This window comes from Juglans microcarpa x Juglans regia, chromosome 2S, assembly GCF_004785595.1.
Source record: "Juglans microcarpa x Juglans regia isolate MS1-56 chromosome 2S, Jm3101_v1.0, whole genome shotgun sequence".
NCBI lineage: Eukaryota > Viridiplantae > Streptophyta > Magnoliopsida > Fagales > Juglandaceae > Juglans > Juglans microcarpa x Juglans regia.
The window spans coordinates 34,571,504-34,643,592 of record NC_054597.1 but is presented as its reverse complement, the minus strand read 5'-3'; the positions used below and the strand labels follow the sequence as shown (position 1 = coordinate 34,643,592).

Sequence of the window (72,089 nt, the reverse complement as noted above, 5' to 3'; positions counted from 1 at the left end):
ATAAAAATAAAGTACAAAATATGATAAAATTTTGTAAATAACACTCAGATCAACATGTTGTTAACAAATCATGTTGTGCAGAACTCCTCAATCAATGTCGTGACCTTCACATTTAGAATATCGACACAATGGTAAATCTTGGCAACAATCTCCTCTACAGCCGCGATCTGTCTGTTGATCTGTCAGTCGATTTGCACAGTAAGATCTGAGATCACCGCATCAACCTAAGGAGGCTGCACATCCCTTGTAGATGTACTCTTCGGCGGTTGACTAGTACTCCCAATATGGGGAGCAACACCGGGCTCAGACTGGGTCGGAGGAACAAGATCTGGTATAGGGCTAGGCTGACGTCGAGCATGCCCCTTTCCCTGTCTAATGCTCCGATGGTGTGTGGTAATGTCGATAGGGCTCATCTGGTCTGTATTCCACTCCTCCACCTTGGGTTGCACACTCTGGACCAGTAATAGCTTGGTAATGAGGACTCCATATGGAAGGTTGTCCATAGAGACAACGCTCGCCTCTTAATGGATCCTCTAAAAAATACAAAGTGGCAAGTCGATAGGGTTTCCATGTGCCACTCATATAAGGAACTGTGCACATTTCCTGCTAAATGTGGCCTTATGTCCCAAGGATCCACATTTGTTGCAACAATAAGATGAAACATGTGGAAAAATGGAGGAATTGTACCTAGCTGAAGGAGTTCTTCCTATCGATCCAATCTCAATCACTCCCAATTAGGATGTAGAAATCCTCATCTCGATTGTCATCCTCTTCATCAGTATCCCCAGCCTCCGACCGGTCAACTGGGCCAATAGATGATGCAGAAGTGCCTACATCTGCATCTACTCAAGATCCATCAATAGGCTAAGCATCTCTTACAGTCGATATCTCAGCTATGCGATGGATCCCCAGAAGCTATGCGATGACATCATCCGAGACCTCGAAGCATACTGTCATGGTGTGAGAGGATGCATCTTTAGACATGGAGCACATCTGCATATAAAACTCTCAAACCATTGAGGGGTATATGTTACCCCTCAATGTGTAGATACTCATCCTGCCTCTTGTCTCAAACACGTCTTGAATGCTCTTTTGCTCCCATATGAGTTTGTGGAACTAGTTGATCATGACTTCTCGTTTATGCATCACTATTCATGAACTTCGGTCACTGCAATAAGTCCAAAAATTTTGAAACAAAAAATTAATATCACCCAGACAAGTCTAGGGCGTTTAATCGCCTTCAACCCGTGCCTTCCTAGTTCTTGGCTAATTCATTGAAAGAGAGTTAGAGTGAGAGAGAGCGTTAGAGAGAAAGAGAGTGAGAGAGAGAGTTAGAGTGAGAGAGTTAGAGAGAAAAAAGTTTAATATTGTGAGGTTCTTATTATATTTTTTTGTTTATTTTGAATTATGTTGTGATTTTTCTATGTATTATTTAATTTGTACTAACTAGTATTGTGTTTTGTTTTAATGATTATTTGTTAGGGATTTTTCAAACTTGGCATTTGTAAAGGGAAATTGCTAGGTATATTTCTACTGTGAATATTGTTGTGAAAATGTGAGTATGTGAAAATGTGAATATTTTTGAATATTGTGAATATGTTGGATATTGTGAATATGTTTTGATATTGTGAATATGTTAGATTTTGTGAATATGTTTTTTGGATATTGTGAATATGTTATATAATTGATTTTGAATATGTTTGGATATTGTGAATATGTTGTTAGATAATTTATTGTGAATATGCATGTTGTGAATTTAATAAGAATATGTTGTGAATACATTGTGAATGTATTGATATTTAATTGTGAATATGTTGTGAATGTAGGAGATACAATTAGGTAAAATAGCTTTAACAAATTAATATTGCACTAAGATGCTAGATTATACTGTATAATAACTAATAAAAAATAAATGATTAATAAATAAATAATAGTTTTAACTTGAATTTAATTTATATATACTAATATAAATTAATTAATAAAATATTGTATAAAAAGTTAATTCATGATAACATACTTATTAAATAAAACAAATAAGATAAAATTGTACTAAATAAGAAATAGCATACTTAGTAAATAACTAATAAAAAATGAATGATATTTTTAAACAAATAATAGTTTTAACTTTAATTTAATTTATATGGTGTCATACGTGACATTATCGGATTATTATACCTGGATGAGAATGTGACATATGTTTTTAAATGTGATTGGTGTGATATAGGCGGTGGTCGAGTTTCAATACATAGGGATAGTCACTTTATGAGTGTTAATACTACATGTAAATGGTACGAAGATGATCCATTCGTATTGGCTTGTTAAGTTACACAAGTCTATTACTTGGTTGATCCAATGAAAGAGGCCGATGAAGATAGTAAAGAGATAACTTGGCGAGTCGTACAAAAGTTTGTGCCTCGGAATATATATGATGTAAGAATGGTAGTGGGTTGTGTGGAAACGAAGATGACACTTCGATTATAGAAGCCTACCAAGAAGATGGAGAGAGTATAAATTTTTTGTTGACCTTGGTGCACTTAAACTAATCCCCTTATATAGAGATGACGTCCCACCCATACATCTCGACCCATCCGTATTAAATTTATTTGTTGACTTCGGTGCACTTGAACTAATCCCCTTAGCTGATGCATTGTCATGTCATGGACGTAGCTACACACGTGGCCTTGCTCTTGAAAGAAATAGAAAGTACAGAAAAATCAAGGTCAACATTCTTGATAACTTCACTGGAGGAGTGGACGATAGTGCAACATTGCTTGCCTCCTATGTCGGCACACTAGTCTGAGCTTATGCCCCATTTTATGTGTGATCATGTAGAGATGTTTTGAATGAGGTGAAGAATTACATTCGGAGTCATGTACTGCTGAGTTTATATACGAACGCAAATTTTTTTAAAGATGTTTTGATTTCATATTTTTGACGTAATTCATTTCTTAGGATGAATTCGACCTCAATGTTTGTTGTAGCAAGGATGTGCGAATTGTGAGCGAGTTGATGGCTACATTATTTTAGCATCACAAGGGACGATGCCATGACCACTTCAAGAAGTTTGAGATGTTGGAAGAGGTTGTTTAGTCTCCTTTTCAAAAAATGAAGTTAGATGATTGGAGGAAGTGTTGTGTTCTTTTTGCAAGTCCAGATTATCAGGTATTTTAGATTTATTCCCTATAAGTTATTTACATCTTTATTGGTTTTATATATTATATTTAACATTGTTAATTTCTTCTGCAGCACTTAAGTTCTATCAATGTATAGATTAGAACGGCTTTGACAATCCACCATCGCGTCGGGTCAAGGTCATTCCAACATCTTGCTGATAAAATGGTAATTGATAACTTATTAATTCTTACTCATTTTTATCATATTATTTTATTTAAGTACTAACATTATTTTTTAAATTTACTAATGTGGTTTTGTTAGAAACGTGATGATCCAGAAAATTTATCCCTCATTCATATCTATGCTGCTACTCAAACTGATGAGCACAATGAGTGGGTTGATCCTGTCGCTAAAAATAATCATGTAAGTGATGTTATTTTCTGTGACTAAATTATGCAATATATGAATTCATATTATGTTTGATTCCTTGTTTCTTTTAATATGTGAGCTTTATTATCATATTTTTGTTGTAATTGTATGAAAAAATGATTGAGATCCAATCAGCCTCTGAGGAATCCTCTCTTAGTGACATATACATATTCACACAAGTGTTCGAGATCAAATTTGGTTTGGTAAGAGGTTTGTGACGTTCTTTCAAGCATGTCGATTCATCCTCCAAGACCTCGACTTCGAAATTTAACAATCTTATTAAAGATTCAGATGCAACACGCCAAGAAATTGAGCAAATGAAGTCGAAACAACAGGAGTTGGAGTCTCTCTTATTGCGACAGTATGATTTAGAGACACGTTTGCAGAAGCAACAAAGAGATCGTGATAAGAGAATACGCATTGAAGTCTAAGCGCAAGTGCAGAGGGAGATGATGGTCTCGATGGAACATGCTATGTCAATTCAGCAAGATCGCAGTGGGCGAGGAAAGAAAAAAAATGATCAATATATCATTATCAGTATTAGAAACTTTTATTTTCTATTTTTGCAACTGTATAAGACATTATTAGTTGTTACATTCACGGTGTAATAAGAAATAATTTGTATCCTTTTTAATTTTATGAAATTATTATTTCTAATCATAACGTTCGCACGTAAAGAACAAACATTCGAATATTGATTCACGTTCAAATCAATGTTCAAACAAAATGCCAGCGAATTTGTACAAAATGTTCAAATGTAAGACACTACGTTTGCACGTTTTAACGCACAAACAATCTAAACATTCAAATGATAAGAATTGATATGTGCGAGCGACAAACTAACATCTGAACGTTAAAAATTATATGTTCGAACTCTTCTCCTTTAACATCCGAATATTACCTTCAAACGCCATCAAGTTAATATTACGTTCGAATGTCAATTTTTTTACGTGCAAACGTTAATTAGTCAGGTTAACGTTCGAACGTCGGTTTATATGTGCGAACGTTACTTTTTGTGATGGTTTTTAGATGTCACAAAAAATTAACACGTTTGAACGTTACATCTTACGGAATACTTCCAACCATCATAAAAAAAAAAACTTTTTGTGATGATTGAATAGTAAACCATCACAAAAAATATTATGTGATGCATTTTAAGTGACGGTCGTGATGACAATTTGCTTATTTTTTATGACAGTTTCATCCATCGCAAAAACTAAATTTTGTTGTAGTGTTATAATGTATTGGGTTTCTAGAGTTTTAAAATTGAAGGACATGTAGGTCATTTTAAATCTATGTCCAGATGTCATAAGCCACGTGGCTTAAACAGACCTACATGTACAGTACCAGCTCTGATGTCCGTTAGTCATTAGACAAAAAATGCGAAGGAGAAATATCTAATCCAAAAAAAATTTAATAATACCAAGAATTAATCCTAAAATGGTGCATAGGGGGCAAATCTTAAATGGCCAAAATCACAGTGGGTTATGACCCCTTATTGTAATTTTTATGTATTAGTTAAATGATTTTATATGTAATGAATACATAAAAATTACAATTTTGATTCATTTTATTTATTATTTCATTCATTCATTTATTTATATATTTTTGTTTGTTATTTTCTAAATAGAGAAAATAAAACTTTTATTGATTAATAATAAGGTTTTATAATATGAAATGTCCATGCGGAAGGAGTGATTCAGATCACACCCCTTTTTCTAGCTTTTGTTTTTTATTTTTGTTGTTTATTCTTTTTTTCTTTTTAATGAATCAAAACTGATCTCATTAATCAAGGAACCAACAACTGAATACATATATGGAGGGAAATCCTCCAATTGAATTACCTCTTCAGTGAGGAGTAAAGCATCACGGGCTAAAACATGAGCCACATTGTTTCAATTCCTAGGAAATACATTATAGACCATTGAGGCACTTTCCTTAGAATAATTTTAATGTCCCTAATCAGCAATCCTGCAGATGACCAATTCTCTTGGGTGCTCTTGACAGCATTGACCACCACTTGAGCATCCCCTCAAGGAGCACTTTAGTCATCCCCAATTCAATACATAGTTTGGCAACCTTGAGTAGAGCAAGTGATTCACCAAGCTGAGGGTCAGGGAAAAGGTCACGGACAGATCTAAGAGAAGCTACCACTTTGTTTATTCTCATATTGAGTTTGGTTTTATTTTCTCTTTTCTTGAACACATGATAGTATTTTTTTAATAAAAGAAACAAGCATAACAATAAATTACTATTCTTCTTCATCAATCTTCAACAAAAGACGTTACAAACTAAAGCATATCATATGAAACAAAAAATACTAATTAGGACATCAATATTGTAAAATTTATATTGTAACAATCCGGCCTAATAATTGTAAGGTCGAGATATTAATAATTTTTATTGAGCCTAAATTATATTTAATGGACCATATTGGATAAGCCCACAATGGATAAATTATTGAGATTGATTAGGAGTTTTAATTAGGCTTAATAACTAAGTTAAATCTCATTTTGTATTTATTGAACAAGTTAAACTCATTTTAGAATTTAAATATTGGCCATTAGAAGTTTATTTCAATTTAAAATCATCACTGATTGAAATCCCCAATGCAGTCTCAGTCATTGCCAATCCTACATTGAATGAACTACTAGATCATGTTTTTAAATTTAAACTCTCTTTTTAGATGATCACGACTAAGTGTTCAGCAGATTAGTGTCACTATATGTATTAACTGAGTCCAACTCAAATTGGTTGTCACCCTATCCCAAATCTCTCTATAAATATCTCTATTCCACGTCTTATCTGGAAAAAATCATAAACCTCCCAGTTCAGCACCATGATTGATTTTATGTCAAAAATTTTAGGAAGCAACACTATAAGGTAAGTAATTTGATCATAAATTGGGATTAACATACGTTAGCTAATTATATATATAATTAAAGCCAGTTCTTTCGAAACCAGTATTTATGTACCACGCGTGTCATGATATTTGTAAGCACGTCATTCATCATATTTCATTCTGCATATTGTAGTTATGTATATATTATACATCTCATGCATCTCACGTTGTATAAAACACGTAAGCTTTCATAAGATCAAGTGTAAGAAAAACTCATAACAGTTAATCAAATGGTCATTCAAATGCATGGTACCAATTTAGCTTCTGGGTAGGCATGCAAGTCACAGAATCAAACGTGGTCCACCGTAGTACGCTAGAGTACTGTACAATCGGCATCCTTTGTTGCAGCAAGGGAAGTTAGTGTGTTGACCAGCCAGATCAACCAGATAGATTAGATCAGTCAGTTAATTCAAATAAATCAGTTATGCATAGCATAAGCATCAATGCAATCAATCATGATTTTAAGTTCTCATTATGAAATATTTTATGAAAAAACCTTATGTTAAATATGTTTACATTATGATGGGTTTCTTATTGAATCATCGATTTATTTTAGTTTGTTTTATCTTTTTAAATCACCCCAGGTCAGAATATTTATGGAAGTAGAGTTGCAGGACGAGACTTAGTTCAGGGAGACTTGACAATGGCTTAGATCATGTACAAAGATTTTAAGTTATGATTTTTATGGCATAGATTTTGAGAAATTTTAATGAATGCTTCCACGCACTCTCATTTATAATCTCAGTATTTTAATAAAGAATTATTTTATTTATAAAATCTTTGTACAATGAGCTTCCTTTAGAATAAAAGAAAATATTTTTAAATTGGAGTGTATGATGGTTGACACGTAGCGTACTAAAGTGTACGCCTAGAAGATTAGTGAGGCATCAGACCAAAATATGGTCGCGATTGGTATTTTATTATTTGAATATTAGGTTCAACTAAATGATTGATTAAAGAGACATGAAAAGCATGTGACGAATAAGTATGTAAGTTATTTGAGGTCTAGCAAATTTCGAGGATGGAACTTTTATAAGGAGGGGAGTTTGTAATGACCCAGCCCAATAATTCTAAGGTCGAGATTTTAATAATTTTTATTAGGCCTAAATTATATTTAATGGGCCATATTAGATAAGCCCACAAACGATAAATTATTGAAATTGATTATGAGTTTTAATTAGGCTCAATAACTAACTTAAATCACATTTAGTATTTATTGAATGAATTAGACTCCATTTAGAATTTAAATATCGGCCATTAGAAGCTTATTTCAATTTAAAATCATCACTGATTGAAGTCCCCTAAGCAGTCTCAGTCTTGTCAATCCTACATTGAATGAACTACTAGATCATTTTTTAAATTCAAACTCTCTTCTTAGATGATCATGACTGAGTATTCAACAGATTAGTATCAGTGTGTCACTACATGTATTAACTGAGTCCAACTCAAACTAGTTGTCACCCTTTCCTAAATCTCTCTATAAATATCTCCCTTTCATGTGTTATTTGGAAAAAACCATAAACCTTCCAATTCAGCATCATGATCAATTTTGTATCGAAAATTTTAGGAAGAAACACTACAAGGTAAGTAGTTTGATCATAAATTAGGATTAATATACGTTAGCTAGTTACACTTTGTGAGGCCCACATGACCCTGCATGAGTTCCCAAGTAGGTGGCAGTAACACATGGCCCAAGTACGGAGTGACACGCCCACCATCTCTTTCCCAAGGAACGCCCTGACCAGGTATATATACCCCCTCCCTCAACAAGGGGAGGGGTCGAAGACTTATATACTTCATTTTTCATCATCCCAATAAGAAAATTGCATACAGACTTTGTCATCTGAGGTGTCCCCCACCACCTCGAAGCTTTCATTTTATCATAGTTACAAGTGAGCGAATTAGGTCCTTGTGGAGTTCCTCAAGTAGCGAAACACAACATCAACAGTAGCACCGTCTGTGGGATCCTTTTTCCTATAGTAGTGTATCCTTCGTATGCCGGCAACCACACGTTCCCAAGCATCACGTTAAGAAGAAGAACAGTTTGAAGCAACTGAAACAAGGGCCAACGAGATGGGTGAAACAATACGAAAACATGAGCCCAGCCAACATGGCGATTCACAGTGAATCCTGAAGGCCATCACAAATGAAGAAGAAAGGCGCAGAATGCTCCTCGAGCTCTGGGAGCTTAGGGATAAATATGCTGAAATGGCCAAATGGATAAGCATGGCGTCCTCTGTGGAACAATTGCTCACTAGCATGGATCTACTGTATAACACTGAAGTCATGGCGGTTCCTCTCCCCCCGAGGTTCAAAGTTCCTCAAGTAGATGCGTACAAAGGGTCCAAGGACCCCCTGGAGCACTTGGAAACGTTCAAGGCCCACATGAACCTGCACGAGTTCCCAGGAGAAATTACGTGCAGAGCATTCCCGCTCACATTGAAGGGGGTGGCGAGGGCTTGGTTCGGATCCTTGTTGCCTAGTACTATCGATAGCTTTGTCGAGCTGGCCCGTCTCTTTCTAGCGCAGTTCATGGTGAGCCAGAAGGGGAGGCGCCCGGCTGCCTACCTACTGACGGTGAAGTAGCAAGACGACAAAAGGCTGAAGTCATACCTCTCTCGATTCAATCAATAGTGTATGACCACGGACGACCAGGATGAGAATATCACCCTGGCAACCCTGCTTGGGAGGGGGGGTCTGGCCTCATAACTCGTTCATGACCGAGATAGCCCGGAGAACCCCCACAACACCAAGGGGTTAATGGATCGAGCCGAGGACTTCATTAATGCTGAAGACACCCTTAGGGCCTTGATAGCTTCCCGGAGGACCGAGCTAGAGCAAGTGGACAAGAAAGCCGCTGGACAGAAAGGCGGATGGAACCGCGAGGGGGCCAAGAAGGGAGTATAAGTGGCTAATCAAAGAGGGGAAGCACCAGCTCGGGCGTGTGGCAGGCCCTATGTGCACATGAGCCTGGCTGTAGAAGGTGAACGCACCCCTAGCCCGTAGAAAGAGCCACGGAGGGACCAGGAAAGCCGCAAGTACTGCGCTTACCATCTGACGGACCCTCACAGTACTTCAGACTGCTACACCCTGAAGTGAAGGAGGGAGGTGTTGGAGGGCTGTTAGACCAGCGGCGGCATATGGCTGATATAGGGGAACGCCGCGAGGAGGTCATTTGAGGGCCAAGCGAAGTGAGAGCCCAAGGAGATGAAGACTAGGGAGAAAGGCCTGAGGGAGCCCGCGACACCGAAGCCCAGTGAGGGCAAATAACTTGGTGGGTGAGATCTACACAATTGTGGGAGAATAAGCGGGAGGAGGCTCCACCTCGTCGACTCCAAGGACCCATGCCCAAAGGGCTCGATACAAGGAAGTTTTTACAACAGGAAAGATCGCGACCAGCACCAGGAAGCACGTCGAGGAAACAGCCATAACCTTCAGTGAGAAGGATGAGGAGGGCATCCTCCACCCCCACGACGACGAGTTGGTAGTTACCGTGTAGATTGCCAACTTCACTACTGGGAGAGTCCTCATCGATAATGCCAACTTCACTTGATGAGCCTCGTGACGAACAAAATCGAGTCCCTAGACTCACTGCGGGGTTGAGGCCGAGCCCAGAGCATCCCGAGCTTTGCCCACATACCCGCTCGGATACAAGTCCCTAGACTTGCTAATTGCCAAGATATTGTGATTAATTTACCTGCTAAATTGAATTAATTGGAAGCTGAATTGTATTACAAAGGATAATATAATGATACATCTTGAAAAGATGGGCCTTGTTTCAAAGGTTACAAAAATAGAAGATGTACTTGATTTAAAACTTTTCTTTAGACTCATAGCTATATTATGCTTGCAGGAAATAAGGCCCATCCTTACCATACAGCCCAGGTCTCATCGGATGGTCTAACTCCCACAATCATTTTACCTTGCATCCATCTCAGAGGAAACCAAGGGAACACACGGAAACTTCAAGAGAGAAGGTTTTCACCAAAAAGGCAAAATCGTGATAGAAGGAGAGGGCAGTTCGAGGAGAGAGAAATAGAGGTGAAGGTGGAAAGGAATAAAAGGAGCAGAGGCACAATTGTGAAAGGGGGTTGTTTTTGTAATAGTTTAGGGATTTTCTTTATTCTCTGTTTTGTCCAATGACAGAATTTTGTTAGGGTTTTTATAGAGCCTTGGAATCATCATCTACATGATGATTCAAGGCTAATTTATGCAACTAGGGTTGCAGCAAGGGGGTTTGTGTTCTCCTAGAGGTTGTTGGGTTCCTGTGATTTTTTGCCTATCTCTTTCATTGTGTTACCGTCCTTGATTTACTATTTGATTTTGAAAGGATTTCTTGTTCTTGACCTGTTGTAGACTCACGCACAACAGGACCTTGAAATAATCAAGGATCCTTCGATCTGAGAGTTTTGAGATGAAAATGGATGATAATATAGTGAGGGGTTCTTTTCTTTTCCATGGTGCTTTAATCTGAGTATGAATGATTGTTTGTTTGAAGTGCTAATTTCTTGACTGAGTTAGCATGAGCAGATGCACCCAATGACCAACAACTTATTGCTTGAGCAAACCCTAACCCTGCAACCTTAGTGTTTACTTTCTTAAATCATTGTTCTGAGTTTGAAATCTGTTTACCATTGCAACAATTGTTTTTCTTGCCGTTTCCATAGTGAGATTAAAACTTGTGGTTTTAGGGTTCCTTTTGTTTCATTTCAATTACTGATTACAATGTCCTTATAACCCCTCGTTCCTATGTCAAATCAAATATTCATCCTACATCCTATATACATCCAGTGCACATAGTCCATTTGTCTCCATTGTAAAAATTGCATACATCCCATTCCTATATTTATAATCCATTTGTCCATATTCCCTAATCACCCATACTTGAAATTTGCATGATTAGTTGTGTTGACATAGTTGTCCTTGTGAAAATGACCTTGGAATCTCCCCTAGAACTTTAGTTATGCTTTTATACTTGGAAACATAATTTGAGAGCATCACTTACCAAGCCTTGTGTCCAGCGAAGTTGAGTCCCGAGACTTGTGCCCAACTAAGAACCAAAGAAAAAAAAAGCATGAAAGAACAAGGAAGTACACAAGCAAAAAAAAAAAAAAAAAAACCCAATCTATATATATGAGAGTTAGAGTTACAAGGAAGTCCGAAATACAAAAAAGAAAGGAGAAGCAACAAAGGGGCATAGAGCCCATACAATAATGACTACTAGGGTGAAGGGGTAGCGCCCGAGAAGGTTGGAGGCATCCCTACCCTCCCGAGGGCTTTGACGAATGTGTAAGCATGAGGGTTCGGTTCAAGGGAGTCCAGACTCAGAGTATTGAGATTTGTCTTAAGATGCTCCCGCAGGTGGTCTGATAGCCGCATTTTGAATGGCCCAGGTGTTCTGGATCTGGGACCTAATCTCCTCCAAGTACCTGGCACTGGCCTCTTGGCTGGACTCCATGGCCGAGATCTGAGTGTCCCGAGCCAAGATGGTGTTCGTCTCGTTAACCAACTTGGCTTCAAAGCTAAGGGCTAGGGCCTTAATCCGCTGTGCCCATGCCCTCTGGTGTTGAACTTCCCAAACAAGTGAGAAGTGCATGAACAACAACTTCGAGCATCACCTAGTGGCCGAGGCCTGCTCCTTGGCCATATGATCATTTTCTTCCCAAAGCACCAAAAGCCCCATCCGAGCCACTGCAGCTCCTCCTCACTTCTTTTGAGGCCCCTCTGAACATTATCATGCGCGTCCTAGAGACGGCTGCACTCCGAGGAGACCCAGGAGAGCTCCTCATTGACCCAGGCCAACTCCAGCTTCAGCGTGGTCTTCTTTCCCTTGAGCTTCTGGCCCTTCTCCCTCAAAAGCCTATGGCACCCTTTCAAGGCCTCCAAGTCTTCTATCAGCCCTTCACACTCTAGGGAGAGGACCTCGACCTCACGATTCATCTTGCGAATCTCTAGGCAAATAAGGAGAGACAGGGATCGAAGCACCCTATTTTCTTCCTCGAGCTCCCTGTGCTTTTTAATGATCACACTCGCCAGTTGATCCACAGCCTGCAGTATGAGGAACGGTTAGAAGAAGAAAAGGAAATGATCCACGGGAAAAGCTAAGTACAAGCGGTATACTTGGGCCAAGAGAGGCCTTAGTTTTTGAGCTTCCCGCTCGATAGCCTCGGCCCGGGTTTTGGCCCTGGCCCTCTCAAAACCCGGGCCAGTGGTCTGGCTCCAGTGAGGGGCCCCTCGTCGATCACGAGCATGGCTTCCACCTTCCACTCCAACGGGGAATGCATGGAAAGCGATGGGATCAACACACGATCATCGCTTAACTCTACAATAAAGGGGGAGCTCGGGCCCGCTTCCTCCCTATCATTGGGCCTCGGGACTGCGGAGGAGGAGGGAGCCTCTGCCCCAACACTTGGGAAAATGGAAGGAGAAGCATTTTCCTGACCGGCGGTCTCTAGGACAGAAGGAAAGACTGAGGACCCCGTTGGCGAGATGGGCAGAACAACCTCCCATGCGAGAGTCTCCTTGAAGGAGACAAGAGACTCTGTGACTGGGGCCCCACAAGGAGCTAGTTTGATGAAGGTGTTGAAGAAGGAGGCCCGAAAAATGTCATCATCTTCCTCCTCCTCGACGATGAACGCTGGCAGAACGGACGACCAGGCAAACGTGGAGCGTTGTGCCCCCAGGAAAGAAGTAGTCCCCCAAGAAGCGGGAACTAGGATCTCTGGGCACTCAGGCAGCAAGCGCTGGGACCCCTCGACGCCTTGTGGGGATAAAGGGGCCTAGTCCCTTTGTCTTCACTCCAAGATGCACCCTCTCTGCTTCAAGATCCCTCGGCCTCACTTTAGGGGACCCCACCAACTTTGTCAAGACCCACCTTCGGCTGTTTCCCCTTGCTACCAGTAGCTGGAGGATTAGAGTGACACTTATGACCCCGAGGTGATGAAGGGTAGCTCAAGAAGTCCCAACCAAGCATGTATGAGCGATCGAGAAAGGTCAAGTAACTCCTGATGTTGACGTCAGATAGCACTACATCAATCTCTACATCGTGAGGGTGAGCCAATACCTAGGATATCACTGTCGCTAGCCTGACCTCCTCCTTCCTACACAAGTTAATGGACAGGCTCTTAGACAGAGGGACACATGACCAATGGCCCTAATAGGAAACTCTTGGTGGACCTATTCTCTTTTGAGGTACTCCCAACCCAAGCCCGAGACGAAGAAGAACTTCCAGGACCAATCTTTGATGTGCGAGTGGCAAGACTCAAAGCTGGCGATGCGCCTTCCTATTGTGAGCGCCTGGAAACTACATAAACTCCCGTAAAGGCGTAGCATAAGGTACACTGATAGAAACTCCCGAGCCGTCAAGTCTGGGTACTCTTTAGAACTTGCGTTGAGCACCCTTTAGTAGATAATGGAACTGGCCAGCAAGAGTCGCCAGGTGTTTGGGTGGAGTTGTGCAGGGGCCAAGCCTAAGAAGTTGAGAACGTTGCAAATGGGGCGGCAGAACATGAGGGGTAAAGCACCACACAGGCCGCCATACGGTCAGAGTCCACGCTGAGTACTCAGTACCCTGGGACCTCCAGAATTGTTGATGCAGGGATGTTGTACTTTGCCCTAAACACCTAGAGGTCATTGGGAGAGATCGATGACTCCTAGCTCCTCTCAGCAAAGTACAGAGTCTTAGTGCTGGAAGAACATTTCGGGGCCATGGGAATGGCTGAAGACAACGACGAGAGAGAAGAAAAGGGGCACCAAAAGCTCATGGGAACAAAGGGAGAGGCAACAATGGTGAGAAGCTCAAAGAAGAGAGAGGCAACAATGGGGAAAATAGAAGGGAGAGGGACCTTATATAGTAGTGACCGTGCAACGAGGCATCGCTGATGACATAGGCAAGTGGCCTTGGGAAGCGCAACTGAGTTGAATTTGCACATACATGGGAAGCCTGTCATGCGTGTGGGGAGCACAGGCCAATGCACGGCCCGGAACGTGGGGAGACACCCACGCCAAATCCAACCGTTGGGAAGTTGGAGAGACCACAGAAATCGAGGCGACACTAACATTAAATGATGTGGGTAGATGGCCTCATGGAACCCAATTGGCATGAATCAACATAGACCTAGGAAGCCATGTCGAGCTTGTAGGGAGCACAGGCTAATGCACGACCCGGAACATGGGGAGATGTCCACACCAAATCCAATCGTCTGGAAGTTGGAGAGACCATGAAAACCAAGGCGACGCAAAAATTAAATGACGTGGGTAGGTGGCCTGGTGGAACCCAACCTGCACGAATCCACACAAACGTGGGAAGCCACGTCGGGTGCGTAGGGAGCATGGACCAATGCAAGCCCTGGAATGTGAGGAGACGCCCGCACCAAATCTAACCATCGGGAAGTTGGAGAGACAGCGGAACCAGAGGCGCTCTCAAACATTAATGATAGGGAGAACGACCGCGAGGTACGTGCCTGAGGAAGGCGTGGCAAGGACATTTTGAATTCCCACCGCATGTGTGCTCTCGGAATTCACAAGGTACTGTTAAAGGAGTAATCCCCTGGGCCGGGCCAGGAGGAGCAGGCTAGGCCCACAAGGGCCAAGCAGTTCTAGGGCCCGAGGACAAGGGCAGGGCAGAGCCAGGAGGCCCAGGAGGAGAAGCGATCGGGCAACACACGCTAGCTAGAGGATGGAAGGTAAAATCATCTGAGACCATTACTGGCTGACATCCAAGGACAACCCCTGAATTTCAAAGCCTGGGAAGGCCTAAGGAGTGGATGCACCTGGCCGAGACCACGCCGCATTTAATGGGAAACGAAAATGAGCACGCCACGACAGGGAGCCACGCCGCATTTAATGAATCCTGAGGCCGGGCATGACACGACTTGCCTCCTGGGTTGTTAGTGGTTACCACGATCGAGCCTAGCAAGTCTACTGAGTGACAAGAAGGTGGCAGGAACACACGACCCGAGTACGAAGCGACACACTCACCATCTCCTTCCCAAGGAATGCCCTAACCAAGTATATATACCCCCTCCCTCAACAAGGGGAGGGGTTCGAAGACTTATATACTTCATTTTTCATAATCTCCATAAGAAAATCGATACTGACTTTGGCATTGGAGGTATACCCCACCACCCCGAAGCTCTCATTTCGTCATAGTTACAGGTGAGAAATTGGATCCCCGTGGAGTTGCTCGGATAGCGAAACACGACATCAACATGTAGCAATGTAAAACCACTACTCAACTAGGGAGAATCGAGACTATAACAAATAGGAAGAATCCACACAGGACTGTGACAAATTTGGAGGAAATGGCTTACCACACAGTTTAATGCTTGCCGCTTGGTAAGCCTTCTCCGAATGGCCCTACTTCTCTAGGGACGTAGATTGAGAGGTAGATAGATTGAGAAGCAGCTGGTGATCTTGGCAATGTGCAGGAAGGAGGGCAGGTGAGCAGTGATAGTGACTGGCGACGGTGAGCAACGCGTTGGACTTGTAAGGCTAGGGTTCTCATCCATGGTACTTGGAGTCTTGGAGGCTAGGGTTTGAGAGAACTTAGGGGTCAGAACGAATTTATAATCGGTCAATTTAAAACTAAAAATTCAAACCCCTCATTCATCGAGTTGGTGAACCGATCATTTAAAAACCCAGCATATGCATGTTCGGGTCGGATCAGGCCACTTGGTTTTTCGAATCATATGCACAGGCCTAGCTAAATCCCTTGCTCGTCGTTGTGCTGGAAGGCATGTAAGGCTCTTCTTCCTCTTCGACGTTTTCCAACTGTGAGAATGAGAATATTCTTAGCCTAGAAAGAAGGCTTTTCAGCCCACTTGCTAGGTTGATTTTTTAGAAGGGTGGTTTCATCTTTGAAGCTCTTCCAATTCCTTCACCTGGTTACCAAATAAATGCTGGTTTCATTAGTACCTCGTCAAAGCAAAACATGTTGAGCAATGCAAGTGTTGATATTATGGTGACTATGCGTGTGGAGGTTCCAAACTCCATTATGTCTCTCTCTTATCTTTGGGACACATCTTGGTTAGTTACTTTGGCCGAGATTATGAAAGTTGAATCGATAAACACTAATAACTTTAAAATGGTGTCCATCATGGAAAACAAAAAAGAACTTGTTCTCTTGAACAGCCACATCCTTTGGTCATTCCACCAACCAAGATGGCGATGCCAGACGCCAAAAAATTGATTAAACCAAAATGTGCTAAATGAGTACCAAATATGCAAATGGTATGAACCATGGGTTTGATATATGGGGAGAAAAAGGAAATGCCTTTAGGAGAAAAAAATGAAGGGTTGACAGAGTAATAAAGCATTGCAAAGCAATTAGAAACCAGAGTCAATAGATGCAAAATAACATTTGAAGGCGAAAGATAATGTTTCCACGTGCATACCATGCAAGAATCCTCATTTGGAAGGATGGGTTCAAAAGTGGTAACAGAGGTAGTAGTCCTTATTTGAAAGGATCAACTCATCTACCTTTTTCTATGTTTAGCAGTTATACACTTCTCCAATTGCCAAGCCATGTTTCAGTACTTACTAGCATAGTTATAAGTAGTAAATAATCTTTAGCGTAAGTGTCATTATACTAAGTCCGAATGATAGTCATCCAACGGATCCCTGAATATAAGCTTTATTTTAGTTCTTTTACGAGCATCTTACCATATATCAGGTCTTCCAAAAAGTAGCATAGATCTTAGCTAGTTAATCCTATGTATGTTTATTGTTAATTGTTACCATGATCAATGACCATTTACACCTATTTATTTGAACTATACACCCATTTATTTGAACTTCATAACTAACCAGACATACAAACCCATAAACACAGGTGAAAGAATAATAAGATCAATGGGATCGCCAAATATCCTCCACTTTGTGAATCTTTCTCCTCAACTGAAGCTTTCCCTTGAATGATATTCACCTAAAAGCTACAACAGAAGCTGTAGAACATATCTTAAACCATGCTCTCATAGGCCATTTCATTTCCTCAAAGCCACTCAACAAGCACAATTTTCATGCTACTATCATAGCAATCGAGAGCTTTGTAGTAGGGCTTAATATTGAAGACCTGGGAAGAACACATTCCTTTTCACCTTCCCAACCATCCAAGAGAAAAACAACATTTTCACCCAAAGGCATTAGAACATTAAAGTTTTCACTTGCTACTAAAGGAATGGGCTCCAGGTCTAAGCCTCCAAGAAATAATTTTGAGTTACTCCACTTTCTGGGTGCAGGTCCATGTTCTCCTACTGGAGATGACGATGCACTACAATATATAAAAAATAGGAAAGGGCTCAATATTTTGTTCAGAGTAGATCACTACTTTCTTTCTGGTTTAGTAATCATAAGATTCCTAAGGGTTAGAGTAGAAATCAACATAGCCAAGCCTCTCCATGATGATTTCCCTCTTCCTTGACCAAAAAGAGCTATTGCCTAGATTTTCTTTAAATACATAAGGCTCTCATAAGTCCGTTATGTTTGTGGATGTTTTGGTCACATTCAACAAGCATGTCCCTTGAATCATCTTACAACAGAGGACCTTCCCTTCTGCCAATGGTTAAGCGAATGGATCAGACCCAAGAAAATACAACTGCCTAGAAGAGCCTACTCCAATACCAATTCCCAAAAACCTTGTACTTGAAACCTTCCCACAACCACCCCCTTTGCCCCCATTCGAATTAGAGGAAACCCGATCTCGGAGAAAAACAAAGAAATATTCCCCCTGCGTCCAATCTCCAAATTTTACCCCTCCACAGAAGGTAAAGAAAAGACGGGTTTTCACCATAAAGTCGAAGAATGGTGCACCTGCAATCTACAATGTTGATTCTCTGTGCAAATCTAAATAAATTCATGGGCCTAACTCATCTCATAAAACCAGTTCTACCAGAGAGAATTGTTATTCCTTATAAACATGCCCAAGACTTGTCCATATGCAATGTGAGATTATTGCTCAACACCCTGCCTCATATGTAGGCCAGCATTATTTTCTAGTCCTTGTCGCAGGGTAAGTAGTGTGGACTTTCATTAGTCATGTGATAGTCTCTGATATCATGAAGAAATTCATAGGCCTATCACATTTCATAAAACTGGTTAAACAAGAGAGGATTGCTCACTCCTTATAAACATGTCCAAGACCTTGTCCACAGACAATGTGAGATTATTCCTCAACACCCTCCCCGACATGCAGGCCAGTATTTTTGCTGATCCTTGTCACGAGGTAAGTAGTGTAGGCCCCCATTGGTTCAGGGGCAGGCTCTAATGCCATGAAGAAATTCATGGACCTAACTTATCTCATAAAACTAGTTCTACCAGAGTGAATTGTTATTCCTTATAAATATGTCAAAGACCTTATCCACAGACAATGTGAGTTTATTCATATTGAACCAATTTTATGAGATGAGTTAGTCCCATGAATTTTTTTCATGGTATCAGAGCCAGCTACAGGATGAAAGGAGGCCTACACTATTTACTTCGTGATAAGGACCGGAAAAAATACTGGCCTGCACGTGAGGGAGGGTGTTAAGGAATAATTTTACATTGCCTGTGAACAAGATCTTAGGCATGTTTATAAGGAATGAACAATTCTCTCTTGTTGAACTAGTTTTATGAGATGAGTTAACCCCATGAATTTCTTCAAAATCTACATCTCCACATGGCAGCAATCTAGAGGAGATGAATTGTTAGAATATATTTTTTAATATTATTTTTATTTTGGGATTTGAAAAATATTTTATTTTGTGTGAAAATTTAGAAAAGTTGTAATGATGAGATGAGAGGTTTTCAAGATTTTGAAAGCAAACCAGACAACTTTACAAAAAAAGCAATGGAGATGAGTTGCTTACATCGTCGAGCCTAATTGTCTCAAAACAGCTTGTTAAATCTGGTCCCCGCAACCCAAATGCCAAGGTAGTCCTAGCCACCAAAAAATCTCCAGATCGCAATTCCACCATTAAAAAATCCCCTCTGAAACCCATACAGAATCCCCAAAATCTTCAAAGCCCCTGAAGTTAATGACTTTGTAGAACCTCCTCCCCATCAAACAAACAAGCCAACACCAACGAACCAAATCCATATAGCCCCATCTGAGCCATATGTCTTTAAACAAATAATATCTAACTTTGGTAATATCTCAGACCCAATAGACATCAAACCTCCAAAACAACAATTCCCTCTATTTGTAAACCCATTTGTAAAAGCCTCTATTGTTCTCAGCCACCTCCAGGAGTCCAGGTTGATGCGCATTTGAGTCCAGAGTCCAAAACAGCAAACCAGAAGCCCATAATCCATCAATTCCATCTAACTACTGAAAGGAAAACCCATAGCCCTTGGAACCTAAACAATCCGCATAAAGAACCTGTAAATGTAAAAGTGATTGGTAGGATTAGATGACTAGGACGATAGAAATTTGTTTAAGTTGTTACATTGTTGAGTTGGATGAATTTAAATATTTTTATCTATATCTATAAACATTTGAAGTGTATCTAGAAATTATTATATAATGTTTTACATAAGTCAAGAGTGTGTATATCCAAAGTTCAAGGAGTTTGAACTTATCCAGTTGAATGGAAACTATATCTGCTGAGAAGACTTAGTGCCAATTGTTAACAAAAGCGTCAATAGACTCGTTCCCAGCAGAGTCCTCCCGTCAGCAGATTCCTATAATGCCTCAAATTTCTACCAGACTCGTTCCGTCAGTAGAATCTTACTGCAATTCAAATTGATTTTCTGATTGTTTATTTAAGGGATCATATTAGTTAGGATCTGTAGAGATTCAGTTCTTTCAATTTTCTAGAGCACTTTCCAGTGCAAATTTTGGTGAGAAAACTCCTTGGAGAATTTTCATATTCTCACTTTGAGTGCGTGCTTATTCCGTGTTGAGTTGAGTGATCAAGTTCAGCCACTAGAGTTCTAGGAGGGAAGTCAATAGTTTGAAAATTGCCAAAGGTTCTGGCTGCTACTGCAGTAGAAGATAAACAGGTCGTTTGTCTAGTCAAGTAATAGAGTCAAGTTACAAAGGTTTTGTAATTGAGATTTACTTTAATTGATTTTTAAATAATAAAATTTGACTTTCCTGTGTTTGTCTCCCTCGTAGGGTTTTACTTTTGAGGAGCTCTTCAAAGAGTTTCCCTTCGTAACCAAAATTGTTATGCACTTTATTTATTCTATGTTATTGCTTAATTACTAAATTAATTGCATGCTGGACGACTAACCAATTTGTTGAGTGAATTGGTAGATATTTCTATTGCTATACAGGGACATTTGGGTAATTTCAGAACCCCCAACCCCAAGGAAGAGAAGATTGTCTCCATTAGTGGAAAGAGAGCTCATCCACTTGTTGAAGAAAACCATATCTTCTTCAACTCCTTAAAATACTTCATTCGGTGAACATGGGCAATGGGCTTACAACCAATTGAGAGAAGAAATCCCAATTGCCTAGCTTCTTCATTTCTCTAGCAACAAGAAGCAAGGAGTTCATAAAAGGAAAATCAAAGAGGACTTGCTTTTCTCCATATTAGAAGCCATTTGTGGATGCTTCTCTGGGTATATCGTCCTCACCTTCAACCATGAATGTCTTCCCACTAACTTTAATGATCGAAGTGGAAGTGCCCAAACTACCAAAAGTTAAATCCATGAAGCTCTTGGTATGGAATTGCAACGGCATAGCAAGCCCCGGTGCAATGGGAAGTTGCATGCTACATTAGGACACAATCTTAATGCTATCTTTGTGTCAGTGACACTTTTGAATGATATTAGTAACTATCAATATTATGAATGGACAGGGTCTTTCTCACTTTGTATTTGTTCCCGCAATTGAGAAATTGGGTGGACTTTTGTTTATGTTGTGACATCCAGAGTTGGATATTGAACCTGTAAAACTTTCCAATAATATTATGGCATTTTTGTCCAATCTTATCTATGTTCCATGGATCTTAACTTTGGTATATTTTCCTACACAAACCATGCATAATCCCCAATTTTGGAATACTCTTCAATCAATGCTTGAAGCCTATCCAAGTCTGATGATTAATATAAGAGATTTCAATTTTGTACTTAACCAATCTAAAGAAAGTGTAGGACCATCCCTTTTCTAGCCCTTCAACCCCAAAAGGACATCAAAAATCCATTTTGGACAACATATTAATTGATCGGTGCCACTCAAGTCCGAAATTTACTTCGTCTAATAATAGGCAAGACCTAGCAAACATTGAGGAGAGAATCAATAGAGCCATTGTTGACCATCAATGGAGGACTTTATTCCCAAATGTTTCCTTCACTACCTTTCCTATCCTTGCATCCGACCACTCTCCTATTGTCTTGAACACCTATGGTCCTGATAACCTTTTCAAATTAATTAAATTTAAGGAATCCTAGACTAGAGACCCATCTAGTATTGAAGTGGTAAAACAAGCTAGAGCACCCTTTTCCATGGCCCTCTACCTTTCATTCTAGCTAGAAAGCTCAAAGCTACAAGAAAATCCTTTAAATTCTAGAATGCCATCTGCTTTAGCCAAATCCAAACCCAAATCAAAATACTATTTGAAGCACTCTCTTAGATTCAATTCAGCCCCCTCTCAAATGAAGCCTTTTTTTTTTTCTAGAGGACAATATCAAGGTAAACCTAATAGAACAACTTCATAAAAGGGAATCTCTTTGGCACCAAGAACCAAGGCTTTCTTGGCTCACCATGACTAACTTCTATGCTAAATTTCTTCATCTATCTACCACCATTAGATGTAGGAGTAACATTTTTTTAAGTAAAAATTTATTAATATCAATAAGTGTAACCAAGTACACTAAATGTATACAAGAGAAAACATCTAGCCCATAATAGTAAGCCTTAATGAACAGTAAGTCCATAATAGGGAACAATGCCCAAGAGGGAGAAATTAGAAATCTATCTAATCTACATTAACCCCAATTGGGACAAAACACGTCTCCCCAAAGCAAGCAAATATAAATACCCAAATCCCTTGTTTTCTACATAACTAATACTCCATCTAAAACTCCCTTAGAAGCTAAATAGGACCATTCTACATAATCCGAATGATCCTATGGGAATGGAAGGAGGCTTCATAATACAATTGGTTCTGCCCTCCCTCTAGTCCTCCCTTAACTTGGACTACCTCTAAAAGCGTAAGAGTTGTTTATTACTCAACAAGGGATGGTGTTGGTCTTCCCAATGGCCGTATGGCTAAAAGAGAGATGCACAGTACATTAAAGGAGATGAAAAACCAGCTTGTTGAGTTGAAAGCAGTGGTTGCCTTTTTATCTACGAAAAATATACTAGATTTCGGCCGGTAGTAACAGGGTTGTAAGGCCCAATAAAAGGGAGCCAAGATAAGCCCAAATCCTTTAAAATCAGATAAAGGAAAAAAGAAAGTTGGGTTTTGCCCAATCCCCATAACCAAATCTAGGAGAGTGTGGAGGGTCAAAAGGAAAATCGGGTCATCTATATTTGAAGTGGGTTCTACGTCAGGTATCAACCTAGAGACGGTTGAAATGGAATGCCCTCCACCACGGTGACACTGAAAAGGCCATTGGTGGGTGTTACACCCCTAGTTAGTGTTCTCTTTGAAGAAAAGATGGCACCCACGTCGAAGTTAAAGGAAAATGGTATAACTTTGAGGCTTGAGGGAGGTGTAGAGTCTGTTGCAGTGGCACAAAAAGGACTGCCGGGGGGTGGAGCACTTCTAGTCAATGTTCTCTTCGACAAAATGACAGCACCCACACCAAAGGTGAAGCAACTTGATGTACTGCTGAGACTTGGGGGATTTTGGGGATTTTATTGGTTTGCCGCCAACCCAGAACCTCCAATGGTAACCATGGCCTCACCAGTCATGACGAAAAAAAAAATTTGTCTGTATCTCTTCAGGCATCTTGTGACAACAACAATGTACCTGTTGATGAGTTATGGGATTTGTATGCAGGAGATGGTGTAGAGGAAATTATGGGTTTGTCGTTGGTGCCTTGAGAGGAGGAATATTTTGGGCCTGGTGTATAGTTGGGAGTTGAGTCTGGAGAAGATGATGTCCCCTGATGAACAGTAAGACCATAATAGGAGAAATGTTGTAGACAATATGAAAATAGGGCCTAATCAATGGTATTCTAACCCATCATTGATCAAGTCCAAATTTCTTGAACATTTCCAAGACATTTTTAAATCATCCAAACTCGTTGTTTCTGATGATCTTGAACCCCTCTTCCCAAACAAGATGTTTTACTCTAGTAAAAGATTACTTTGCTCTATCCCAATAGAAGAGGAAATCTTGTTAACCCTCATATAAAATCCATCCCCAGTGCTCACAATCCCTGGGTCATGGCAAATTCACAAGTTTGTTCTACAAGTTCTATTGGGAGGTGGTGAAAATGGACTTTGCTGCAGCCATAAAAAGTTCATTCTCAAGGCTCTAAACCACACCCACATCGTACTAATAACAAAAACTGATCCCCCAATGTTGTTAACCAATTTAGGTCAATCAGCCTTTCAAATATTTGGAACAAGATAATTATAAAATATTTAGCAAACAAATTGAAAAACGTATTCCGTATTAAATTATCCCTTTCGAATAGCCTTTGTGCCTGGTAGAATCATTCAAGAAATGCAATCTTTTCCCAGGAAGTTTTCCATCTCATGAAGAAAGAAAGAGGTTGGGTAGGCTTTATGGCAATCAAAATTGACATGGGAAAAGACTTCTACCATATGGAATGGTCCTTCCTTCTTTCCGTTTTAAAAGGCCTAGTCTTTCATCTAACTTGAATTCAATGGATCAAAGATTCTACTTCCATTGTCACATATTCCATAATGATTAGTGGCAAACCTCATGGATTCTTCCATCCCACTCGAGGACTTAGACAAGAAAATTCCCTATCTCGATTCCATTTTATTCTTTGGACCAAGTTCCTTTTCAAACTGATTACAAGATAAGAGTTTCAAGACTCTACCAAAGGCATTCAGCTCAATAATAGAAGTTAATCCTTAACCCATCTCCCTTTTGCTGAAAATCTTATACTATTTACCAAAGTATCATCACATGTTGCGCAATCTATAGCATCTTGCCCTAAATCTTACTCCTCCTGGTCTAGCCAAAAAATATATCAAAGCAAACCCACATTCAACTTTGGTAACAATTCTTCCCCTGCATGCAAAAGAGATATTGAGGACATTTTGAAATTCAAAACTTTCCCTCCAAAGCTCACATACTTGGGCCTTTCACTCTTAGAGGATTAGTTGCGAGTTTCATCCCTTCCTACACCATGTTATGACAAGCTGGCCAACAAGCCCTAGGGTTTGGAAGAAGGGAGTGACTATGGAGGTGCTATTCTGAGAAGGGGCCAAAATGATGAAATCCTAAGTGCACATGGAGGATCTTTTGTTGTTTGTATTAGCTAAAGTGTTGAGTTCAGTTAGTCAATGTACTTATGAGCAGGCTAGATCCCGAGATGGGCTTGGGACATTCTAAGCCTATTTTTAATTATTTAAGTAGTGATCTTAGGTGGACCGAGGGGTATGCCCTTGGGCCTAAGTGCATGTGTCCAAGTTATTGTTATTTCCTTTAATAGTTTCTATTTTTGCTTGAGTCCAGGTATGTTAGAAGAGTCTGGACAAATCCATGACTAGGACTCCTTTATTAAGGCACTGTTGGTTAGATTCTGGCCTAATGCATATGACAACCCTATGGAGCCTCTCACTAGGTTGAGGCAAACTAATATTGTGGGAAAGTAAAAGGCTAGGTTTGAAACCTCGTCCAATAGACTAAGGGGACTAATGGATACCTACAAACTCAGTTGCTTTCTAATTGGACTAAGGGACGACATCAGATTACTAGTTAGGACATTTAATCTAACCAATTTAACCTCAGCCTACAATTTAGCAAAAATCCAGGAGGAGAATGTAATCATTTCCAAAAGGGGTCACAGATCTAGCCTTACTTACTCACTAGACCCAAGCATCCTTAAAACACAAATCCATCAAAAACAAAACCAAACAAAACCCAACAAAACCAACCATAAACCAAACATACCCATACAAAAAATCAATCAAAACCAAATGAAAGAAATGAGAGACAATGGACCGTGTTACTATTATGACGCGAAGTGGAGCACTGGACATAAGTGCCAAAACCCCAAACTTTATTTGCTAGAAGAGGTGTTGTTATAAAAGAACTTGATGAATTGTTAGAAGAAGAAGTTGCTGAGAAAGTAGAGGAGACAACAACCATTGATATGTGTATGACCCAAGAAAACAAGAGATATCCCTTCATGTTTTGATAGGATCATATCATCTGAGAATTATGAGGGTTAAAGGGAGGATTGGGACACAGTTGGTTACCATTCTAATGGACACAAGGTCTACTCACAATTTTTTGGGCCTAACCATAATGAAAAGAACCAAACTACCCTTGGATGACAGGGAAAGGGTTAAGGTGAGGGTTGCTAGTGAGTAACTCCTACCTAGTAAAGGAAAGTGCAGTGGAGTGAGAGTTGGGATTACGTGGCTTAGGGAGTTGGGATCAATCTTGTGGAACTTTGAAAGGCTGACAATGCAGTTTTGTTATGGGGAAAATAAGTGAAAATGCAAGGTTTGGCCGGTGTATAGATGATAGAAGAAGGCTCCCTAAATAAGTTTAACAAGCTGGAGAAGACGGGGTGATCCTACAATTGTTGGAAGAGGAACCCGACATTGAACATCAAGCTGCAAGGGAAATTCCAGCAACTATACACACCCTTTTAGAGTAGTTTGGGGAGGTGTTTTCTAAACCTAAGAGGCGGCCACCACCACAAACCCATGACCATGCCATTAATATGACACCTAACACCAAACTCATCTCTATAAGGCCCTATAGATACCCATATTATCGAAAATATGAGATTGAAAGAATAGTGCTAGAGCTACTAGCTACGAGAGTCATACAGCTAAGCCAAAGCCCCTAATCTTCTTTGGTGTTGTTGGTTCGAAAGGACGATAGAACATGGTGGTTATGTGAGATTATAGAGGGTTGAACAACGTTACCATGAAGGGTAAAACTCGTGGTAGAAGAGCTGATGGATGAGTTGCAAGGTGCAATTATTTTTTCTAAGCTGGATTTAAGGTCTGACTACCACCAAATTTGGGTCAAGCCCAATTATGTGCCTAAGACTTCATTTAGGACTCATGAGAGACACTTTGAGTTCCTAGTAATGTCATTTGGGCTAACTAACACCCCCTCCACATTTCATAGTCTCATGAATGAGATATTTCATTCTTACTTAAGAAAATTCATACTTGTTTTCTTTGAAGATATTCTTGTTTACAGTAAAACAGAAAGGGAGCATGTGAAACACCTAGAAGTCACTTTGGAAATAATGAAACAACACAAGCTTTATGCCAAGCAGTCTAAATGTAGCTTTAGGTGCAGTGAGATAAATATGTAGGCCATTAGATTCCAGCTGAAGGTGTAAGGGTTGATCTTGAGAAGTTGAGTGCTATGATTGAGTGGTCCCTACCTAATTCCCTAAAGGCATTAAGGGGATTTTTAGGCCTAATGGGCTATTACTGTAGATTCATAAAAGGATATGGGAGAATCACATCACCCTTAACCTGAATGCTTAAGAATGATGGGTTTCAGTGGAGCAAAAAGGCTAAGGTGTATTTTTACAAGTTAAGGGAGGCTGTGACACAACCACTATTTTAGCTCTACGAGATTTTATTATGTCCTATGCTATTGAGTGCAATGCTTTAGGGAATGCAATAGGGGCAGTACTAATGCAACAGGGCAAACCTATAGCTTTTTATAGCCAAGTCTTAAAAGGAAGGTCCCTATTGATGACCACCTATGATAAAGAATTGTTTGCCCTCGTTTTAGTTGTACTAAAGTGGAGGCCCTATTTTTTGGGGCAGACCTTTGTGGTCAAAGCAAACCAACAAAGCCTTAAGCATTTCTTGGACCAGAAGGTGGGCACTTTGATGCAATAAAATTAAATCACCAAGCTACTTGGTTATGATTTCATTGTAGAGTACAAAATAGGGTCTAAAATAGGATTGTTGATGCCCTATCAAGAAATGGGAAGGAGGGGGAGGGAACTCTCATGCTTATTACATTTCCCAATATGGAATGGGTGGAAGACTTAAGGGCAACATATTACTCGGATGAACAGTTTAAAGGCCTTTTCAAACTTTATTTAGAAGGCAAGTTCAGCCCTAATTACACCTTGAGGGAGAGGTTACTTCTATATAAGAATAGGTTGTATATTCCTCTGCATGAGGAATTCAAAAACATAATCATGGAATTGGCTCCCTGCAATAATCATGGAATTGGCTCCTTGCAACCCATGGGGAGGGCATTCAGGATATGAAAAATTCATCCACAAAGTGAGGATGGATTTTTAGTGGCCCTTATTGAATAAGGATCTGAATAATTTCATCAAAGCATGTGACTTATGCTAACGGGTCAAGGCAGATAACACTCTGCCTAGTGGACTACTGCAACCCTTTCTCATACATTCCCAACCATGGATTTTGTTGAACAACTGGCCAACTCTCAAGGGTTCAACAGTCTCTGGGTTGTTGTTGATAGGCTGAATAAGTACAATCAGTTTGTCCCTTTTAAACATCCTTACACAACGAAGGTCGTGGCTGAGTTACTTCTTAAGAATATATTCAAGTTGAATGGACTCCCTTGGTCAATTGTGTCCTACAGGGTCAACACCTTTACAAGCCAGTTCTGGCAGGAGCTTTTTTCTCTTTAAAGAGTTCAAATGTCCTTTAGCACTGCCTATAGTCCTTAGACTGACAGGTAGACCAAGGCAATGAATAAAACAATGAAGAATTACTTGTGTTGTTTCACTAGAGGCAGACCCAAAGACTAGTCTCTATGGATCCTCCTGGCCTAGTGGTGGTACAATTCCACTCAGCACTTGTCCACAAAAATTACTCCCTTTGAAGCTCTCTACAGCTACCCCCCACCCAGGTTACTAGACTATGTTCCAAGAATAACTCAAGTGGAAACTGTGGAGACTATCCTACACACCAGAGACTAGATTTCCATGCTACTCAAACACAATTTACATAGGGCCCAAGGGCATATTAAAAAATACTCAGACTTCAAAATAAAAGAGCAAGAGTTTGAGAAGGGGGAATGGGTATACCTGCAGCTCTAACCGTACTAGCAGATGTCCATGGCTCACAGGCTCAACCTCAAGCTAGCTCAATGGTTTTTTAGTCCATTTTAAGTGCCACGGAAGGTTAAGAAGGTTGCATACAAGCTAGATCTACCTTTTTCTTTGTAGATTTACCCCCACCTTCCACATGTCTCAGCTCAAACAAAAGATTGGTGCTAAGGTGACAACTATCCTAACCTTGCCTCTGGTCGATGAACAAGAAATCACGCGCCCTGAAACTGAGCTTTGGTGGAGCTACTTGTACAATGGCAAGGCCTGGGACTGGAAGACTCTACATGGGAGGTCTGCTCCAAGTTGAAAGAAGATTTTCCACACCTTGCAGGCAAGGTGTTTTGAAGGGAGGGGACCTGTGACAAACCCTAGGATTTGGAGGAAGGACGCGGCTATGGAGGTGCAGTTTTGAGAAGGGGCTGAAGTGATAAAACCCTAAGTGCATGTGGAGGATCTTTTTCTCTTTAGTGTTTAAGTGTTAGCTTAAGTGTTGAGTTCAGTCAGTCAATGTACTTGTGAGTGGGCTAGACCTCAAGATGGACTTGGGGCATTCTGAGCCTGTTTTTAATTATGTTAAGTAGTGATCTTAGGTGGGTTGAGGCATATGTCCTTGGGCCTAAGTACATGCATCCAAGTTATTATTATTATTTTTAGTAGTTTCTATTTTTACTTGAGTCCAAGTCTGTTGGTATGGCCCATGGCCTTTTACATGTTTGTAGGGTGTCTAACACTAAATTGTATGTTGGAAGGGAAATTGGAAAGCATCTGGAATGCAATAAAATCCCTTCTATCTCGATTTCACTTTCATTCCATCAAGGATAAACCTAAGTGGACTTGCCATTCATTAGGTAATCTCTCGATTAAATCTGCTTATGCTGATATAGTTTTGAATACCTCCTCTTCCTCCACAAAACCATTACCTGATCCTTGGAAAACTTTGGCTATTGTAAATTCAAGATAGGCTGAAACTTTTCATTTAGAAGATGTGCAACAATATCCTCCCCACTAGAGATATCCTAAAACAATCTCTTCATCTCCAAGAGAAATAACTCAATTGTCTCTTATGTGAAATAATGGAAGAATATATTTCCTATCTATTTTTAAATTGCCCATACTCTCACATCCTATAGGCATTCTAAGTGGCCTTTAGACATCCCCATTTTTTCTAACCAGCATATTCTTTTTTTTATCAAGACCCTCTTACATCCACCCAAAAAGCTAGGCCTCCAACAAGAACAAACCCACCAATTCCAATTGTTTGTTACTTTAACAATGGACAACATATAGTTATTGAGAAACCAATTATTCATAATTCTCCTTGTCCACTGCCTAATATTTGTGGCCAAAGACCTACTAATCTACTGGGAACACAGCTAGGTTTGGTCTATTAGCATCACCTAAAAAATCTCACCTAATCCCCACCTCCAAAAAAAGTTTTTTCCTTAACATTTTATGTGGCAACAAGAAACACAAGTAGTACAGTAGCAACCAAATGTAGATCAGACAATGGCTCGATGATATTTTTCAGAACATGCTCCATTGTTAGCACTAACCCTAACCAAGGGGAAGTTACAACAACTTTCATGGTAGTCCAATAAGTAGTTTCAAGAAATTTGAGAGAAGTCATCCTTGAAGGAGACTCCCAAGTAATAATCCAAGCTATAGCTCAACCTCACCTTGCCTCTGACTGGAGCATGCAATCTATAGCAGGGGACACAAATTTCTTGTTACAATATTGTGAAAGCTGGACAACAACAAAAGCTCATTGATCACAAAATTGATGTCACATCAAATCGTGCAATGGGCAGCTTCAAATCATTTGAATAATTTGTATGGAAGCATTTCCCTCATCAAATCGTGCACATGGGCAAGCCTATGAGCTGCCTCATTTCCCATACGATGCACATGTTGAATCTTATACTCAGTAAATGGTTCTAGCAAACACTTTGTTTCTTTTAGCAAGTTCCTGATAGTTGAAAAGGATTCTGCATCTTCTTGTAGCTCCTTAACCATCAACAAGTAGTCACTTTCTAGAATTAGTTTTGAGAATCCTAAATGAGCACACAATTGTAAGTCTCAAACATAGTGAGAAGCTCAATAGTTTCTAGATCATGCACTTCATTCTCTACTTTGCTAGCAGCCATCACAAGGTCTCCTTTCTCATCTCTGAGTACCACACCTACACCAGCCTTATGTATGTCAAAGAAAATTGCTCCATCCATATTCAGTTTGAGGTAGCCAATTGGGGTGGCTTCCAGCAGCAAATAGTCCTGGACTTTGTAGTTGGTAAGAAGGTCAGCTCCTTGTGAGTTTTCTACAAAGATAATGCATAGTCAATCACACTGATTGGATCAATAATAGTTTTTTCAGCTTGCATCATGTTTCTTCTAAACCAAAAACCCCAAGCTATTAAGAAAAAGGTTGTCAGGTCATTTATATTTCCCTTCTCTAGCATATACAACACAATAGTGATTAAGTTCATATCTCTCCCAATGTGCTTCATTGCAGGTATATATTTGTTCCACAACTCTCGAATGGCAGGGCGAAAGATTAAAGCATGTTGAGTATCTTCCAAACAAGACTTGCAAAACAACACTCATTTTCAACCTCCACATTCCTTTTCCAAAGATTAGATTGAGTAGGTAGACCTTCTTTAGAAGCTCTTCATGCAAATATCTTGATTTTATTGGGAACTTTCATCCTCTATAGGACTTTTCACAACTGAGATTGACTATGAACTCTGGAGCTTTTCCCGTGGTTGCCTCTAAGTTGTTCTCTAAAAAATTTATAAGCACTTTGAATACTGAAATTGCCATTCTTTTCCTGTGTCCATATCCATTGGTCTTCATTATGAGTTAGCCAAAGGATTATCTTCAATATATCAGCAGCTACAATTGAATTATATAGAGCTCTAACTTTGTCAACCTTCCACCACATAGTATCTCGATCAATAAGATTATCCACAGTATCTTCCTTATTATCTACCTCTATCCCACTCATTTCCATCTGTAGAGCTTGATGTCTAGGAATCCATGCATCTGTCGAGATCTTCACTGATTTCCCATCACCTAATCTCCATTTACAACCTTGGAGTAACAGCTTTTTTTCTTCCCAAATTTCTCTTCAATCATATGAGGGGTTTGTCCCAACTTTGACTCAAAAATACTAACTTTTGAAGGTATTTTGCTTTATATATTTTATGCAGCAAAGTACCTTCATTTTGCAAGATTCTCCACCTTATTTAGCCAAAAAAGCCATGTTAAAAACTAGAGATCTTTAAAACCCATTACTCCTCTGAACTTGGACTCACACATGTGTTCCCCACTAATCCAATGCACTCTGCTCTCATTTCCTTTTTGTCCCCACCAAAAAACCGTGTCATCATACTCTCTAATACATTGCATAATCACTTGGTAACTTAAAGCAACTCATTGCATAGGTAGGAATAGAAAGTGTCACTGCTTTTATAAGTACCTCTCTTCCTCCTTAGGATAACAGTTGTTCCTTCCAACTCTGAAACTTTTGCCAAACACTTTGTTTCATTTCAACAAAAACTATTGACTTTGATCGACCAACCACTGGGGGTAAGCCTAGATATTTTTCATACTGCTGGATACAGTTTGCACCTCACATTAATTTATCTTTGAATTCCTCATATTACATTCCTATTATTCCTCATGTTACATTCCTACTAAAGACCATAGCTTTCCTTTGTTTATTTTCTATCCAGATGCAAGCTCATACTGATTTAGCAGAGTTTGAATATTTCTATTTGTAGTAGCGTTTGCCTTACAAAAAATAGCACTATCATCTGTGAAAAGAAGATGATTTATTTGAGGTGCTCCTCTACAAATTCTAAGACCCAACATAATTTGATTTCTTTCAGCTTCATTCAGCAGGCTTATAAGCCCCTCATTGCACAATAGGAAATAGGTAAGGGGACAGAAGATCCCCTTCCCTCAATCCTCTACTAAGAATGATAGGACCATTTGGCACTCCATTGATTAGCACAGAAAATTTAAAAAATTGAACACATCTCATAATCAAGTGGACAAGTCTACTATCAAATCCTAGCTTCTGCATTATCCTCTGCAAAAAGTCACATTCGACTCCATCATAGGCCTTGCTCATGTCTAATTTCAGAGACATATATCCTGTCTTCCCCATTCTTTTCTGCCTCAAATAATGTATTAACTCATATGCAATAAGGATATTATCAATTATTAGTCTCCTAGTACAAAAGCACATTGTGAATCAGAAATAATAAGGGAGCACTTTTTTCAATCTAGTTGCAATCACTTTTGAAATAAGTTTATAAGTGACATTGCATAGACTAATAGGACGATAATCAACAACCACCACAGACATTTTTTTTCTTTGGAATCAGAGTTAACAGAGTATGGTTTAAATCATTAGGAAACACAACTGTTTTTAGAGTTTGAAGCACAGCAACAGTGACAATTTTTCCAATGATATGCCAGTATTTTTGAAAAAAGATAGGAGTCATTCCATCAGGTCCAGGGTTTTTGTAGGGTGCATTTGTTTCAATGCATATGTTACTTCTTCAGTTGTATGTGCCTTCGAGAGTCTTCATTTATCCCACTAGATACTTTCCTCTCTATACCTTCCAAAAAATCCAAAAAGCCTTTCTAATAAGATGTTGTAAAAAGAGATTGGAAATATTCCACTACTAGTCCTTCTTGCCATTCACCCGTCTCATTTTCTAGTTTCCTAAAGAGATTCTTTTTCCTTCTATGGGAAGCTTTAGAATGAAAAAACTTTGAGTTCTAATTCCCTTCCTTGTGCCATAGAGCCTTCAACCTCTGCCTCCACATTATTTCCTCCCTTTCTAGCCACGTCTGGACTTTTTCCCTTGCAAAAATATTATCAGCAATCTCTACAAAGGTTGGATCTACTTCTTGCATCTGTTTTAATCTCATTCTTGCTTTATTTAATTGGTGCTGGACATTTCCAAAGGTATTTTTGTTCCAGCTATCTAGTTTCTCACTACATTGTATCATCTTCATTACCTCCCCCGTATTACTCCTAATTGACCCTTCCTTCTAGAGTTTTTCAATTATATGTGAACATCTTTCTTCTCCCACCCACATGGCTTCAAATCTAAAGGGTTTCTTCCTTCTCTCATACATAAACCCACCATCAATAGTTATCCATAGTGGTAAGAGATTAGAGTAAGCAGCAGTACCATGAGTACTTGTGGAAAAATTCGACACCAATGGTAATTTGCCATAAACCTGTCTAATCTCTCACTGATACTATTTGTACCTTCTCTCTTATTACACCACGTATATTTAGGGCCTCTAAAACCCAAATCCATTAAAGCACAGTCAATTAACACCTCTCTAAAATCAAGTATCTATATTTTAGGTTTAGGCATGCCTCCCCATTTCTCTAATTGATCTAAAATTTCATTAAAGTCCAAAAATCAACAATGCTTTCCCACTCACTCGTGACAAAGATCTAATTAAACCCCAAGTTTGCATTCTACAGGCAGTATCTAGATGTCCATAAACACCCTTGAGATACCAATACTTTGAATTATCAGCATCATCTTGAATAAAAGCATCAATATGGAATTTTGAAAAGGAAAACAATTAGTTCAGTCACCAGGGGGAAGTGTCGCGCAAGCGGCTGCTGATGTGGCAATTAAACAAAACGCACCATTTTGATTTGTTTGATTTCCCGTTTCCCTCATCGTCATGTTTCAGACGAAACAAGTTTCCCTCTCTGCGATTTTTCTTCCTCCCAACTTCCCTCTCTCTCTGCTCCCTCTCTGCTCCTCACGAGACCTCTCTCTTTGACCCCTCGAAGTCACGTCCCTCCACTCAAAGCCGCCTCTTACGGCCTCCCTTAGTGTCGAGATTGAAAGTCTAAGACCACCCACATGAACGAAGCCTTCGATTCCTCCTTCCCTCAGGCACGTCTCCTACCGAAGGTAGCAATCCCTTCGTCATCCTCCCTTCATCTTCATCTTCTGGGAATAGCCCCTTCCCCTTCATCCTGAAAAACCCTAAGTTCTTTGATTCCCTTCATCCCCAAAAACCCTAACTTTCCTTCCCCTTCATCCCGAAAAATCCTAACTTTCAAATTTTCGGCACGCAGCTCCACTTCCGGCATGCAGCTTCAAACCCTAACGTCTGCTACCACAAATCCGAGGTCCTATTTAAATGGGTATATTTCCTTTTAACATTCCATAATTTTCCTTTAGGATTTTTTTATCTACAAAATGTGTGATTTTTTTTATCTATAAACTGTTAGGGTTTTTTAGATTCTTTGTCTTTGTATTACTGAATGCTATTTTCATTCTTTGCTTATTTCTTGTCGAAGTTTGTACACCCCTGAAGAGGATTTCTTGTTGGGAAACTTCGAATTGATCTTTTAGAATATTGGCGGTTCACCTTTCGGCCTAATTTTGTGGGTTGGGGTTCTATCAAGTAGTGTCTTGTGCCAGATTTTAGATTTTTAATTTGGTATAATTCAAGTATCGGCTACTTGGGATTTGAGGAATCTTTCCAGGTTCTATAAAGCTAATTGAATCTGTATTTTGTTGGTTGCACTGAGCGAAGAGAAAGGTATGTTTTTCTGCTTTTGACTTTCAGCTTTGCTATTTGTTGCTCTTTGTGGGGTTGATCTGTGTTCTATGCTTATTCACTCAGAATAAGTCACGGACTCACGGTTGTTTTGACCTTGAATGTTGAGGTTCTGGGTTTTCTTTTGAAGATGTGAATGGTTTGTGGGTTCAGAAAAATCAAAACCTATAGTTTGCTGAAATGGTTGGAGATTGAAGCTGGATTCTATGAAAGATTGACAACATTTCAGCTCCAGTTTAAAGTTTCTAGTACACTATGATAGATTGTGAAATTAAAAATCAAGATAGCTTGTTGATTGGTAGTAGTTGGTGCCTGTTGGTTCTTTAGCTTCTAAATGAAGCCTTTTTGTTGTAAACTGTAGTTTGGTAAGCTATAAAAGTAGCTGCCAATTTTGTCTTCTATTTGACTCACTAGCTTCTCAGGCTTGTGCTCTTCATTGAAGTGCTTGTTTAGGTGCTTGAAAATCCTGGATTTCCCTGTTTTGTTTATCCTTTGAAAGAAAAAGAATACTTGATATGTTTTCAAATGCATCAAAACTTATAGCTGTCAACCTCCTTAACTTCTTGTCAATAGTCAAAGAGAGTTTTGTAGCAGCAGACTGTTTCACATTCTTGATACAAGAAACAAAAAACTGCTGCATGAGAATGTCATCACTGTCTTCTTCACCGTCAGCGAAACCATCGTGCTTCTGTAATATTAAAACTACATTGAGATATTCAAATACTAAAAGAAATCCAGGACGGCCCTTCTTATGGTGTCCAAAGTACAACACAAAGGTAAATAGTACTCTTCTAATGTAACTTGAAATAATATATTGATTAACATTGCGTACCTAAAAATTTTTTATATGTGTTAAATATTAGGGATTACCATATTGCAAATATTTCAAGTGGGTTGATAGTAATCAACACACAGACTCAGATCTACAAGAAAAAGAAATTCAACTCTTAAGGAAGGAGGAAGAGCTCGAGAAGAGACTCATCGATGTCAAAAGAGGGAGATTCAAAATAGTAGATGAGAACGAGAAGAGAGAGATGGTGCTATCCAGTAGAAATGAGGAGGTTCAAAAAAAGGAGTTGGTCCTTCTTGAGAGAGAAGCTCTCCTAATGTGTTCACGCATGCTACCCCGGCTATATTGGGATTTTGTGATAATTGTTTGTTGTTACTTGGTGAATTGGTAGTGGTTTATGTTATAAATCATAGTCTGAATTTGTAGTGTAAGTGTAGGAAAAATCTTAGAGAACTAAAATTGTAGTTGAAGTGTTATAAAATAGCTTTTGGAACCTGATTTCCAGTTTCTATGTACAAAAATGTATAATATTGTTTTACGTCTACTTTTTGGTCATTATGATGGATTTTCTCTTGTCTGCTCTGACTTCATTACCTTGAAAACAAATAAAAATGAAGAGCCAAAACATGCCAAACTAACTCACAAACCTGCTGCATGAATTAAGGACTAACTCACGTACACCAACCAGCCAAAACCGGTAGAGTAACTCACGTCCAACACCCACATTCAGACTTCATTTCCTTCAAAACAAATTTCAATGAAGAGCCAAAATTGGTAGACTAACTCATGGACACCAAGCAGCATGAAATATAGGACTAACTCACATACACCAAGAGCCAAAACTGGTAGACTAACTCACGTCTAGCACCCATAATATTGCAGCAAAAACAAGACACAGATCATAAGCCATGCGTCCAGCACCCACAATATTGCAACAAAAACAAGACACAGATCATAAGCCATGCACTTCTCAAAACTGAAGACATGCCATCACTATGAATATGCAATTCTTGCTAATCAAACTTACAAAACTCAATCATCACAACAACTCAAAATGAACCTATTATTAGCATATCTTTCTTCCCACACAAATAAATTACAATTTTCACTTGTGTCATGCTTTCTTCCCACAAAAGTAATTACAACAATTTAAATAGTCTTCTTGCAAGCTTCCTTCACAGGAAAAACAAAAAATTACAATTTTCAACTTGGAAGGCTTTCTTCCCAAAAAAATGTACCTACAAAAAATATAACTTGCCAAGCTTTCCTTGCCACCAAAATAATTACAACTTCCACGACCTCCATTCTTTCTTCCCACCAATATATTTACAAAAACTACAACTTACAAGAATTCTTCCAAAAATATACATGGAAAATATACAGGGGCAGCTATGGAATCCCACAAATCATCGTGTTTGGTGACCTTGGTTGTAATCTACAAATCATTGTGTTTGGTGACCTTGGTTGTAATCTTAGGCTGTGAACTTGCAACTGTAGGGAAACAAAAAAAAAATTAGACAATAAAACAATTGAAAATTGTATATATGGGGAAGGATTGATGCTTGAATATATGTGCACATGTGAGAAGAAGAATTTTCTTCAAGTGGAAATGAGAAAATACCAAAAGAAGGAAATAACAGTAGCTATAACCATTCTACAACAATTACTTATTAAATAAACGGATTATGCAATTGTATATTTTAGGCTTTACTTGCTAATGTGTATATTTTGAGTGACAAGACATAGCTATAAAATGACAATCCTAGCCCAGATTTCAATTAATATAGTCCATATAAGACATGCCAAATGATAAGAGCTTAATGGAGCATCTTAGTTCAAACTTCTAACAGTCATTACATTCCTTACCACCAATCATCGTATTCAAAGCTAGCTTTATTAATAGCCATAATAAGTATCTTTTCTGCCAAACTTTTTAAAAATTATCGACATTCAAGGCAAGCATATTCAACTTCCTAGAGGTGTGCTAGAGTAAAACAAGAGATCACATGGCCCAGATTTACAATAAGCTGATAAAGTAGAATGAAAAATGCTATCGATATGGCATTAGAAGAAGTTGAAGTTAGAGGTACGCTCAATGTTGCAGAAGTCCGAACCATACCATTTGGGCAAAGGTTGTGATCCATCCAAACCAAGTTGCATCTATAAAGAATAAATACCAAATATTAATGTGACATCAATTTGGTGATATTAAAAATACCAAAAGTTTAGAAATATTACACTTTCTTGACTCTCAACCATATTTTGGAATCCACTAATGTCAAAAGCTGAATTGACTGGAATAGTCTAAGGATATATAGATAACAACAAAAATATGGGCCAATATAAGTCTATTGCATGTATGTGGCAAATACTTGTCCAAATATAAGGCAGCAATTTTGCAACAAAAATATGTGTACCTGCACGTTTCCTTCAGAATCAAGATCTATCTCGGATGGTCCAAATAAATTCCTACACGTGTTTTGAGATGGCGTATCTCCTCCATCTCGCTAATAGTCAAGCAACAAGTAAAAAATCTATATTAGCACAATATTTGCATAAATAAATCAATCCAAATAAACATGTATGTGGCAAATATTCTCTTTATTATATATATCGAACCTCTTTACATTTTTCATTTACATTTGCTTTCTTCGTCCTCGCTTTAACCTTCCGCATTTCTTACTCCATCCTGGATGCTCTCCTCAAAGATGGGGGTCTGCTTTTTCCGCGCACAACTCGTGGACTTAGTACTTGCTGCGAACTACCAATTGTAATTGGGTCCTTGTCGTTAAACCAACATTGGAATCCGTTTGGGTCGTTGAAGGGGGTTCTTGGTTGCCATAATATAAATCAATTATTGCATATAACTTCTTAGTAGCATCTTCAGTATGCTCTTTTGAACCCGTTGCATGAGTAATCATCCGATAACAAATATTCAACAGACTTGAATATCTGTTAATATCTTCCCATTGATTTCCTGTGTCATAGGTACTCTGGATTAACGTATATCTCTGTTTGACGTCCTTCCTCCATCGATCTAAAATGTACCTATTCGGCAAGTACTTTATCCCATTACATTTGAATATGGCCAAGACATGCCTACACAGTATCCCCTTCATTTGAAATAACCCACATGAACACTTAACATCGCAATCTTCCTCATTAAAGTCCACAAAATATGTAACATGTTTCGTGAACTCCTCAACAGAAATTTCATCTTCTACCAAGTATGTCTTCTTCACACCATCCCGTCTAAGTAGAGATGGATCCATATCGAGCACACCCATAACTTGCTGCTGAACTTCCCTGAATTTTGCATTCGTGTACAACTCTTGAAATCTCTTCTCGATTGGAGATCTAGATATGCATGTTATCATAACGCTAAATGAGTGGAAGTCCGAACTGATTTCATTCTCAATTTTCTTTCTCAACGCATTGTCAAACTGGTCGACAAACTCCTTCAAGTTTGTCTTCGCATGAACATATCCTTCAGAAAATGCATTCATGCTTTCGCTCCGTTGTATTGTACTCATGCCAGCCCAAAAATACTCCTTCAAAAATACCGGTACCCAATGTGTGCGCTCAGCGTACAAACTTTGCAACCAAACATTTTCTTCCAAGTTGTACATGCTAATTACCTCTTCACACGATTTGTCAAACTCTTCAATAGTTTGAGTGTAAACACATATTTCATCAGTTGAGTTTTCAGGCCACTTTTGTAGGCACAATGGGAGCCAAGTTTCTCGGGGACTTTTTTCAATGTATGCTAGAGGCAAAATCTATGTCGGGTTTTTGGAAATACAATGGCAATTGCATTTTTTATTGCTTTGTCGTGGTCAGTAATAATAGCTGGCGGGGCTATACTATCCATACACTGCAACCAAGTCTGAAATAACCAAGTAAAAGTCTCTGCGTCCTCACTGGAAATTAACCCTGCTCCCAAGAGAATCGACTGCCCATGATGGTTTACACCAACAAAGGGAGCAAAGAGCATCACGTATCTGTTTGTTAAGTAGATGGTGTCAAATGTTACCACATCACCAAAATCTTGATAAGCTGCCCTACTACGTGGATCTGCCCAAAAGACATTATTTAACCTCCCATCATCATCTAAATCCATCAAGGCAAAGAATCTGGAGTTCTTGTACTGCATTCTACAAAAATAGTCTCAAAGTGCTCCAGCATCACTTGCTCCAAGTCGTAAATGTTTTGCCTTATCGATGTAATTGCGACAATCTTTTTCCAAAAATGGGAGATTCTCAAATCTTCCCGTACCCACAACAAGAAATCTGAAACTCTTGTTCATTCGAATGCTAGAAAGGTCGTTAATATCTAGTACCCTTTTTATAGTCTCACTAACTTCGCGATTACATTGGAAGAAACGGGATTTCTGTGGACTCAGTCCGTGATTGTGGGTATTATGACCTATGGTCAACCGCATCTTCCCTCAACTTTTAAGGCATTAATCCTTGCCTTTCAGTCAGTCTTTCCTGTCAGGCGTGGTTTGGCAACATTCATTGTCCATTTCGAGCTTTCCCCCCACGGGTACAACCAAGAGTGACATATCTGACACTCCCTTTATCATCCATTTCACTCCTTTGTGTCATGGATCCAAACCCGCATTTCTTAGCATATAACTTATAATAGTTCATTAATTCCTCAAAAGAATCAAACTCCATCCCCGCTTTTGGCTCCTCAATCATATCACCACCATCCATTCGGTCTAAAGGAGGTGTCTCGGCAGTGCCATCGCCAGTTTCCCCTGAATCTGGCTTATCCTCTTCACCTTGTTCATAACCCTAGAGGAGGAACAAGGCGCTTCAGTTTCCCTACACCTAGGTGTATCCTCTTCGAATCTTTCGGTTGTTCTGGAGCTTGTAGCCATAGGAGGAGTCGAAGGTCTCATCCCATATTGAAATAGATAACCAGTATTCTGCTAAAAAAGAAATCAATTAAACTTCCAAAAAATAGGACAAAAAAAAAAAAAACAGACAATGAAGTTGCATCACCATCTGAATGTTGCTTGGACATTGGTATGCATTTGGATATGTGATAAAAGCCGGTGACCATGCAAGCCCTGGTCCATAACCGTGCATGTAATTTGGAAAGTTTGGAGCAATTGTTGGGATGTCCTAACATAATAATAATAATAATGATAATTAGCAAGTACAAGGTTGACAAACTCCTAACAAATATTAAGAATCATATAACATACCGCAATTGAGGGATTTGAGCTACATGGTGTTGAGAGAGATGGGTTTTCTTTCCCTTTTTCCATGCTGACATGTTGCATTAAAAAAAAAATTGTACAACCATTTTTATAGGAGCAAAAATGTGGACAAGAATGATTAAAGCTACACAAAAATGATCCAAACACCCTTTTTCCTTTGAGCTCGTATGCAAAGGTTCTTCTTTCGACTCATACAATGGACAAGATCGTTGTACTACGGTGATGAAGATAATAAAGAAAAATGCAAGCAGCAAATCTGATAAAAACATGTAAATATTCTTTAATAAGACGTCATACAATATTGAATTTCCCATGTGAGGAGTAAGAAAGTAGCTCATGTTCAGACTTGTAAAATCTAAAACAAAATGAGAAAAATAAACATCTGAAGTTGTTGCTTGCAACTGCTGGTGGCTTGTCAATTGCGAATCAGCTTATTAACAACTTCATTAGAGAAGGCAAGTAAGGTTGATTAATGTTTCTTTTAATGATAAAATTATAATTGTTTTGTGCAAGGGTCTAGGAGTAAAAGCTTGTTGACTTTTAATCTATATCTACTGAAATGAACAAAGGTTGAGATTGATTTCTACACAGGTGATGCTCTTAAAGCAGAAACTCTTACAGGTCAATTGATCAAGCTAGGTTGTAGACTGGAGGCTGCCACAATTGCTTCTTTGATTAGTTTATATGCAAAGAAACACAAGTTGAAAAAAGCCCAGGAAGTCTTTGCAGCTATTCTAGATTCCCCAACTTGTGAGAAAATAATATATAAGTCAAAGATCGATGCATATGCGAAATGTGGCAAACCAGAGGAGGCGTACTCGCTTTAAAAACAAGTAGCTAGGAACGCTTTGACGAGTAGTGGTATATATGAGCTGAAACTTAGCAGACTAACAAAAGTTTTCCATTCTTCAATTTACAGTGGTAATCAGATAGTAATAGTGTCAACCAATGTGCAAAGTGCTTCTTTGTTTTATGAATGATGTGGTTTGAAACTACTGTGCATGTTATTTGAGTTCAAAGTCATAAAATAGCTTCTGTTTTGAGAAACCGAAACCCATTTTTATACATTTTTAGACATGGTTTCAAGCTTGAAAACATAGCTTGAAAAAATAGCTTCAAAACAGAGGATATTCATCCAATACATTCAAAGCACAATCCAAACCATGATTTCTTACCACACGGTCAAGAAGAAGATGAAGACCCACACGGTAGAGTGAAGAAGAAGACGAAGACCGTGAAACGACGATGCCGAAGACCCACACCGTGAGACTACAATGCCGAAGACCCGCACCGTGATTTTTGGAAGAAGAATATTTCGGAAGAAAATATTCAAACCGCTTCCATGTTGTGTTCCCTAAATGAAAAACACTTAGTGCTTCTGTTTTGAGAAATCGAAACCCATTTTTATACATTTTTAGACATGGTTTCAAGCTTTAAAAAATAGCTTCAAAACAGAGGATATTCATCCAATACATTCAAAGCACAATCCAAACTATGATTTCTTATCACACGGTCAAGAAGAAGATGAAGACCCACACAGTAGAGTGAAGAAGAAGATGAAGATCGTGAGACGATGATGCCGAAGACCCATACACCATCATTTTCAGAAGAAAATATTCAAACCGACGATAATTCCCAGTATTTTTTCCACTTTCTTTCAACAAGCAAAGCAAGTTTTTTCCACTTTCTCCTCACGGCCAATCTTAGAACATTCGGAGTCTGAAAACTGGCTTGAAGAAGAAGCTTTCTTTCCTGCATTTTTCTTCTTCGTCTTTTCTTTTTCTTTTTTTTTAATTAATCCACATGGGAATTAAAAAAATATTATTTTAGACGCCGACTATGCGCCGTTTGCAGTTCTCGACTGCCCCTAGAAGAAGTGTTTAGAAAAACTAATCACAGATAAGTTAATATCTTTCTTCCACAGTAATGCAACACCCCCACTTCTACCATCACAATCTACCAAAAGGTAATTGACAAAACCAATACGATATTTACAGGATTTCATAGCTTGTGCCCTCAATTTAATTTCTTGAAGGAACAAGATGTCGGGAGCTTCATTCTTGACAATGTCTTAAAGTGTACAAATTCGCTGTAGGTTCCCAAGCCCACAGGAATTCCAGTTTAGAATTTTCATAGCTTCCAGCAGGGCTATGACCCAATCTCTGCCGATATCTTGGGTTGTTCTTCCGCAATCTGAACATGTTTCGTCCTTAATGTCAAGGTCGGTTTCAGAGTTCTTCCCCCACAATCTCATCACTTCTCTTCTTCCTATTTGCATCTTCAGAGTGAGTGTCTTCATTCTAGGTTTTTGGGAGTTCATTTCTTTGTTTTCTCTTCTATCTTGGACGGCCCAATACACTTGCATTATGAATCAGCTTTGCAATTGGGGTTTCCTCTTGATTCGTATCTTGTCCTGAGCTTTCCATATCTTGGCCCAAGCCCAATGAGTTATTAGGCAAAGGCTTGTATTCTTCTTTTTTATTCAAAGTTTCAACCACATTCCTATTTTTGTGGGAATCTACTCTCGTAACTACAACTCCAGATTTCCCGCTACCATCATCTTCTCCTATTATTTATGGGATTTGAGTGGGACATTTACCATCTACGTTACCGATTCCAGATTTGGTGCCTTCCATTTTCTCCATAATTTCACAACAATTATCTGATGTTGCCATGATTTCCGCCTAAACTAGCGCCTTCCCTGTTTCACTTGTCGGAATGGGCATCGGAAATGTTTTCCGATCAACAACTTGCTGCTTCATTTGTTTTTCCTAGCCCCTTCTGCCAGTACCGCCAGTACCACCAGCACGTAACCATTATCCATAAGGGAAAACATGAGTCGCATCTGATTCCTGCACAATCTTCCATGCCCCACAATCGCGATGCCCATGCCCCAATTTTTCACAGTTGTAACAAAAATTTGGTAATCGTTCATAGGTAAAGCGAGCCCAGCATGGATCTGTGGAACCAATGCTAATTTCTTTTTCCTTCTCAGCAGAGGCTTTGATGTATCAATACATACTCGAACACGCATAAACTCTCCCCAAGCCATTTCTCCTTTCTCAAGGTCAACTTCTTCTACTCTCCCAGGAGGACTACCATTTAAATTGCCAATATACTCGTTTCTAGCCATAAGCGACGGATCATGAATTCTTACCCAGAACAGAGCTTCAGTCAAATGAATCTGATGAACTTGTTGTTTCCCGTCAAAATATTTAACCTACACCAACTGCAAATCAAAAGACCAAGGTCCCTCCCGTTTCACCCTCTCCTTAGCCCTGATATCTTCAAATTCAACCAGTATTAAGACTGATCCCAAATCTTTGAATTTTATGGTCTTCACCGGACGCCAAATTTTCTTCATGGTTTGTTTGAAAGCTTCCCTATTATAGTGCCGGTCAGTCAGTAGCTTCATTATCAAACACTTTTTGCCTCGAAGAATTGCATCTTACATCATATTCGTCTCCACTTGGATTTCCTCCAGTTCTTCCTTAGTCAAAGAAAGTTTCTCATGCAGCCTCTCTAGCTCTTCCTCCATTGTGTACTAATTCACTGCAAAGAGAAGCTCAAAACTCTCTTAATATTCTGTAGATTTGGCTATGAAAACTCATGTACGTGGACAAGAAGAAGGCCTCTCCTATGGAGAGAATCCAGAGAGGATAAAAAGTCAAATTGGAGAAGGAATCTTGTTCAATTTAGAGAAGTGTATTAGTACTTAATATCTCAAACTATTAAACCTTTTTTTGTTAATATGTAGTTTTATTTTATGAAAATCTTAATTTTCTTATATCTTGTTGGTTTGGATATTATCCAATATTTTATCATGAATCCAATTGTAATTGTGAATGATTTACATAGTTATCTATGTATTATATATAAAATTATATTAATTAGGTTAAAAAATAAATATAAAGATCAACTCAACCATTTTCTATGAAAAGGTTAAACAAACCCATTTATATGAAATGAGTTAAATGGGTCTTGAGTCTGTCCCGATTAACTTAATAAAAGTTAATTATTAAACTAGCTATGCAGGTAGTGTCGTGCCACTCACTATTTATATGAATCGTGTTGGTATTTTAGGATGTTAACCTGTTTAATTAAACAAGTAGTGTTCGGATTAACCCATATGAGATAATACTCTTTAATTTAATATGACACAAACACAATTCACAAGTACGTATTACCACCATTACTTGCCCTCGCCTGGGGGAGGTCCCCTTTTCCCACCCATCGCCCCGTCTAGCATATGTGGGTGACTGACTATGTCCGGCTATCAGGTGAGCAGATTCTCAACCTCACCGTCTGGCTGCCGAGCGTGAGAAGTGATATTTAGGATTTTTTTGGTTTATATATTGCTACTAGACAGGTGGGTTCTCTACCCGCCCCGCTTGCTTTATTATTTAATATAACTATCTACATTCCCGCCCGATAATACCACCAGGCGAATTGCCCAACAGGTCTAATCAATGGGATTTTACCACGCAACCCCATCATAATTCAAGGGATTCTCAATCCCGTAGCTTAAATAAGTCTAACTTATAGGCTCCTACGGCAAACTTGTAGGTCAGCCAATAAACAAATGAGCTGAACACAAATTAATTATGGCAGCTAATTCAGACGAAGCACATCTACCTATCTTAACAATGACCATTCTAAAAAGCCGAAAAGATATTTACATATGATTTTTATACATTATAAAGCAGGAAAGGAAACTATCAGCGTCTAGTCTAGTAGACTCTAGCTACTCCATAACCATCTTCTCAAGTAACAGAGGACGCCATACTCTTTTCAGTTTCCTACGCTCGTCAACTTCCTTTCCCTTGTTGGATCTGCTGAAGAAGAGCAGCTGCCAGCTGTAATGTTGCTTGCAGTCGTTTCTGTGGATCTGCTTCTGCTTCTTTCTGTGTATTACTGTTCTGAAGCAGCTGATTTCCCTGGACCCCTTGAACCATGCGAGAAACTGCCGACACATTTGATGTCCGCTGTTGTTGCTGCTGCAACTGTTGAATTTGACCAAACTGAGATGTCGAAAGCTCAGAACTCACCTGATTATTCTGTAGAACATATTTCTGGGATATTCTTAAAGAGCTTTCAGAATCATTCGGTCTGTTTGTTGACCTAAACTCATCACCCACAGATATATGTGACGTGCTCCCTGACTGCCTCTGCTGTCCGAGAAGAGATGATGCCAACTGCGCTAGTTGATCTGGTTGCAGGGCTGCCACAGAAAAAGCAGCTGAAGTATGCGTTTCCTGAAGAAATGACTTGCCATTTCCGGATAATGAAATACCAGAAATTCCACCTTTATAATGACTAGAGCTTGTTTCTTGCCCTGTGTTTGGCACGAATGAATGGTGCTCCTGAACAACAGGAACAGCACAATTGGACACTTGTGATGGTACATCTCTAGGACCAGACATTGAATTCTGCAGATGATGGGACAAGAAATTCTGACCAGACATAGGATTTCCCTGATTTAGTTGATAGTCATGCCTGTTTTCATTGTAAGAGTCAGATACGCCATTGAGAGCATGAGCAGAACCTGAAAATGATCCAACCGGAGCTGAATTAACCACATTCCCTGAAAAAGATGCATTTGGAACTCCTAATTTACCCAAATCTTGGAAAGATGTTAATGGATGAATAGGTGGTGACGCTGTTGATGGCTTTGTATATGGTGCATCACTGTTGATGGGCAATGAATTGGTATTTTTCTTCTCATTTTGAAGATGAATAGACCCAAAATTGGAACCAGGATGCTCTAATCTCAAAACAACACCAGAGATGCTCAGCTTCCCAGGTACTTTCAGTACTTTCTCTGAGAAGTCTGATGGGGGTACAAGAAACAAGGTAGTTTTTTCATCCAACTTGGCAACTGCTGCTCGCTGTTTTTCTCCAAGATAATGCATTAATTCATTGTAGAATCCCATATCAGCATCACTTTCAGGTACAAAGAAGACAACCCAAGCTTTAGCTGCTTGATAGTAATGCTTTGAAAGCATGTCTAGACCAGTCCTTGCAGTGCAGTCTAAGAATTCAGGCCTGCATCATAATATTATTGTGACGGTGAGTCTAGTGGGAGTCCAACCGCTAGGTGTGAAAAAGGAGAAAAAATGTGCAGCTGTACACCGTAATCAAGGGAATGATTGGAAATGAAATGGCATGAAAATTTTGTAAACAGTAATAAGATTTGTGAATAAAAGTAAAATAGTTTGAGTTAAGTATTTATTAGGTTTTAGAAAATGAAAGAAAAAGTTGAATAAAAAATATCATAAAATTATAATATTATTATAATATTATTTTTATTTTGAGATTTGAAAAAATTGAATTATTTTTTGTTTTTTATTTGAAAGTTTGGGAAAGTTGTAATAATTAGTTTGAAAAAATTGTAATGATTAGTTTGAAAGTGTTTATGTTTGAATAATATTTAGGAAGGAAATGAGATGAGATGAGATGTAACAAAAAACTTTTCCAAACATCCCCTAAAGTTCTCTAGTCCTAAAAACTACTAACTTGCATGCTGTTAACCCCATAGGATTGCAACATTCCATTCTCTAGACATCATCTGAAATAAATTCATCTTATTCTTGTAGCAACTGAAGCAAGTCCATCTAAATTGCGGACAACATACAATATAAAAAACTATTTCTTAATATCCAGATATTTTGAACTCTTTATCATCCATAAATTATATAGAAAAAAGTCTCTAAATTCAGTAGATTGGGCCAAATAACGAAATAATTTAAATACGGTCTTTTTTAATTGATTAAAATACAGCTCAAATTCAGACAAACAGTCGAGAATTCAATGAAACCTGAAAAACTAATAAATAAAATTCAGTTCGACAATTTTTTTCCTTTTTCTTTTTTAATCCATAACTAAGATGGTACCTCATAATGTAATTAAAAACTCACTTATGGTGGAGGAAAGTTGTGATTGCAATTAAATAGAACCTAGGAAAGACCTAATTCTTCCAAGATGAGAACACTCGGGGTAAAGTAAAACAAAAGTATAAGAAATAAAACATTGCACCAAAACAAAGACAGTAAAGAATAACAGATGATGCAACATTATGAGAAAAACTATTTAGGCTGATGAAAACTTGGTAGGCTAAACTTTTCCAAAGCGTAAGCACCAATGAGTTACCTACTTTGGCAGATGAGAAATAGAAGGGAAAGTAGAAGATGGAACAGAGTCAGTTAATTGTGATACTATTGTATGATACATGCACCAGTATGTAATGCAGCTAGAAGCATGAAAAAGTCATTATAGGAATTAAACACTCAGATGCCCTGTAGGACAGATTTCCATGGGGCACCGCCAAAATGCACCCTGGATGAACACAGTACTTACAGCCAAAAGAATAAGAAGAAAATATCAATTAATGCATTCTCTAAGATAATATTAAATCAGAGCATCTAAGTAACTACAGGCAGAAGAAGCAGTAAGAGGGAAGTAATTAACTAGCCGATGGCAAAGCCGCAAGTAACAGGCAACAGGAAGCCCTTTTCACATTCCTAGTGCTGTTTAAAACTTATCAGAATAACTAATTCCGAAATCTCCAATTATGAACTTTATTTATTACTTACAACATGATGTCCAGGACTTTTCCCACAGGAAAGCAGCGAGCACGACATACAGGTGTTCCTCCCTTCGCAATTGTCCCTTCCCATTTCCATTCATTCAAAGAAGACTGATCCGATTCCAGCATGAATCTTTTTTTCTCAATAGGCTTTGATATTAGAGAACCAGAACCCACTTGGAAACTATCATAAGATTCTCCCCAGTGATCACTCCTTTCTCCATGAGGTACAGCTACATTTGTGCGATCAGGGGTCTGTTTATTCACATGCAATACAGCCTCAAAGTTTTTATTGAAGACCTCATGTCGAGGAAAATCAGAGAATACCTTTGGCAACCTATGTTTATCTTGTTTAAGATCAGAAAAAGGATGCTCTGGAAGGTCTTTCTCGGGTGGAAAGGGGCCAGTCTTCAATTTCTTGGCTCCATGAAAGAAATTAACATCTTCTGATAAGTCCCATGGATCCTCAGGATAATCAGATAACGGAGCACGCCCCTCTCTTGTAGAACTATCACGATGTTCATAAATATCATGTGGTGGTCCTAAATCAGACCCAACATCTCCAAACCTTGCCAGTTCACATGCATTATTTCCACCCATCCATGAAGTACGCTTCCTGTTAAAACCATGGGCATCAGAATCTCCAGTATCCAAATCAGGAAGAAACTGAGATCTTATGCTGAGATCTCCAGATAAGCTCCCAAAATTCCTATCCTGCCAAAGGTTCCCAGAATATCCCAGGTGAATGTCTGACTTGGAATGTGGGGAAGGGGGGACATTCATTGAGCTCCTTGCACCGTTGGATGAGCCAGTTTCACTCTTTGCAAAACAAATATGTACACGAGGATTTCCAAATAATTTTCCCTGAAGAATTTCTTTTGCCCTGAAAGCTGACACTACACTCCTGAATCGAACAAAGGCATAGCTGCGACCAGGAAATGCAGTAATCTTCTCAATCTCCCCAAAAGGTGAAAAGGCCTTCCTTAAGATCATTTCATCCACCTTCAACAATGCTGGAAACCCTATCCATAACACCGAACTTGGCTCCATGCTTTTGTCACTCGTATTGAACTTTTCAGGATAAAAAGGATCAGGACTAGCATGTCGTGCTCTAAACTCCCTTTGGGAGAAAGGAGATCCTCTTGATGCTGAATGCTCATCTTGATGCTGAGAGTAATCTTCATCTCGTAATGGTGTTGATGGCTTATCCTGTGATTAAAAATCTTATCAAGTTCAAGTGCAAAACCAACCTGTATTTCAAGCAGTAGAGTTGGCTTTATGCTTCAGCACACATTGAAAGGAGACCAAAAAATTGCCACTAAGCTTCATAGAATTGATGGTTTAAAAATAAAGGAATTGGCACTGGGCCTCAAGTATGTGAAGTATGAAAATTGATGTCTAGTAAATTTTGTATCGCGGAACTGTGCAAGTAACAATTATCATCAGAAGATATTCTAGGCAGCTGGCAAGGCAACCATCACAACCTACTTTACCATGAAAAATGATGGATTCTAAAGGATGGCAAAAGAACACACACAGCAAAAAGTCCTAGCAACTTTTTTGTTTTCGCCAAGTACCAAAACATCCTAGCAACTAAGTAATAAGATAAGTTTGTCAACTGTCTCACCAGTATTTTATGCATACAACATGATCCACCGTTGTTTTCTCTTTTAATAAGTTTCTGCTTCAGAGCACCCAAATTACTAAGGACTATTTCTGCGTATACACGAAACACCAAACCCTCATGTTTTTGTTTTATTAAATGTCAGATATCCTGATGCAATATTACAATATCAAGCCCAAGAATGCCACACGACCACTCAAATACAGTCAATGTTAATTTAAAGAACTAAATCGACAACAAGAGACATTTTGGAACAGTTATAAGATTGACAAAAAGTCCGTGTAAACCACCAATGAATTATGAAAAGCCAAACCAATGATTGAAACGAAACAATTCAGACGAATTCAGTAACACCCCTAAACAAACTAAAAAGAAACAAACAAACTAAAGAGGCACTGACGGGAACAATTAAGCACCCTTTTGGCATTGTCAAGACGAGCATCCTCCTCATTTAATGAAGGAACCGTCTTCAGGACAAAGGTTTGCCTGTTTGTTCCCCTGGAGTGGATAGAATAATTTAACATCTACTTCATATACTTGAGCCACTAATGGAAAAGCAAACGAGGACTGAAAGTAGATAACTGGTGATGTACACGGCAAGAACATCAGCAATGATACTTTCATCCCTTCTATTTTTGACAAGTACTTTCATCCCTTCTTAAAGAAAATTTAGTAAGGGCTGAAGGAATTTTCACTTTGCAAACAAGAAATGCACTCTCTTGGTAAACGAATCGTGGTCAGGACTATGGTTTTCCTTGATTCCCCTTTGAAAGGGGTGAACAAAGAAATTATCTTCTTGGTTGGCAATGAATTCATTTATTATTTTGTTTTTGCAAGACACATGAACACACAAAACACTGCAAAATGAAAAGGAGAGATGGAGAAACTCCGAAACTCAAATTGACACCAAGCTCGTGCAATTAAAAAGAACCACTTAATCTTCCTACTTCCTCTACAATGGACTCGCAAATTTTTAATTTCTTAATTAGTGGAAACCTTCTTATGAATGAAAGTTCTGAGAAAAAATCTGCTACCCTACCATGCATAACACATAACTAACGGATTGAAAAATCAGCTGCAGTGTGGAGTGATGGCATTCTCAACAATTTGTTTTGTTAGGTAACAGTAGCATTCTAAACATTTCTCATTTATTGTTTGCAGATGACACACTGATTTTTTGCGGGGCAGATTGAAAACCTATTCAGTCACTGAGGGCACTTCCCTTATGCTTTGAAGCTGTCTCAGGCTTAAAAGTTAACTTAGCAAAATCTGAATTGGCCCCAGTCGGACATGCCAACAATATACAGAGCTTGGCTGGCAATTTGGGCTGCAAAGCATCCTCCCTGCCCATGAAGTATCTGGGCCTTCCCTTGGGTGCCTCTTTCAAGGCTAAGACCATTTGGGATGATGTGATTGAGAAGATGGAGTGCAACTTAGCAGGTTGAAAGAGGTTGTACTTGTCGAAAGGTGGGTAGATTACCTTAATCAAGAACACACTCTCCAACCTGCCCACATACTTTGTCCTTGTTCCCTCCAACAGCTGTAGTGGCTAATCGTATTAAGAAGCTTCAATGAGACTTCATGTGGAGTGGATTATGAGAGGAATTCAAACTTCACCTCATTAACTTGAACAAGGCTTGTTCAGAGGTTGAAGCCTGAGAGGCCTTCAACAAAGCACTTCTAGGGAAGTGGTTGTGGGGCTAACACCGAGAGAGGGAGGCACTGTGAAAGCAATGATAGATTCCAAGTATGATGGAGTATGGGGGGATGGTGTTCCAATAAGGTACACGGAGCATACAGTGTGAGGTTGTAGAAGAACATTAGAAGTGGATGGGGGTTATTCTACTGATACAAGGTTCGTGGTGGGTAGCGGTTCTAGGATCAGATTTTGGCACGATGTATTGTGTGGATAACGGGCCCTTAAGACACCTTTCCTGCAGTCTATAGGATTGCACAAGATCAGGGGGCATCTGTGGCAGAGGCATTGAGTATCTCAAGTGGTTCTCCACAATGGAATGTCAATTTCCTCAGGGTGGCTCAGAAATGGAAAGTTGGGGTTTTATTCTAGTTCTTCAACGCACCGTGTTCCATGGAAGTAAGAGAATAGGAGAGAAATAAGATGCTTTGGATTCCCTCTAGGAAGAGGAAATTCAGATTATGCCCATTCTATGAGGCCATCTCTAGACACGATGACAACCCTTTTCCTTGATAGAGTATTTGGAGGACTATGACGCCACTCAAGACGGCTTTCTTTGTATGGACAGCTTCATTGAGAAAGATCCCGACCATGGGCAATCCAGGGAAATGTGGAATTATACCAATTAATTGGTGTTGCATATGTAAGAATGAAGAGACTGGATCACATGCTACTTCATTGTGAGGTTGCCAGGACCTTGTGGGACGATATCTTTAGTAGAGTTAAGATAGCATGGATTATGCTTGGGAGCATGGTCAATTTCTTCGCTAGCTGGAAAAGTTTGTATAGCATCTCACAGATTGCCGGAGTTTGAAGATCGTTCCCACATGCATTATGTGGTGCATTTGGAGGGACAGGAATGACTGAAACTTTGAAGAGACGGAGCGCTCCATGGACAATCTCAAAAGCTGCTTCTTCAACACTATTTTATGGGCAATTGCTATAGATTTCAATGGCTGAGCTTCCACGATTTCCTTGTATCATTTCTAGCTCTTGGTTTTCTCTTGTATACATCCTATGTATTTGGGCTACACCTATTTTCCTCAATAATATCAATTATATTTTTACCAATTAAAAGCATTGCTTCAAAATGTTCACCAATAGGCACTGAATGTAATTTAAAGATATACACAAGCACCAAATCCCAATAATTTCTCCAAGCACCAACAAAGGTACCTCAATATCATTTCCAACAAGCTTGCACAGCATCCAGCAACAATTTCTAACCACCTACGAAATATGAATACAAAAGAACAGGAAAATGGGCAAACAAAATGTCTTGACACATAATTGAAACAAGCCAAAGATGATCAATTAGACACGAATATAGCCATGCAAGACCACAAAAGAATGTTCTGCCAGTTCCAATAAATGGAAAAATAAGTTTAATCTAATCAAGTCAAATGAGTTTTTTTTTTACAATAAGCAACTGACTACACGTGCATACTTGAAATTCCAAAATGGCTCACATGAAGAAAAACATTATGTTACCCATGAAAACTTGTAACCTCGGAGGAAATGCAAGTTCGGAAAGCAGCATTGTCAAACCAAAGATTTTTCCATAATTAAAATTCTTGACTTCATCTTATATTAATATAGGGAAGGAAATAAGATATGGAGATGGGTGATAAACATCTACCTGTTGAGCAGTCTATCTATTCATTGTAACTAAAGGCCCACAAGTAGCAGGATCCCGCATTTGCATCAACAGGATCATGTCACTAAAACATTTAATTCCTAATATTCAGATTACCAATAACATTGAAGCAGAATTTGGTTCCCAATACCCACTTTTATGAATTTTGGCTATTTGTTTTGAATCTTGAATAGAAGAGAAGAATAACTTGGGATATCTTTCCCTTTTTTGGCAATTAATAACTCAGGATGTCAACTGCAGTAGGATATCCTCCCACCATCGGAAATGCACTAGGACTCCATTGATCCATGACCACAAATTTACATTAAGCAGTGCCAATGCTGCTTTTAAACAAACCCATATCTTCCTACACTTCTAAGAATTGTCAATTAATTCAACAAATTCCGGTGGTCGTGATTCAGGTCAATGGTAGAGATTCTGTCCCTAAAGTTTATATCAAATATGGATTATGGGATAAAGCTGTGCAAGCTTGATAACCCATCAAGCTTATCACAGGCTTCCCAATATACACAAGCACAAGACCATATGAGCATCTAAAAATGAGATCGTTCAAATCGAGTTATGTGATAGACCAGATTGAGTATAAGATATATAGAAAGGTGGTGAATATGATCCCATGTTGCTTGGAAGAGAGAAGTTTTCACAATTTATAATGATTTCAAAAGACTCCAATTGTAATCTTGACCAATCCATTTGGAGTATATGCCCAAAAGTGGCTTGAGCCTTCCTTGAGTTGTAACAAATAATATCAAAGCCAATCTCAATCAAAAGTGTGGGACTTGAGCTATGCCATGAAATAGCCAAAAGAGGACATTAGGGATTTAAGAGGAGACTATGATACCCCAAATTGAGAATAAGAAGTCTAGAAAGGTGGCGAATGGGATCCCGTATTTTTTGAGAGGAACGAATTCTTACTCTTCATAATAATTCCAATGGACTTCTATTGTAACCTTGACTAGTCAATTCGGAGTATAGGCCCAGGTGTGGCTTGGGTCTTCCTTGAGTTGTTTCAAGCTATCAATTCAACCAACAATTTGACATCACACAATGTACTGGATTCTTTAGTTATAACTTCCTAGCATCACAAAGTACAACCATATAACTTATTTCTGCCGCAAATAAAATGTGGTCAGTAGCATGAAAAGTGAATTTTTTTATTTGGCACCGGGAGTCCAAGAACAGCGTCCCGACTAATCTAGAGGGTGCACAGGTCCTCAGCAAGGAGTTTCCCACGAGTGCACCTCACCTAATTCAAGGGGAAAATCCCCCAATCCAATGGCCCCTAGAGATTGTTTGCACCCAAGAGGATTCAAACCTTAGACCTTGGAGGGAGCATACCCCCAAGACCAAAGCCTTTACCACTTGAGCCAACCCCTAGGGTTTTTGGCATGAAAAGTGAATTATATGCAGTATGTCAAAAGGACAAGAACCATTAGGAGTTCAGATTCTATATAAAGTTTATCGACATCATAACAAACACAACAAACTTGTGTGTGTATTTGATAGGTCATAGTTGAGTAAAGGAAACCAATCAGTCAGTTGGGGCAGTACCTTGAGCGCTTTTCACAACCTGCAGAAACTCTCTTTTAGCTCAGCCATAGGGAATCATTGCTACTTAATCAAATCCTTCGAAGCCTAAATTTTCACAATTTCCACAGTTGTAACATTTTTGTTGCATTTTTTTAGTATACAAGTTCTGTCTAGAACACATAAATAGTACCCAAAAATAAATAAGAAGAATAGATTGCCAAGCATCAAGATCACTAGAGCTTCCAATAAATAAATTATCTTTTGGGGTTTTTTCAGGCCGGGAGAGGGGGAGGGGAGGGGACCTGTTAAGTTTTTTACTAAAACTTGCACCCTCTAAGCTGCTGCTTTTGTGCTTCATGAAATACTCGATCATTTAATAACTGCTAAGGGCGTGTTTGGATGCCTAGAGTATCTCAAAATTTTCTGAATAGTAGTAAAATGATTTGAGTGAAGATGTTTTATTCGATTTTGGAAAATGAGAGAGAAGAAGTTGAATAAAAATATTTTTTAAAATAAGTATTATATTGGAGTTTGCAAAAGTGAAGAGATAAAGTTAAAAAAAATTGTTTCAATATTATTTTTGTTTTGAAGTTTGTGAAAGTTATATTGATTTTTGTGTTCGAGTAATAATCAGGTAATGATTAGATGCAAAAGTTAAAAATTTGAAATTGAAAAGTGATTTGTGTTTGAGTGATGTTTGGGAATGTAAGTTATGAGAAATTTTTAGAATTCTCATGTTTGCCAAACAAGCCCTAAATCGAAGGGCTGCAAATCACATGTCAAAACATCTGCATTCCTTTCACTCGCTGTTTTTATATTGTTTACAAAAAGATTTTGTTTGAAGGGGATTCCACATTTTCATTTAGTCTCAATATTCTGAATACGGTATATTAAAGAAAATACAGTCAATTCTTTGTGTGGTGTATATAAAATTATTGCCAAAGTTCTCCCAAACAGATTTTAAAATCAGATTTGACATAGGTGATTTCCAGCTTCACAATTGCCTTTGTCAAAGGTAGGCAAATTCTTGACCTGGTCCTCACTTCTAATGAATGTCATGATAGAAGATTGAGATCAGATGAGTGGTAAGTAATTTGTAAACAAGAATTATTTTTTTATATAAGTAATAAAATTTATTAATCCACATAATTAGGCGTAGCCCAAGTACACAGAAGATGAGAAAATACCTAATTACAAGCTAGAAGCTGGAAAGAGCAGCATAGAAATCATGAAAACTAGTCACATCCAATACAATAGCCGATGCCGAAAGTAACAACATATGGAATAAAAAATCTCTAATCCCTCCCAATGAACGTTCTCTATTTTTAGAACATCGTCCATTCCTCTCATTCCATATATACCACATAAGACATAATGGCACCATCTTCCAAACAGCCGCAATTTGAAGATTCCCGAATTCCTCTCCAACAAGCCAACAGATCCACTACCCTCCAAGGCATCACCCAAGCAATAACAAGCCTATCAAAAATCTCATCCCACAGAACCTTTACCACTTCACAATGGAGAAGAAGGTGGTCCACCAATTCACAATTCCTTTTGCACATAAAGCACCAATCCATTAAAAGTATACCATGCTTTCTCAAATTATTAATAGTCAGGATTTTCCCATGAGATGCCAACCAACCAAAAAACACAACCTTGAGAGCACTTTGCTTCTCCAAATGCACTTCCAAGGAAAAGCATTAGATGATTGGTTCGACATAACCTTGTACAATGATCTAACCGAAAAGTTAGATGATTGGTTCGACATAACGTTGTACAATGATCTAACCGAAAAGTTCTTATTCCCAGGATGAATCCAAATCAATCTATCCACCCCACCATTCTCCATATTCAGGGCATACAAACATGCTGAAAAAATCTGAGATATCCCCCATCTCCCAATCATGTACAGCTCTAACAAACCTCACATTCCACTGTAAAGAGCCACAGGAGTTTGCATATTGTCTGCCACAAAAGCACCTTGATCCAATGCAATCCTAAAAAGGCTTATGATCATGCAGATTCCAATTATATTCGTGAAGTGGTGGAGCATTGTCCACTGCATTCATCATTGCACTTCTAGGTATTGGTGAATCATACTACCCCGAGGTTGTTTCATAATAATCAAAGACTATGATAAGGGAACCCTACCGTAGTACTCAAAGTATATTTCCTATGTACTTGGGTTATGCCTAATTATGTGGATTTATAAATTTTCTTACTTATCAAAAAAACAAGAATCAGAGAACCCTCATCCCTATGCTTTTTGTTATTGTTATGGTGGCTTTGAGTGGGATGATCTCTGCAACAGTGTATATGGTCAGCCTGTTAGGTTTTTCCACCAGTGTCAAGGATGAAATAGGGGTTGGTATGTCTCATCTTTTGTTTGCAGACAATCTCTAGGGGTCATCGGATTGGGAGATTTTCCCCTTGAATTACCCGAGGCGCACTTGGAAGAAACTCCTTGCCAAGGGTCTGTGCACCCCCGGCAAATAATTTCTGGTTGACCATGTTCCCAGAAAAAAGATACTTTCAAGAAACTACGAGCATGACTGAAGTGGCTATACATACAAATCCATTTACGGATCTATATGCTTCAATTGGAACTGGAAGTTCCATAACAAGCAGCCGGTATACCACCATAATTAAACTGCCTTTTCTTTTTATTTTTCGGATAGGATTTATGTTGGCTTCATCGGGAGGCTCGCGTAGTTTGTTGCATCAGCCCCAAAAGGATAAGTTGCGTTGGAATTGAGAAAGTTCCGTGGAGTTCATAATTGCATAAAAGGAGTCAAAGTAGTGGCTACGGCGTGTCGAGACACTTCTTCGATGGTCCCTGTCTGCCCCGTTTATGAGCCCCTTTCCGTTTCCCTCACCCAATCTCATGAGAAGCAAGCCTAGCAGGCCCTGCCTTAACCTGTCCCCAGACAGCCAGCCCTCACCAGGCTGCTGGCATTGCTAAATGATCTACCACAAAGCAAGCTTTCCCGAATACAACAGATGCAGAAGTGGCTAAAGAAGTCAGACGAATAAAGTAGTTGGGCAACTGTATGCACAAGGGTACATTATTAGTATTCTGGAAATTGGCAATATTGAGAGAAAGAGGAAGAAAAGGATGCAGCTAGTGTGATAGATATTCTCAGTTTTGAGGTTTCAACCTCACCCATCGCCTATCTTGCTCTTCAATTATGAGCTCCCTACAAAGCCAAATATGTTTGGGACAATGCTGTTGAGAAGACAAAACGATGCTTCTCTAGTTGGAAACCGTTGTCCTTGCTGAGGGGTGGTAGAATTATGTTCATGAAGAGCATGCTATTCAACTTTCCAGCCTATTATGTCTGACTCCACTCCCTGTAGGAGTTTCCAGTTGTCTAGAGATTTTTTCTTTTTTTTTTTACAAGTAAGAAGGTATTTTATTGATACAAAAATAGGCATAGTCCAAGTACACAGAAAGTATACATGTGATTATACCTTTTTTTTTTTTAATAAGTAAACAAGTATTATTGATCAAATAATGGGCAAAAATGCCAATTACAAAATTCCTATGCCTTATCTAAGTAGGCGCATTAGAAATAAGGAAATTATGAAGGTCCATGCCATTAAAGTCCACTGCAATGGCCCAAGTACAAATAGTTCTAAAAAAGAAAACTTTTAACTCCTCCATCGATCTCTCCTTGTCTTCAAACGTCCGCTCGTTGTGGTCCTGCCACAAGCACCACATAATACAATTAGGGATAATCTTCCAAACCGCTTGATATGTTGCATGCATCGAAAAGAAGTCCAGCACGCTAATGTTTTCACCATTGTCTCTGGCATAACCCACGCTAGGTCCATTCTACTGAACACCTCGTTCCAAAGTACTCTGGCTAACTCGCAATGTAAAAGTAGATGATTCACCAACTCACCCCCCCTTCTACACATGCAACACCAATCTGCAATGATTACCCTCATTTTCCTCAGATTATCCATGGTGAGAATCTTGCCTAAGGAAGTTGTCCACACAAAAAAGCTTTGGGGGGTGCCTTGTGCCGCCAAAGCCTTATCCAAGGAAACTGTGTATCAGGTTCTTGTGTGAGAGCCTTATAAAAGGAACGAACAGTAAAAACCCCTCTCCCTACAAGTGCCCACCACAAGCCATCTTCATGCTGGATGTTAGGTCGTATGGAATATATGCAAGTATAAAAATCTACAAAACTACTCATCTCTCAATCCTGTGCCGCCCTTATGAAATTGATATTCCAATGAATACACCCTCTCAACCTAAACATCATTGCAAAAACTGATTCTATTGTCATCCCCATACACAACCTAGTGTGGCTAGAGAAAGACCTTCAACCTTTCCGGATATGCTTCCATAGCCCCACTCCATATGCCTCCTTGACTTCATTAGAGCACCAACACCTCCTTATACTCTCATACTTAGTATCAATCAGCACCTTCCATAATGCTTCCCTCTCATAATTATATCTCCACAACCATTTCCCAAGAAGAGCCTTATTGAAAACCCTCAAATTGCTAACCCCCAACCCGCCACCCCTCATTGGAGAGCACACTTTGTCCCACCCAACTAAGTGAAACTTAAACTTGTCACCAAGTCCACTCCACAGAAAATCTCATTGGAGCTACTCAACCAGAAAGGCAGCACTAGCTGGGAGAGGAAATAATGACAAAAAATATGTGGGAAGATTTGAGAGGGTACTCTTTATTAAGGTAATCCGACCCCCTTTAGACAAATACAACATTTTCCACCAAGCCAGACTTCGCTCTATCTTCTCTAATACCTCATCCCAAATAATCTTGGCTTTGGATGATGCTCCCAGAGGAAGGCCAAGATACTTGATAGGCAGCGAAGAAATCACACAGCCCAATATGTTGGCCAGCCCCCTGACATTGCGCTTCTTACCCACAACAACAGCTCAGATTTAGAGAGATTTACTTTTAAGCCGAAGACCGCTTCAAAACAAAGCAAGATAGTCTTCAGATATTGGATATGACCTGGATCTGCCTCAGAAAATAACAGCATGTCATCTACAAACAAAAGATACAAAATAATGGTAGAGCCCTGGTTAGTATCCCCCATCAAATAACCTGAGAAAAAACCACCCTCAACTCAAGCCGACAACATTCTGCATAGGGCCTCCATGACAATAACAAATGAGAGGGGTGATAATGGATAGCCTTGTCGCAACCCCCGCGAACTGTTAAAAAAACTCACATGGTCACCATTCACCAAAATCGAGAAGCCAACCATTGACACACAATGCCTCATCCACAACCTCCATCTCTCCCCAAAACCGTATCTCCTCAACAAATAAAAAAGGAATTCCCAATTAACATGGTCGTAAGCCTTCTCCATGTCTAATTTTCATAAAATACCCGGGACTCCTAATTTAATCCTGCTGTCCAAGCATTCTTTAGCAATAAGGACGAAGGCCAATATTTGTCTTCCTCTAACAAATGCATTTTGAGACTTAGAGATGATCTTATTCATGACCATCCTCATCCTATTAGAAAGAACTTTTGAAATTAACTTGTACATATAGCCCACAAGACTAATAGGACAAAAATCTTGCACCTCCATTGCACCAACCTTTTTTGGGACAAGTGCAATAAATGTAGTGTTTAAACTCTTCTCAAATTTCCCAAAAGTGAAAAATTCATGAAAAACCTGCATGACATCCTCTTTCACCACCTCCCAACAAGTCTGAAAAAATGTCATAGAAAAACCATCAGGGCCTGGAGCTGTCTTTATTCATTTTCCTAACTACCTGTTGTACCTCTTCCTCTTCAAAATGTCTCTCAAGCCAAACCATACTTGTTTAATCAATGGGCTCAAAATATAAACCATCTAATCTAGGCCTCCAATCAAAAGGTTCCGCAGGAAGCTCTTCCAAATGTCCAGCAATGTGATCCTTGATAACTGATTGGTCATAAGAAACAAAGCCATCCATGGTCAAGGTCTTGATGGCATTGTTCCTCCTATGTGAGTTGGCAACCTGGTGAAAAAACTTTGTGCATTTATCCCCCTTCCTAAGCCACAATGCCCTTGACTTTTGCCTCCAAGAAATCTCCTCCATTAGAATCGCCCTTTCTAACTCTGAAATGACTTGGCTTTTGCGGATGTTCTCTACTTCTACACCCTCCAATCCTTGTAACTCTTGTAGTAAGGTCTTCCTTTGGAGTTCTACATTGCCAAATACCTGCTCATTCCATGACTTCAAATCCTTCTTCAAAAATTTCAATTTACCTGCCTAAATAATGCTCAGAGTGCCCTATATCTGGTATGAACTCCACCATTGTCTAATCAATTCCACAAACCCATCAATTTTTAACCACATGTTCTCAAATTTAAAATACCTTCGTCCCCATTGGATGCCTCCACAATCCAACAATATAGGAAAGTGATCTGAACATACCCGTGGTAGTCGTTTCTAGCATACATCGGGAAAATGCATCTCCTAGGATGGGGATATAAGAGACCTATCTAATCTAGACCAGGTATGATTGTTAGGATTGTTAGACCATGAAGATGTACCCCTAACAAGAGGGATGTCCATAAGATCCATCTCGAATATGAAATCAGAGAATTCAACCATTGCATGGTTTTGACGTCCCTCCCCCGATCTCTCACTCGGGAACCTTGTCACATTGAAATCCCCACCGATACACCATGGGACATCCTACCAAGTACACAATCCTGCGAGTTCTTCCCATAATAACCGTCTCTCACTATCCAAATTAGAACCATAAACCCCAGCAAAGGCCGGCAAAAAACCATCTTCAGAATTTTTAAATGAACGCCCCACCGAGTATTCCCCTACAAACTCATCGAGATCCTCACCACCCTTTTATCACACATTTCCAAGACTCCACCCAACGCCCCATTCGAAGCTAAATATGACCAGCCTATGTGCCAACAGCCCCAAATACTCCGGATAATACTTCTTGTAATAAACTTCAATTTAGCCTCCATCAAACAAATGATGTCTACCTTCCATTGTCTCAACAAATTTTTTATTCGAAGGCATTTATCTATCTCATTCAACCCCCTAACATTCCAAATAAGAAGTTTGGGCTTCATTTATCAGCAGCTACAACCCTCCCTTTGTTCCTACCTCGGCTTCCACTCCCCTCCTTTCCTTCATAATTAATAGACCAAGATAGCCATCTCAATTCTCTGTTTCTTTTAGACCCCATACCTTGGTGGTAGTGACCTGCCTCAAGTGCTGTTAGGAGTGCCTTGAATTGATCTTCAAAATCCTCACAAGAGATCCCTACACAATTTTGAATTTACTCCACTTTTTGAATGACACAATCTGAGGATGAACAAGGAGGTACGGTACAAATAGGGATAGAATCATCCCCAGCTTCCTTATCTTCCATATTATCAAGATGGTAGGGAAACATCTCTGGAATGGGTGTGGAAGCTGATTGGGATCTAGCTTCCTCACACTGTTGTAACTCCTCATCCATGTTAGACCCAAATAAAACCAATGTTCCTTCTACTTCACCCATTGATGCCGCACTCTTAGAAACGACAGAACAGATTGTCTCAATTGCTTGGTCGTTTTCCGGCGCCGGAATAGTAATTTGCACTATGTTGTGGTCAATCTCCTGCACATAACTCTCCAGCAACCCTTTCTATGATATCCCCCCTTGCTTCTGGCCTCCCAGATACACTACTACCCTCACATCTACCAAGCACTGGGATGAGGTTTGGATAGTGAGTTGAGATGAGATGAGTTCAGATGAAAGTTAAAAGTTGAATAAAATATTGTTAAAATATTATTTTTTAATATTATTATTGTTTTGGGATTTGAAATAAATTGAATTGTTTATTATATTTTATATAAAAATTTAGAAAAGTTGTAATGATTAGATGAGATGAGTTGAGATCAACTCTCAATCCAAACAGGGCCAAAGGCGTAATCTATGTGTCCAGCGTCAAAGACGTCAACATCGCAGACATGGTGACAGGAGGCAACCCAGAGGTCACCGGTGAATTGATCTATGACATCCCACAGAGCATCCACCCTCCCAGTAGTACGTCGTGCCTTGCCCTCTGTATTTATTTCTCAGTCAATACCGGCGCAAGGCTTCAAACACATATGTCACTAGGAACTACGCCCGACCTCGCCGGCAGAGGAGTCAGTGACACCCCTGGCCGTTGTGCTAGTGTCGTCACGGGCCCATATGTGGACGTAGATCCCACTTCGAAATGGGTATTCCACTTCAAAATGGGTATCCCACTTCGAAATGGGCATAAGCCCAGTCCGTTTCCCCCTAAACCACCTTGTCTAGAGAAGATACAATGAAATGTTTTGTGGAGAGGCATGAGGACAGAGCCTAAATTCCATCTAGTGAAGTGGTCCAATGTGTGTTCGTCAATTGTATAAGGTGGTTTAAGGGTGACAAATTCAGTTATGTTCAACCAAACTTTCTTGTGAAGGTGACTATGGCATTATGCTTATGAAAGAGAGAGCCTTTGTACTAGTGGAGATAAAGTATGGGAGTTTGGATGGAGGTTGGTGTTCTTATGAGGTTATGGATCTATTGGGGGTTGGTCTTTGGATGAACATTAGAAGGGGTTGGATGGATTTTACCCACTTTACTAGATTTGTGGTAGTGACGGGTCCAAAATATGTTTCTAGCATAATGTGCAGTGTAAAAATCAATCCTTGAAAGGTACTTTCCCAAACAAATTCAGCATTGCACATGTTACGGATGCTTATGGAGAGGAACATTGTCAACTGTCGCATAATTTCTTTCAATGGACGTTAATTTTCTTAGAGAAGCTAATGACTAGGAAGTGGATATCATTAGTCCCTTTTTTAACCCAAGGAAAGCCATCTTTGTCCTATTCAAGATAGATTGGGCGTAGTGACTAATGAAGGTCCAAGCCACAACTAGTCTTATATCCAAAAAGACTAGTCAATATTATAATTGGAACCTCTTGGAATCATTATAAAAGGCAAGAATCTCTCCCTCCCAAGTAATGTGGGATTCCCATCACCACCTACCTATACTCAATACGGGGTATTACAATCTCCGTCCATTAAATATTTGGCATATTCGTCAGGCCATCTATCATAAATGGCATGGCTTAAACCCCACACTTCTTGTTTAGGTTTTCTCCAATAACTTTTGTAACAATCCAAGGAAGACTCAAGCCACATTTAGATTTAGGCCTATAATGTAAAATGACTAGTCATTGCTACAATTAGAATCTCTTAGAATCATTATAAAAGGCAAGGACTTTTCCCTTCAAAACAATGTAGGATTCCATACTCGGTATAGAATATTAAATTGGGTTATGCCATCTCGACCAATGGATCTTCCAACATGATGGAAAGGACAGTTCAGTAGTCATCACGGTGCATTATTTTGGACAATAACCCATTGTATGATGCGACATATTTGGTGAGAGAGGATTGAGCATAGCTTTAAAGATTGTGAGAATTGATTATTGGACCTCAAGTCTTTCTTTCTTAACATAGTGGGTCAATGGACTGTGGTACACAACAGTATTGCTTTTCCCGCTTCTACTTTTCAGGATTTCCTATATTTATTTCCTTTTGCACTTTAGTGTATGTCTTGTATGCTTCTTCTGGACTAAGATCACACCCTTTTTGATTAAATAAAACTTATCTTAACAATTCCTAATGAGTTCCAAAACTCTCATAAAACATATGAAAAATGGTAGAAAAGAACTTCTCCTTCCCCCACCTTGACAAGTCCCATTAAAGAAAACTAATTATTCAGCAGCTACTCAAACGTCAAACCGAAAGAATAAACACGTTATCTAACCTTTTCTCCCCCAAAATTAAGTGCCTATCGAATAAGAAATAACCTAAGGGAATTGAAAATTATAGAGAGAGCAATCTAAAGATACCATGTAGCCAGCAGGAAGCTTGCTAATAAGAGTTCCCAATGCTATTTCCATGAGGTACATTTTAGATGCTGCAGCAAAATCATCAGATGCAGGTAGGCCATTACAAACACGCACATATGTCACTCCCTCCCACGATTCCCAAATATAACACCATATATTCACAAAAAATGTACATAATGCACGACTTAGCAGCAAAAGTGAAGCAACAGAACCTTTTGAGCTGTTTCTTCCATGGATACGTGAATCCATACCTTTTTTCAATTCAGGCACAATTCAATTAAATTTTTAAAACGAAAGATAATTCCAACATATAAAAAAAAAGGCATGAAAGGTTTTTAAACTGGGAGAGAAATCTTATGAGTGGCAAACAACAATTTTGTTAAAGCATTAAGACCTGCAGGATTCTCTCACTTGTTGATCATTAGTGGTAAAGGTAGTGCGCTTCCATCATATCAGTTCCTCGAGGCAACTATTTGGGACTCTGGTAGATAAGTTTCTTCCAGACAAGATGCTTTTTCTTTTGAATCAGGAAGTTTAGTGAAGTGCTCGAGGTTCATATATGAAAAGAGAGATCAGTCTGCTCAAGCTATTTTTTATGCTGAATGGAGGACACCCTTTGTTTCAACTCATATGAGCTTATTGTTTAACTTTCAGCATGTGTCAAAGTACAAATGTTCCAAGGCTACCTCACAATTGCAATTTATTAAATTATGATAGCAATTAAGGATGGAAATCATTTAGTTATTTAACACGTGAAGCACCCATATCTTTCTCATACAATCTTCTACTCTTACTAAGAATTGCTACCGATGGATATGAAGCCCGAATTTCTTACATCTCATATTACATCCGACTTGCATTTCATTTTGCACTCCTTTTTTTTTTCAGTCACCTTATCTTTTGATATAAAAAAAAAATATATCTAGATTTGAATTTGTTTAAATGAGCACATCAAATAAATATTTCATCAGTAGACCCAGTACAGACTGCAGACTCAGCATGACCCAGTAAATTGTTTTTGATAGGTAAGAATTTTATTAATATGAATAAAAGACTAGCCCGACGAACCAGTAAACTTAATGTGACCACTACCACAATTGGCAGATTAATATGGACATGCTTAAAGGAAATTAACCCTAGTGTAGTATATAATCATGATCCTATGGCCTCTCACACTCTGTAAGTCTTTTGGATATGTTAATGTGCATAGAGATTAGCAATACAAATTGAAATTCATGACGTGGAACCACCGAATATGGCTGGTTAACAAATGTAAAGACCTTGTTTCATCTAGTAATTCAAGCTTTACTGAATCAAGAGGATATTTCCGACAACTGTATTGTGGAAAATGTGTGCATATCAAAAGGTAGAAAGAAATACCAATTGAAGATACATTGGACTTGTGCTAGAACATGTGAAAAACTTCTCAAATGCACTGAGAGACTCGAAACAAGATTCCACTACTGGATCATGATAATTTGTAACTCTAGTTCCTCCACTGTCAAGCCACTTGAAAAATGAAACTTACATGCCTTCCTCTCAGGAATCTAGTTGTACTGATATTTAAGGATTTTGAAAAGGATCACAGTAAATTGTTAGCATAATTATACGACCTTCTTATAACGAAAATCAATTCTAAACTTTCCAATGGTACGTATAGCACTTGTCTATGGATTTCAATGGATTTTAGAATACCCATCTGAAAAAGCAGATAGAGCACCATCTATTGTCCTACGCTATATGCTATAACCCACTACTGTAGATCAATCTACTCCAAAGGCATTTTGCCCATATGGGGTCCTTGTGATAAAAGTCAAATGGTAAATAAAAGATAACTTTAAACACTAAAAACATTGTGAATGATTGTTTTTTAGATTATATAAATTCTATATCAGTTTTATGAAAATTTCCCCCATTAAACTGCAAGCATGATATTTTCTATGGCAAAGGGAGAGATTTTTTTTTTTTTTTTTTTTTTTTTAATTTTTGGCGCAACTCGTTTTCTATGGTCTATTTATAAACTACTGATTTAAAGGGACACCAGGTGCAGAAAAATGCTACACTCCGTTCTAGAATTAAACCTTGATTTCTCAAGCTTGTATGTGATTTCAACACTAAACAGCTGCGATGAAAAAACTTTTCCTGTTATTGCACATACTCAGTTAACCATGCAGCTGCCAAAGATATATATATATATATATATATTACAAATATATTACACTCATTCTAAAACCACAATTAATGAATTGGAAAATTAGAAGACACACCGCTTTGCCTCTTATCTCATCTTTTTTTTTTTCTCTTTTGAATTTGCCCATGAACTGCATGTGTTCTTTTAGTGTTTATTTTTAGACTATTGAGGGTCTGAGACCAGACCAAATTCGAAACTCTTACGAATAAGCGCACAAGAGAGAAAGTAGAAAGCCAAATAAGTTGCATGCCTCTTCTTTTTGTGATATAGAGGCACATTCAAGCCTTAATAGTAACATTTAAGACCTAAGACTTTCTGATATTAATAAGCATATAGGGCATTGGAGTGTGAAACTTGACGATATTGCTTAGTAATTTCCGTTTAAATGGAAAATTAAATGAAGACTGCCACCGTTGTTAACCATAATGTGTACATGATGGAGTGCATCCATTGCCTGGGTTAGATTACGGAAAAAAGTAGATTAACAACGAGTCATATTTCTCTTGCTATTGCTCTTGCTTGAAAACTATGAAAGGCGGGTGCTATATAGCGGGGCCCTGATATTGACGAAATGAATTGAAATATTAACTGTGTAAAAGTATACATAGATACATGCATACACGTATCACACAATATTTTATGGAGAAAGAAAGCGTGCCTAAGAATGTAACAGACATGATAAAAGGTAGCTGGGGGTGGGCAGGACTAACCGCCTTGGTAAACTCAATTCTAAGCGGGTTGCCGGCAATGGGAAACCCTTGAAGTGCATTGATGGCAACGAAGGCATCATCTTCCCTCTTGAAATTAATGAAAGCGTAGCTACGGCCAGGCTGGAAAGCAACGCTTTCGAGCTCCCCGAACTGTAAGAAATAATGGCTAAGGTCGTGCTCGAGTGTGGCGTGGGAAAGGTTGCCAACCCAGAGGTGTCTGGAGGGCGGATTCTTGTTACTGATGTTGCGGCTGCCAAAATTGTCTTCAAATCTCGAAGCCCTTCGGAATCGGCCCCGTCCTCCTCGGCCCGACTAAAATACGAACACATAAATTTAAATAAATAATTGCTACTCTAAAAAAATGCAACTGTTATTGCAGTTGTAATCCAAAAGAAGAAGTATGGAAACGTGGATTTGATTAGGTCAGTTTCAGTAGCCAATTCAAGTGACTAATAAAATGAGTAAGCGTGAATAAAAACCCGAAACATGAAAGCCTAAGAAGCCTTCATTTAGGGCACAAACCCTAAGGCTAAGAGATTCGATTTGATTCCAATGAGATTGATGACCGAGACAAAAGAAACAAAATAGAGCAAATTAGTTTCATAGTTAATAACTATTACCATTGTGTTGCAGTGATGTTTGTTGTAACGGGAGGAGCACCGCCAAATCCAATTTCCAATTTATGAAACCTAACTTCTTCTTGGTTTGTTGAGAAAATTTGAAAGGGTCGGAGCAATAGCAAGGATCGTTGTCTCAGAGACCCTCGGTTGCTATCTCAGAGGCTCAGACAGAACCACAACGAATTTCTTGTAGAAAGTTGTAGGGTTTGGGATTGAGCGGTGATTAGTTTTTTTTTCCTTTTTTTATTTTTTTATTTTTTTATTTTTTTTTTTTATTTTTTAAGAAGATGATGTGGTACGTGGAAGTGGGAATTTGGAACCTTTACCTGCGATAAGATTCCCGTTGGAAAAATTCGGACAGAAGCTTCATACTCATTTGCATCACTTAAAATTATATCACGTTATTTTTTTAAAAGTTTTACTATTCATAAGTCTCATACATCACACATCATTATTTTTTATTTTTTTTAATTTTTTAAATTTTTTTATTTTTTTTCTTTTTAAAATAATTGAATTCTTCTACTCATCATCCATATACCACACATTTGATAAAAGAAAAAAATTAAGAAAAATAACAAAAAAGGTAATGTGTGGTGTATGAAGCTTATGAATAGAATTTTTCTATTTTTTTTTTTTTACTCTTATACTTCATAATGTGTAGCACGTCTCTTTTATGTTTGTTTTGTAATAGAAAAAGGAAAATGTTGGTGAAGCCTCAAACTTATCGCTCAATCTTACCGTTCATATATTTTATTTTTATTTTTTATTTTTTTATTTAATAGTTGTTTTTATAAAAAATAGACTTCATTAACAAAACAGCAAGTTTACAAATGTCTCTCAGTCCAAAGGACTTGAAAAATTACATTAGGAAAAGATCCCCACCACAAGCTAATATCGTTAACATTCCAAGCTAGCCTTGCAAGTTTGTGTTGCTTCATTATAAATTCTGCCAACATGTCTAATTTCACAACTGTTGAATCTTGCCATCAGCTCCTTTGCATCCTTGATAGCATTGCCTACCATGGACATGGATAGATCAGTCTTTTGCAGCTCCTATACCATGATCAATGAATCACTTTCAATGATAAAGTTGTTAATCTCCAAATGAACACATAGTTGAAGACCACTGAGGATAGCCAACATTTCGATTCCTGAGAGTAAGCGAGATGCAGGGGTTTGTTGCTGAGTAATCAGGAAAAAAAGTTGGTAGTAAATACTAGCATTAGAGTTACTTAGGGTGATGAGATTGTTCTTGTGCAGAATCAACAACAGGCTACTAATGCTTTGGTTAATGATTCTCATCCACTCCCTACAATGATTGCAGCCGAAACAGAGATGATGGGAGAGGAAGCAGGGGATTTACAGAATGTAATTGTGGTGCATGCCAAAGAAGGTTCATTAAGTGTGGATGATCTTTGTCTGGAAGGGACATCAGTGTCAGATCCAAAACCTGAGTTACCTTCAGAGGTCCTTCCTCAGGAGAAAGACTATTATACAGAAGCTGAGGGTGATGATGCTAAGAAAAAATACAACAAAAAATAGTTTGAAAAAGTAAGGAGCTCTTCTCGTGTTTATACCCAAGCCACTAAATTATCTCTATGATTGGTTCCATCTTTGTATGGAATATTAAAGGGATAGGAACCTCTAAAGGTTGTTTAAAGAAGTTAATTGGTACTCTAAAGCCTGATATTGTTGTTCTAATGGAGCCGTTTCACAATTTTGATAAAGCTCAAGGTTTGATGAGATGCATGCATTTTGAGAATGGTATTTCTAATGAAGAAGTTGGTAGGAAAGTTTGGATTTTCTGGAATAACGTCATGGTGGTGCAAGTTGTTCGCATCAGTTCACAATTTATTTCGATTCGTGTAGGGGCGGCACCTCAACAGTTCTTGTGTGATTTTATTTACGCAAAGTGTACTCAACTGGAAAGGTAAGAGTTATGGGATGACCTTAGCTTACACCGTCTTGGGGGCTGAGCCTTGTTTATTTGTAGAAGACTTCAATGTTATTCGATCTAACTCAGAAAGGACGGGTGGATTCATCAAGGTGGCTTGATTGAAATGAAAACAAAGGATAAAAGGTTTACCTGGTGTAACAGTCAGCGTGGGCTAGCCAGAAGCTGGGCGAAGCTTGATCATGTGTTTCTTGATGCCACTTTAATTTCAAGATATTCAAATGTTGTTTGTTCATACTTACCGAGATCGACATCTGATCATTGCCCGATGCACATTGAGTTAACCAAAGATCCTTTCTCTTATGGCTCTTCTTCGCTTCGGTTCCAACGGATGTGGGTTGATCATCCTGAATTTTTTGTTTGTGTTTAGAGAGCTTGGATAGTACCTGTTGAAGGTATGGGTTTATGGAAGCTTGCTAATAAATTAAAACAAGTCTGGGGCGGCTCTCCATGAATGGAATAAGGTGGTTTTTGGTCAGACTACAGCCAAGATTGATTAGATTGAGGAGCAAGTGGAGAGGCTTGAAAGCAAGTTACTGTAGGGTTGGGATGAAGATACTGATAGGGATAAAACTTGGCTTTTGCAGAACTGTCTTCATGGAGGCGCAAGGAGGATACTAGGTTGGTGCAGATGGCTAAGTTAAAATGGAAGGTGGATGGTGACCGTAACTCCTCCTTTTTCATGCTTGTTTGAAGAATAAGAGACGGAAATGCATTTCGGATATGAAAGCTATGGAAGGGGTTGTTTTTTATTCGTTGGACGCCATACGTCAAGGAGCCGTGGATTATTCCTCCGATTTTCTTCAAGCGAACCCTTCGAGAGACCTTCCAGATCTTTCTTATTTAATCTCGCCCGTTATTTCCAATGAGGAGAATGTCCGTATCTATTGCACTCCTACTATGGATGAAGTCTTTGTGGCTATTTGTTCGATTCCAACAAATAGTTCTCCGGGGCTTGATGGTTTTGGTGCGGGTTTTTTCAAGAGTTGCTGGGAGGTAGTGAAGGTGGATGTCTAGGAAGCAATTTCGAAACAGAATTGCTACAGGTACCCGGCATTGCGTACGGTTTGAGGAACCAGCTGACATGGCCAGTATTATTTATATTAAAAAAAAACCGAAATCAGATGCAGAAGCAAATCAAACCCATCCCCAACGCCAAAATCATCTCAGTAGCTACAGATCCCCCAGCGCCAAAATCTAAAATTGGTCTCACTTGCAAAGCAAACCAAAGAAAAAAGCTGTAGCGTCGAGTACCTGTAGCGTCTCTTGCAAAATAGGTCTCATTTGCAAAATCGATTTCACCTGCAAAGCAAACCAATATCTATCTCAGAAATCAAACCCACGACGGGTACCTGTAGCGTCACCGAACCCCATAGTCTCGGAGAAAGTAGGGCTTTTT

At 39.0% G+C, this 72,089-nt stretch overlaps 3 protein-coding genes across 3 annotated transcripts; all 3 read right to left on the bottom strand.

Moving 5' to 3' along the window:
• Positions 1–38,062: 38,062 nt before the first annotated feature.
• LOC121253610 lies at positions 38,063–38,743 on the bottom strand. The gene is made up of 4 exons (XM_041153595.1): positions 38,618–38,743; positions 38,416–38,505; positions 38,237–38,302; positions 38,063–38,158 (listed from the first exon to the last, which is right to left on the bottom strand). Exons 1-4 carry the CDS (start codon positions 38,672–38,674, stop codon positions 38,063–38,065), a joined length of 309 nt encoding a protein of 102 aa, XP_041009529.1. The 5' UTR covers positions 38,675–38,743.
• Positions 38,743–39,504, bottom strand: LOC121253609 (protein FAR-RED ELONGATED HYPOCOTYL 3-like). Its single transcript, XM_041153594.1, has one exon. The coding sequence runs from the start codon at positions 39,502–39,504 to the stop codon at positions 38,743–38,745; it is 762 nt and encodes a 253-aa protein (XP_041009528.1).
• A 6,187-nt stretch (positions 39,505–45,691) lies between these two features.
• On the bottom strand, positions 45,692–69,008 carry LOC121252002 (flowering time control protein FPA). Its single transcript, XM_041151449.1, has 4 exons — positions 68,737–69,008; positions 68,117–68,428; positions 48,821–50,022; positions 45,692–47,273 (listed from the first exon to the last, which is right to left on the bottom strand). Exons 1-4 carry the CDS (start codon positions 68,737–68,739, stop codon positions 46,037–46,039), a joined length of 2,754 nt encoding a protein of 917 aa, XP_041007383.1. The 5' UTR covers positions 68,740–69,008; the 3' UTR covers positions 45,692–46,036.
• Between the last annotated feature and the right edge of the window lie 3,081 nt (positions 69,009–72,089).

Bases quoted from the DNA above. Each gene is read 5' to 3' on its own strand.
- LOC121253610 (XM_041153595.1), bottom strand. From the start codon at position 38,674: ATGCGGAAGGTTAAAGCGAGGACGAAGAAAGCAAATGTAAATGAAAAA. The intron at 38,506-38,617 runs GTTCGATATATA...CTTGACTATTAG, and splicing joins TAAATGAAAAATGTAAAGAG to CGAGATGGAGGAGATACGCC. The intron at 38,159-38,236 runs GTAATATTTCTA...TATTCTTTATAG, and splicing joins TGGTTGAGAGTCAAGAAAGT to ATGCAACTTGGTTTGGATGG.
- LOC121253609 (XM_041153594.1), bottom strand. From the start codon at position 39,504: ATGAATGCATTTTCTGAAGGATATGTTCATGCGAAGACAAACTTGAAG.
- LOC121252002 (XM_041151449.1), bottom strand. The intron at 50,023-68,116 runs GTTAGTCCTGCC...TTTTAATCACAG, and splicing joins GAATTGAGTTTACCAAGGCG to GATAAGCCATCAACACCATT. The intron at 47,274-48,820 runs GTAAGTAATAAA...ATTATGATGCAG, and splicing joins AAAGTCCTGGACATCATGTT to GCCTGAATTCTTAGACTGCA.